General features: G+C 45.8%; 2 protein-coding genes across 6 annotated transcripts; one reads left to right on the forward strand and one right to left on the reverse strand.

The window, feature by feature from the left end:
* Positions 1–23,074: 23,074 nt before the first annotated feature.
* On the forward strand, positions 23,075–39,779 carry EPHB6 (EPH receptor B6). 2 transcript variants are annotated; one of them, XM_004455636.5, is made up of 18 exons: positions 23,075–23,435; positions 28,806–28,911; positions 30,528–30,728; positions 31,034–31,098; positions 31,351–32,113; positions 32,925–33,080; positions 33,427–33,774; positions 33,920–34,044; positions 34,285–34,447; positions 34,643–34,757; positions 35,027–35,079; positions 35,280–35,399; positions 35,523–35,770; positions 35,942–36,115; positions 36,620–36,769; positions 37,036–37,229; positions 37,351–37,506; positions 37,618–39,779. In XM_004455636.5, exons 3-18 carry the CDS (start codon positions 30,629–30,631, stop codon positions 37,724–37,726), a joined length of 3,039 nt encoding a protein of 1,012 aa, XP_004455693.1. In that variant the 5' UTR covers positions 23,075–23,435; positions 28,806–28,911; positions 30,528–30,628; the 3' UTR covers positions 37,727–39,779. The 2 variants fall into 2 exon arrangements, with proteins under 2 accessions (XP_004455693.1, XP_012379580.1); XM_012524126.4 differs by lacking the exon at positions 28,806–28,911 and having other exon boundaries at positions 23,133–23,435.
* On the reverse strand, positions 38,002–52,321 carry LOC101439113 (transient receptor potential cation channel subfamily V member 6). 4 transcript variants are annotated; one of them, XM_004455638.5, is made up of 15 exons: positions 51,922–52,320; positions 44,947–45,044; positions 44,673–44,795; positions 44,164–44,301; positions 43,718–43,816; positions 43,393–43,568; positions 42,746–42,892; positions 42,451–42,663; positions 42,038–42,124; positions 41,861–41,937; positions 41,450–41,615; positions 41,050–41,116; positions 40,416–40,684; positions 39,204–39,310; positions 38,002–38,855 (listed from the first exon to the last, which is right to left on the reverse strand). In XM_004455638.5, the coding sequence occupies exons 1-15, from the start codon at positions 52,047–52,049 to the stop codon at positions 38,573–38,575; spliced, it is 2,178 nt and encodes a 725-aa protein (XP_004455695.1). In that variant the 5' UTR covers positions 52,050–52,320; the 3' UTR covers positions 38,002–38,572. The 4 variants fall into 4 exon arrangements, with proteins under 4 accessions (XP_004455695.1, XP_071071418.1, XP_023443757.1 ...); XM_071215317.1 differs by lacking the exon at positions 42,746–42,892 and having other exon boundaries at positions 51,922–52,321; XM_023587989.3 differs by lacking the exon at positions 44,164–44,301.
* Positions 52,322–70,563: the final 18,242 nt, after the last annotated feature.

Below are 70,563 nucleotides of genomic sequence, written 5' to 3' on the forward strand. Positions count from 1 at the left end.
CTATAATCCATACTAAGTGGTAATGTTCCAGTACATGTTCATCAATTGTAACAAATGTACCACACTAATGAAAGATGATATGAATGTGGGAAAGTTTGGGAGCAGTAGGGAGAGGAATATATGGGAATCCCCTACATTTTTTATGTATCATTTATGTAATCTAAGTAGCTTTAAAAAATAAAAATAAAAAGCCATTTAAGGGGGAAAAAAAAAGTCAAGGGGAAAAAATCTGTGAAGATAGGAAAATTGAAGATGCTGAAAAGTAGAGATAACTGAGGAAAAGGGAAGCTAGAGGAAATAAATTCCTGGGCCCCAAGAGAAGGGAATTTCTTCCTCTGAAACAGGAGGAAAAGAAGAAAAATATGAATGATATAAAGACTGGCAATGAAGAAGGTCAAAAAACATAGAAAGATGCTTAACCTAACTAATGACCAGTGAAATGTGAATTTTTAAAAAAGACACTATTTAATCTGTCAGTTTGACAAAGGTAAAAGTACCAAAAATATCTGATATTTGTAAGCATGTGGAGAAAAACATGCTCTCATGGTCTGCTTCAATGTAAACTGCAGCAATCTTTATGGAGGACAAGTTGGTAATATTTATTTAAAATACAAACAATATCTTAACACACTTAAAAGAAATGATTCCATAAAAATAAATGTGCACATGGACAGGGAATTATGCCAGGTTGCATTTTATGGTATTGTTCATAAATGGCAAAATACAGGAAATACAGAAAGATCCATCAAATAAGGGAATGGACAAATAAATATCTATAATATGCAGTATGCAGCAGTTAATTGAATGATATAGAGCAATATGTGGTAACAGGAAAAAATCCCAAGACATGTTAAGTAAAAACAAAAAATAAAGCTTCCAATGGTATGTATAAAGCAATATGATTGATAAGAAAACACATTCACAAACACATATACAAAATGCTTAAATGTATGCATACACAGTGATTGTTTGAAGCTGTGTAGACCCCAGAAAAGTATGTTCTTAAAAGGAAATCCATTCCTGTGGGTGTGGACCTACTAAAAGCAGGAACTTTTAGTGAGTTGGATCTTAAGTTAAGATGTGAGCTATCTCATTCGAGGTGGATCTTAATTCCCTTACTGGAGTCCTTTATAAGAAAATGGAATTCAGATAAAGAGGGAGAAAGCCATGGAAGCAAGAAGCTGAAAGCATTGAAACCTGGAAGAGAAGGGAGAGTACGGCAGATGCTGCTGTGTGTCTTGCCATGTGACAGCAAAGTCTAGGATCACTGGCAGTGGGTCTTTAGGGAGAAAGCATTGCCTGTTGGTGCCTTGATTTGAGTAATTTTCTCAGCCTCAAAACTATAAGCTGGTAAGCTAATAAATTTCCATTGTTAAAGCCAACCTATTTTATGGTATCTGCCCAAACAGCTTTAGAAAACTAGAACACACACACATATATACAACACACACATACAAATACATATACATATTCATTCATTCATTCAATAGTAATTAGGTGCTTGCTATACATCCCCAGGTAGCTTATTCTGCCAGGGGGTACAAGTATATATGGAGAAAATGGGTTGGAAATTTGCAGACCAAACAGATAATAGGGGAAGCAAATGTGGCTCAATCAGTTGGCATCTGCCTAGCACATGGGAGGTCCCAGGTTCATGTCCTGATGCCTCCTAAAGAAGAAAAGCAGATGCCCACACCCTCTGCAATGGAAGCTAGATGCCTGCACCCCGTCACAAGGAGCAGATGCCTAAATGAACAGATGTCACAGGCCAGCAGACACTGCAGCCCACGGGGAACGGGTGTGGCTCAGGCCATTGGGCATTTGCCTCCCATGTGGAAGGTCCTGGGTTTGGTTCTGGTTCCTCCTGGAGAAGGTGAGCAAACAATGAGCAGGCAGACAAACAAAGAGAACCATCTGGGGGGTGAGGGAAAATTTTTTTTAAATGGATAATAGTGGTTATTTCTGGGAAAGAGAGCAGAAGAGGAAAGTGTTGAGAGTCTTTTGTTTTAATTTAGTGTTTGTATTTTTATGATCTAGAGGTAGTTCTGGCATGTGTATTGAGTACTACTGACTTACTATGTGCCTAAGTCTCATTCCACTTCACTTATTTTAAGCAGATAAAGAGAATTAAAGCCATTAGGCTCTCTATCATCTTATTCTTCACTTCATTATAAATAGCTGTTGATTACAGCTTCAAAAAAGGTGCCAGTAGTTCAGACTGACAGAAAGTCAGGGATGAATAAGTAGAAAGAAACAGAAAGAATGAGATAAATGAATGATCCACTAGGGGGAGACGGACTATGCAGATGCTGAAAGAAAAAAATTTTGAGAAAGAATTTTCTTGTAAGATGGCGGATTTCAGTGTTTGGACCAAGTGGTGTAAAATCTAAGACTTTGAAGGGTTACTCAACAGATGGATTTCCTCATAAATGAATACAAGAGGGGGAAAATAGAGAAAAGAACATGAGTCGATTACTGAAGTCATCTTTGGATGTAAAAATGGGTCAGCAGAGGATGCTAAACTAAAGATTTCCAGAGGGTTGTGGACATAAAAGACAAAGGCTTAAAATAATAATTAGTAGAGTAAGGATGGTGAATGTGACTAAATACAGAAGACAGTCAGTCCCACCCCCATCCACCATGTCCCCTCCCCCTGTGTTCCTTTTGAAGAGCTCTTAAAGGCGTGTGCTGTCTAAGGAGAAGAGTCATGTTTTAGATAGGACAAGGAAGTGAGTCTAGAAAACAGTTGAGTAAAAATGTCAACAGTGTGCACAACAGAGCAGGCACTCAACACCTGGAGGACAATGGGGATGAGACCTGGCACTACCAGCAGGATGGCTAGTGAGAGCCAGGTCAAAACTGCCAGGGTAAGGGAGGTGCTCTGGGCATAGTTAATTGGGATAATAGAAACATTTGGGCAGGCAGTAAAAGGTGGCATATTTAGAGGAAAGTCAGAATGAGGACTGGGTGTCTGCTTGCTGTCACTCTCAGAGCAAGGTGCATCAAAGCAGGAATATCAAGTTCAAGAGGGGAGAGACCAGTGTACATGTGCACACACACATGAACACTTTCTCTCATCACACACCCTAAGATTCCAAATGTAAGATTGGTGATGAATCATATCAACAGCAACAATGACTTGACCTGTCAGGTATGTTTATTCTTGACTACTAAGTGCAGTGAGGATGTGAGAAAGTTTCATGATATATCTCCATTTAAAATCTTGCTGTGTTCTGTCAAAGATTATGTGCTAGATTATCATGGTATTATCTCTTATTGAAGGAGGTTGAGATGGAAGCAAGTTGGAAAAGTAAAGAATTACTAAAAGAAGTATCTTATATAAAAACAAGGAGCCTTGCAGATTGAAAGTAAAGGACAAAGAAATTCCCCCAATAACTTGAATAATTAATGGGCTAAAGAGATATAAGGAATGGATCATTTCTTTTTTCTAACAGATAATGTATTATAAGTACTTGCTGTGTTCAGATACAATTTAATCATTTTCATATATTACCACACTTAAGCTTCCACAATCGAGAGAGGCGGTTGAAATTTGTCTCTTTTTACAAATGAGGACATTGAAGCTTAGAGAGCTAAATAACTTGCCCATGGTGACTCCACACAAGCAGCATCTGGGTTCAATCAAATGCTGACTGAAGACAAAGTTCACCCGTTTAATCTACTACACTTCATTATTTCTCATCATAAAGCAAGACCAGCAGGGATTCACACTGCTCCTTTGCAGAGACACTGCACTTCTCCCCAATGTCCATTAGTGTATATTCTATCTGGGCACTGTGTTCAGTGTTGTTCATGTTTTAAATCCTTTACCCTGATAATAACCCTAGGCTGCAGATACACTTATTATTACACCCCTCCATGTGCACACTCCACAGATAAGAAAACTGAGGCACAGATGGGTTTGATAATTCAGCCCTGTGTTCACAAGATCAGTAAGTGTCTGACCCAAGATACCAACCCAGGCAGTCTGGATCCACAGTTCAAGCTCTTAATGATGTTCCTTCATCATATCATGATACCTTTTAGTTTTGCTTCTCCCCATGGGTAGAGAGACAAGAAAAAATTAGGATCAGAGAAAAATTAATTATTATTTTTTAAAATCTCCTCTTCTTAAGCATATTGAATAAGAGAGAAAAGAACAACAAAGTTGGGCCTTCTGTTAACATATACATATGCAGAGTCAAGCCTTTCAAATATGGTAAGGGAAGACAATGCATAAGATATGAACTTATTCAATGAGGCATAAAATGCAATTAGAGGTCAGTAAGAGATATACTCAGGGCCCGGATAGGGCCCAAGGATATGCTCTTTGTAAAGAGACTTCCTTTACATTTTCTTTTTTTCTCTCTCTCCTTTTTTTTTTTTAAGGAGGTATCGTGTATCAAACCTGGATATGGAAAGGATGTAGCTCCATTTGAGCTACAGCTGCTTCCCCTTCCTCTAATGTTTTCTTAAATTTCAGGTCTCCCAGAGATGCCATACTTCATTTGATCACAATAGTAGAAAACAAAAACAAAACAAAACAAAAGCAATGGACATATGATGAAGTATGTCTGAACAGCCTTTTAAAAATACCTGTTTATTTTTTAAAGTACATTTAAATGTAATATCTATATGCTCATATAAACATAAATATCACCTTTAATATGATCCGATGCTTGATGGAAATAAACAAAGAACAATCAGAGTGCTCGACATAACTCCTTTTCTAAGGAGTTTGAAAGATAGGCAGGGCTAAGGTTTCCCAAATGAATAAATAAGGTAATCAATAAGATATCAGTGAAAAGGTCTCCCACTTCCAGTTCTCCAAACCATCCCTCAGGTCTTTGGTGAAATAGCTGAGGCAAGTTTCACAGTACAAGATTTTTTTTTCTTTTTTTTTTATAGGAGGTGTAGCAGTTTGATATAGTTATGAATTCCAAAAACAAATATTGGATTATGTTTGTAACCTGAACTTTTCCTCTGGGAATATTAGATTATATTGGATTCAGAGGTTTGCTATTGTATTATGGAACTGTTGTGATTAATAATGGAAGAAATTGTAGCATTGCTGTGGAGAAAGTGGCCGCGGTAGCTGCTGAGGGTAGGGAGAGGAAGAAGAGATATGATTTGGGGGCATTTTCAGGACTTGGAGTTGTCCTGAGTGATACTGCAGGTACAGATGCTGGACGTTGTATGTCCTCTCATGGCCCACTGGGTGGACTGGGGGAGAGTGTAAACTACAATGTAAACTGCAATGTAAGCCACTATCCATGTGGTGCAGCAGTGCTCCAAAATGTATTCACCAAATGCAAAGAATGTCCCATGATGATGAAAGAGGTTGTTGATGTGGGAGGAGTAGGGTGAGGAGGGTGGGGAGTATTTTCTTTAATGTACATTTAAAAAAATAAAGAGAGTAAAAAAGAAAGAAAGAAAGAAATCAGGTAAACCTCTTGTGCCAGTAGGGTGTTGAGTCCCCACCCCTTGATGGGTGGGCACTCACAGATAAACAGAGTTGTGGGGTTTTTGATGTTGGACTCTGATGCTGAAGCCTTAAACTGGAGCCCTGGAAAGTAAGTTCACAGAGGAAACAGAAGCAAGCCCCGGGAAGAGAGGAACCCTGAGTCCAGGATGAAGAAGGCTGAGGGAGGGAAGATCCCAGGCAGCCTGAACCCTCGCAGATGCCGGTAGCAATCTTGCTCCAACTTGTGGAAATAGACTTTGTTAAGGGAAGTAACTTATGCTTTATGACCTGGTATCTGTAAGCTCCTACCCCAAATGGGTACCTTTATAAAAACCAACCAATTTCTGGGATTTTGCATCAGTAACCCTTTGACTAATATAGGAGGTACCAGGGATTGAACCCAGGACATTGTATGTGGAAAGCAGGTGCTCAACCACCAAGTTACATCTACTCCCCAATGAGAGTTGGGAGTTTTTTCCTTCATTTGTTTGTTTGTTTGTTTGTTTGTTTTAGGAAGTACCAGGGAACCAACCTGGCACTTTGTACATGAGAAGCAGGCACTCAACCACTTGAGCTACATTTGTTCCCTAGGAGTGGAAGACTTTATTTATCATTATTTTGGTCACACATGTGCACACACACACACGGACCAAGAAAGAAAGTGAAAATTGACTCCTGCACGTTTCGTTAACACCCTACGTGAAGCCATTACCTCTAGCCTTAATGAAGTTATAAACATTGAGTAGAGAAGTCCCGATTGTGGTATTTTCACTAACTGTAGAGACTTGGATAAAAGAATCATAATCCCTGACTCAGTCAGGCAAACTCCCATATTTCCTTATAGCAGTGTCCTGAGTCTGAGGAAAGTAAAGGATAAGAAGACCAAGCTTAAAGAGAATCTCGTGCAAGTGAGACTGACCACAGTAGCAGAGGGCAGAAAGCTAGCCCTAGGGAGCAGGTTCCAACTGAAGGCAATGTGGCAGACGTAGGCATTGAGGTGAACGAGGTCTGAAGAGAACAAGTGATTTGACACTCTCAAACACATGGAACTGATCAACAGGATTTACAAGAGGGGGCATACTTGGCTCTTGATATAAGGAAATATCACAAAATATTAAAAATTGTCTCTAGACTGAATAAATAAAACAATCTCTATAATTTTGGAGTCCTTGAATTAAATTTATGTAAAAAATAAAATCATCTCTTTGGTTGAACATATTGGGAAATGTTAATCTAAGTCAATCTTTCTAGTGCCACACAGATGCATTAATTCCCATAATGAAAGGTCCTTATTGTTCATGAAGGTCAACCCATTACATTTATGGATGAAAATAAGGAGCCCTAATGTGATTAATTTTCCTTACATAACACCCATAGCTTGGCAGTCTTAGAGCCCGGATGAGAAAGTAGGACCTGAGAGCCTAAGATAAGGAATAGTTGGGGAAGGAGCAGGTGACTAGGGGGAAAGAAAATCATGCATCTTTGGATGTAACTTGGGACATAAAGAAGCATGTGAGGGAGGTCACAAAATGTTCAAGGAGGGCAGATAGTGGGATCAGTTGGTCCAGGACAGAAGACAACTTCCAGAAAGCCTTGCTCAATCAGTGAGCGTAGGGGTTTAGCCCCATTAAAAATATTATGTAGATGGGAGTGTATGCTCAAGAAAGACAAGTAATAATGCAAGGACATTCCAGGAAACCTGCTCTGTTGACCCCCAAAACGCTTCCCTAGTGCCACATACCTTAGAGAAGTCACCATGGCCCAGGCTGCTATCCTCAGTTTTTCTAACTCATAAATTCATTTGTGCCATCACAGAAAATGTGGATCAGTCTCTTATGATCCACTCACATTCAAATGAAAGGTTTCTGCATAAACTAGGATGAGAATTTATAGATTTAAAATTCAATAATGAAAAATATAATTATCATAGGTTCTGTGAACACACTCTTTAGCCACATCTTCTTATAACTGGAAGGTCACTTGATGAATACAGGTGGCTCAAGTGGTTTATTATATTCATTTATAACTTGACTAGGTTACCCTGATTCATCTCTTGTGTTAAGGACTGCTCATTCATTCATTCTTTCATCCATCCACTCCTCTAGAGTACAATTTGTGTATTATCTACTCAGATCACAGTGACATCCTTTTATGTTTCTCTCTGGTCCCAGGGTCCCCCGTAGTCACAGTGTACAATAATTCCACTGGGAAGCAGGACCTAAACAGAGCATTTAGTTCACTTATCCCTTCTCCTAACTAAGCCCCAACACTCCCTCATAATTATATCACCATTTACAAATTCTCTATTGATTACTTTTGTACCTTTAACAAAATTCACACATGCTTCCATCTTTATCCCTTGACCCTTTAAAAATAAGTAATATCTCTCAACTCCTCATTTCATAATATGACAGTATTCATATCCCCAACCTTCCCTTCTTCCATGCCCTAAATTTATCCTACAAATTTTCTTTTATATTGTAAAGAGTGTTAACATTTACATTCTATTCTGTAGCATAATCAAGTATTTTGTGCCTTATTTATAAGTTGATTCTAAGATTTGAAAATTGAAATAACATAGGGTTTATATTATTATGATTTAAAAAATAACTGCTTACTGCAAAGTCATATAATGTTTTCTATTTCCAGCTACTCTCTTGTATAACTTTTATTCATTTTTCTTGGAGTTAAAATTTTGTTTTCCTTAAAGTAGTTGACGTTATCATAGCCTCAATTTAATTCTTCATGCTCTCTACTAAGTAAAATATTCTAAAACTACTAGTTGTCCCACAATATCTATTCTCCACTTTTTCCATTCTAACAGAACCACAGATAAATTTAACTGGGCTCATGGACATTTGGAATAAGAAAACAATTTCTCCAGACTTGCTTGGTATAGTCATATAATTAATTCTGGTTATTGGATATAAAAGAGTTAAACTTCCACCTTGCTAAAATCACTGTGTAGACTTCTCACTTCTAGACTGCCTTATGCTAGTCTCTTTTATGTAAATGAAACAAAATTTTTTTCTTGTTTAAGCCATAATTAGTTAATGTCTCTTACCAGCAACAGAATAGGTAGCCTAGCTGTAGAGACTCAAAAAGACATCATTGTTTTCCTTCATTTGTCTGGCTCATTGCCTTCAAAAGGCAACTTGTGAAGGAGCCTCAGTTGATTCAGGGCACACCAGGGAGCAAAGTAGAACACAAGGACTACCTGAGTGTCTTGGTCATTCTCATTCATAATCAAATGCATTTTAGAGCTAAACATCAATATAAAACAACTGCTTCGCTTAATTGGCTAAGGTGTTCTCCAGGACAGGAAAGGGAGAGGGAGAAGAGGAAAGGAAGAATAAAACAAGGCTTTTGATATAAAATGCTCCCTGTCACCAATATTTCATCCTGAAGACCCTAAACTCAAGAAAAAAGTCCCTTATATCCTCTAATTTCTGAAGCTAACTTTACAACAATTACATATTCTATATGCACCTTTTCCATGTTTAAGACTATTCCTTTAGCTCCTCACAATGCTATTCCCTTAGTTTTTCCTCTTTACTCTTTTCAAAACTCTGTTCCTTCCTTCCTGACAGCTTCTAATCAAAACTCCCAGAGCTCTTACACAAACCAGAAATGTGTCCTCTATTTGCCTTGGTCACATTCATATATAGTCACAGTAGGGGGTGGGGGGTGAGCAGAAAATCACTTAGCCACAGGGATGTTGTACAGTGAGGAGATGATGGCAGACTTGTAGCTAAGTTGCTCACACACAGATGCGCGGATGAATCTGTAATCAAAAGGAAATCTGCGTGCTTGGCCAAGTGGAAGTAAATTCCCTGAGGTCAATCCGTTGTGGGTCTCTTTGATCTTCAGTAAGGGGTTACTCATATCACCCGCCCTGAAGCTCAGAAGCTGTCCACATGATTGACTTGTTCTTCCTGTGTCCTAGCTAGAGATTTGAGATTTAGGTTATTCTTGCATTTAAGAGACCTGGATTAGAAGGACAGAGAATAATGATAATACTTAACACTTACATACCACTTGCATACCACTTTACTGTTTATTTTAACATATATTTTATCTCATTTAATACAACCACTGAGAGACAGCCAGCTGTGTTTTAAAAATAATTCATTGTTTCTTGAACAAAGTTTGATGTACATTTATTTTGCGATAGGTATGTACAAAATGCTTTTCAAGAATTTCATTCCTTAATTCTTGTAACTGCCCAATATCTAGGCTATATTGAGGATCTTATTTTATGATTGAAGAAACTAAGGCACCCAGTTAATAAATGCTACTGGTGTAAATAAATTGGTAAAGTTTGTTGGTTTGTTTTTGTTTTAAATAATACTTAGGTGATGGGCCTATAAAGACTGTGTGGTGGTTTGGAGCTATTTACCCCAGAAAAATATGCTTTTAACTTAATCCATTCTTGTGGGTATGAATCCATGAATACAGGACTTTTTTTATGAGGCTACTTCAGATAAGGCATGGCCCAGGATGTGTCTCAATCCTGTTACTGAAGACCTTATAGGGAATGTCACAGAGAGAGAAAAATGCCAAAGAGGGGGAAGCCTGAAGCTGAAAGTCAAAGAACCCAGAAGAGAAGGGAGAGGTCAGGAGAGGCTGCCCAGTACATGGTCATGTGAGAGTGGAATCTAAGACCAAGGACCACCAGCAGCCAGCCCCAGGATGCCAGTTTTCAGGAAGAAAGCATTGGGTTGCTTTGTACCTTTCCTAGGCTCTATACTGTGAGTCAATAAATTCCCATTGTTTAACCTATCGAAAGATATTTGCTTTAGCCATGAGGAAACTTAAAACCAACAGTATGGCATTTCTGGAGAGCAATTGTTTTACATATTAATGTATAAAGTCATAAAAATGTGAATACCCTTTAAGCCAGCAATTCAGCTTCAAGAAATATAATCTAAGGAAATCATTAGATACCTAACATCCTAGGTAAAAGGATGTTCATTACAATTGTTTATAATTGTGAAAAACAATAATTGTGAAAAACAAATATTCAACCAGAGGAAATTAGTTGGTTAATTATGGTATGCTATAAAATGGAATGTTTTTCATATTTAAAAATTCATTTTTATGGGATTATTTAATGATACAGAAAATATTTATTTTGCCATGGAAAACCATGTATTGCTAAGTGAAAAACATATAGCTTTTAGTTCAAGGTGATAGCTTGAATAAAATCATTTGCCTCCACTCTCTCCCCCCCAAATAAACAACTGAAATACAAATTACATAAAAGAAGTACAAAGGAGAAGAAATTTACATGTTTATTGAAAGCTGAAGGGGAATATTAGCAAAGCAATATTTTGATAAGTTTCTGAAAGACCGAAGAGGGGTAGGGTAAAAATCCATAGAAATGGAGGAGAAAGCAGCAGGTTAGGCAAGCATCAATTTCTGCTTTCCCAAAGGCTACGGGAATGTCGTCAGAGCCTGAGAAAGGACTTAAATCAAGATAATTGTAGAAGAATTACAAGTCCAGTGCCTGCTGAGGCACTGTCCCCCTCTCTGATCCCCATAAGCATGAGTATGTTTGAGGAAAGTGCCTATAATGTGAAGCTAGAAAACACATTTTCTAAAGGAATTAAACCGTCAGCCTGAGAGGAGCAGTGGCTTCCAGAGTAGAGGTTGCCTGCTTGCCTATCTAAAGTCTGCTAGCCCACACCCTACACCTGCATGAAGACAGCTTGCAGTCCAGTCTTGTCATGCACAGAAGAGACCAAGAAGGTCAGAGGATATGTCCATGAATAACACGTAAAAATGAATGTGTTTTTGTGTTCCAGGCTGCTCCAGCAAATATCATGAAATGGGCTGGCTTAAGCAATATGAATTTATTAATAGCTTGCAGTTTTGAGGCGAGGAGAATATCCAAATCAAAGCCAGCTTGGAGACAGCCAACTGTGAGGTTAGTGCATTGCTCTGTGATATGTGACATATGCCTTAATTCGATGGCCAGGGTTTGTGCTTTGTCCCTCCTCGTCAGGATATACAGATCCAAGAACCAAAGGTGGGAGGTGGGAGGTGGGAGTGGTCTGTCTCACTATTACTTCTTAAAGCCCACTTAAGGAATTTTGCTTCCTGCCCCACAACCTTGGACTCAGTGCTACCCAAGAGAGGAAATTTTCCACCAAGAAATAAAGTCATAGTTCTGTTAAATATGAAGTTGAGATGGATCCCTACCTAAAATAACAGGCAGAGAAGGTGGTCACTGAACTGACTTGAGTGAACGATTCTAGCAAAAAAGAACTTTTACTGCTAAGATGCTGGCAAATTTTGCAGAGGGAAAGTGGAATGGGAGGTGGGTGAATGAGGTTTTTATGATTACTTTGACCTCACAACCACCTACAGAAGCAAGGACTGAGGCACCCATATTTTATGTTGTGTAATGCCTTCTTTTCCTTCCTTCTCCCCAACATACACATAATGGGAGGATCCCTGGAATGGGAGGGGGGGGTTAACATTTTAGGTTTCAGGTGGATCCAGTTCAAACCGCTATTCAATTTCCTGCCTTCTTAATACAACTCAGGTGTCCACTTTCCCCTGATTCTTTGCCTCTTATACCAACATTAGCAATCTCTTTTGTCCATAACTGTATCTGTGTGCAGAGTACGTTAGTTACGGTAACACTACCTCTTGTTAACAAGCAAACTCCAAACTGCATCATGGCACAACCATAACAATTACTTTCTTGCTCATGTGAAGCCCTAAGTGGTTTTAACAGGTTGACTGAAGTTGCCTTCTGAGACAGGTTTTATTGTTGTTGTTTTTCCAATGTGCCACTATTAAAATGTAGTTTCCAAGATCCTTATACTCATCTGTATCAAGTGAAGAAAAAGAAAAAAGAATGTAGAGAATGTTTATCTGCCCATTAAGTTTCTTGTTATGAAGTGAACAGGTTGGCTCTGCCCGCAAATCACCTTCTCTGCCTATTATTTTAGCTTGGGAGCAATCTCAACCAGTCACAAGACCCCTAGATTCTGTCTCTTGCCCTTCTTCCTTTCCTCCCTCCACATCTCCCAGCTTTGCTGACTCTTTCCTATTTTTCCAGATCCTCTCCCCTTTACTTCAAATTCTTCACAAAAATCCCCAAATTGACCTACAAGCAAAGCCATGGGGTGATTTGTGCTTTTTAGGAAAAAGGTAATGCTGTTACTAACAGAGTATGGTCCTTTCTTTAAAGATGTACACCTGGCGGTGCTGAGGGAAAAGCCACCAATACCTTAGACTTCTGTTCACTTACACATGTGTTTCAGTAATAGATTAGAAAGAAAGTTGCCCTTTAATGTCTCAAGTATGGCCAAAGTAATCATTAATGGCTTTCCCCATAAGAACACATAAGGTTGTTGTCCTGGGGAGAACGTTGATGCCCAACATATACCTTCTCTTTGTTGGTCAAACAGGAGCCTGCGGAGATCCAGCCTCAAGTCACCAGCAAGTCCTCTGCTGCCATCCCTCAGGTGCCCCCTCTGGGGTTGCTGAGGAAACTCAGGGACCTGAAGTAGTGTAGGTAATAGTTGGAACTTCTTTGACCATTACATATTATTGAGAACAATGAAAGATGATATCCTTTGACTGTTCTTTCTCTTTGGTATCCTGATATTTACATCTAATTGCCTTTTTAAAAAAATTAAACATAACCCCCTAAACACTCACCCCTTTATGATGTCAAGCAATTCAGCCCTTCTCAGACTCCTACACCCAAATTTGCGCATGTGCTAAATTCAGCAAAAGGAAAGGTAACAGTCAACTTGACCCACTGAAATTAAAGTGCAGGTTGAAGAGCATCTTTCAGTATTTCAGCATATATCTTGTAATCTCCCTAGCCCCCCCCCCCCCAAATCTTACCAACACATTTCCTCCAAATGAAACAAACACTCTCCCCAAAGGGGATTTTCAAACCAGCTGCTATAGAGGAAAGAAAATTAAAAACATTCTGTGTTGTATTATACTAACTTCCACTGCTTGAATGTTTCACAAACCCACTTGTCTCTCTGCCAAGCAGTTTCTCAGCAGCCTTTTTTCATTTTGGAAATTATTCAATGGCACTTAGCAGATGGAAAAACCCTAGATCACAGAGAAAGACACACAACAGAGTCATACACAAACTCATCAGAGACACAACAAAAACAGTCTTGAAGATCTTAATCATTTATTTACAAAGACATGAAAATGTTTCCATTTTGAAAAATGAACTAAATCCCATAAATGGAGATTATACTTATTACTAACAAAGCAGATTAATCAGGAATAAACATCTAGACATCTAACACATAATAACTGCAATACAATTAATGTAAATTGCAGAAATCGCCACATGCTAAGTAACACTGAATCCCCCTTCCCCAATTCCACCACATCACTAAAAAAAGATAAAGGTGTTTGACTGGAAAGTATATTGGTTTATAAAATTACCTGAATAATAAAAGTTCATTAAAGTTTTTGTTTTCTGAGTGTTGAAACTACATTTGCCAATGTGAATTATTCTAAAATCTTAATCTTTCTAGTGAAATGAGAAGAGAAAAAGAAAAATAGGAGTAAATTCCACTCTTTTTTTTTTTTTGGCAGGGGGTAGTGTATATATATACCCTTTGAACGATTAGCAGTTCCATGAAAAGTCATTCCAAATTATAAGATATAAAAGTCTGTAATACCTCCCACTCTGTTTTCCTATTTGAAGCCCATGACAAGATACGTAGATTCTCATGGAATACTTTATTTACCATGATTATTACTCTTCAAAATGAATTACCTAAAATCAGAATGTGTTGATATGCCCCTTCCCAATCAGTTACTTCACTCAGTTCCTACCAAATTCCAATTAAAGAAGATGATAGCTCTCAGAGACCATTAGGAATAATTATCCCGCCCACAATCTGTAATTTCATCATGGATAATTACGTGATGCAACAATAGAATGATTAGACTTGTTTCTCTATCTGCGTTTGTGTGTGGCCTAGTCATGCCACATTTGCTAAATTATATTTTTAAAAGGCTTATTAAAATTGGTCAACTCTGCAAATACCATAGCTTAGTTTGTGGTACTCAAGATTGTATTTTATTTTCACCACTGGAAAAAGTTAATTCAATCAAAAATATATGTACTGAGTTATTTTAAAGGGCTAGACACTCTGCCAGGAGATGAGTAAGCTAACCTGATGTGGAAATCATCTTGGGGCTTACAAACATTCCTCAAAAACCACATAAATAAATACATATTTATAAATGAGGATGCATATGGTGAAAGAACAAGAGCTGTCTTCCAAGAGTGGGTATAACATACCAGAAGCTTTCCCTGAACCAGCAACCAGTGAGCTAAAATTTTAAGGATGAAAACAGGAGTGAATGACAAAAGAGGGAAAAAAACTTTCCAGGTAAATTCATTTGAACAGCATAAGTATTGACTTCCTTGTACAGATGTCAAGGAATTTAGCAACTGATGACATTCCGTTTTTCTATTCCTCTTTCACATTCTGCATTAAATTAATCAGGCATTCAGTATCTCTTTTGGGGGACCCACAGATACTGCATTGTCTTTTTGTTTTCTCCAATTCGGCGCTACTTACTTTAATCTGAGGTGTCCAGGAAAGGAATACAGGGAAACACTCTAAATCCATTACATTATCCTTCTTAGTCTTGCCACCATTGTGAGGCAGAAATATGCCATTTTACCTTTTTCCTTTTTAGTTCCCAATAGGTGACTGGTGGTTCAGAAAAGTGCAACTCCCAGGCCAAACACTAATTCTCATAGATAGTGGAAAATAAAGATTATATGGGGAAAGACCCTAATTATCTAATAATTAGTGAAGTCTACCTTGCCCACAATAAAACTTGTAATTTACATTGTTATGACCATTAATGTATACTATTATGAAAAACTGTGTTATTGAGCCTCCTTCCATGCAATGGAAAGATTCCAGGGGGAAAGGAATAGGGAGGTAGGGTGTAGTTGGTGTTGGCAGGGGGCATTTAATGAGAATTAACATGGGAAATTTCTGTAATTTACACTAATTATATTTAGGGTTTTACATCATCTGTCAAATGTTTCTTCCTTGTTAGTTTACTTTGAACAGAATGAGCGAGTATATCCAGTTAAGAAATTTACTTTTTTTTTACAATATAGAAATAAACTATTTCACATCTTCATCTGAAGTGATCAAAGTCTTTCACCCTAAATTTTTGTTGAGTTTGAACGTAACTATACCATGATTTTTTGAAATTCATCTCTCATTTCACATTGCACCTCTTAGGTTCATAGTAAATTTTCAAAATGGGCTCATTTCTAAATTATATATCTTTGCATGATTGCTCCTTGAGCTACACAAAGACTCAGCTGAGCTTTAAAATTATTGCTTGTAAGAACCTAAGCAATTTCATAGAAGAATCAATATCCTCTTCTTTCTCCTTGACTTGTGGAGGTAGGGGAGAGAAAGGAGTAGGAGAGGAGAGGAGGAAGGAAACAGAGGAAGCATGGCAAGTTTCTCCTTCCAATTATATATGTGTATATATTTTAAACTCTACGGTTTAAATATTTCAAAATTATGCATGTAATTTTTTTGTTGTTAAGTACCAGGGTTGGGGAGTGAACCCAGGACCTTGAATGTGGGAAGCTGGAACTCGACCACTGAGCCACATCAGCTCCCCTGAGTTAACTTTTTCAGTTGTCTGCTTTTATGGTTTTAGGAGGCATAGGGAACTGAACCTGTGAGAAGCAGATGTGCAATGCTTAAGCCACATCCGCTCCCACATTTAAATGTTTTTATTTATTTGTTTGTTTACTTTATTTCACACACACACCCTTGTTGTTTTGTGCTCACTGTCTGCTCATCTTTTTTTTTTAAGGAGGCACCAGGAACTGAACCTGGGACCTCCCATTTGGGAAGGAGGCACCCAATTGCTTAAGCCACATCCACTCCCTGCTTCTTGTGTCTCTCATTGTGTCTCCTTGTTGCATCAGCTTGTTGCATCAGCTCACTGCACCAGCCCACTGTCTTGTTCGTCTTCTTAGGAGGCCCTGGGAACCAAATCTGGGACATCCCATGTGGTAGGCAGGCACTCAACTGCTCAAGACAAATCTGCTTCACTGCATTTAATTTTTTTTATTTCTCTTCTCCCCCTCTGCCCCGCCATTGTCTGCTCTCTGTGTCCATTTGCTCCATATTCCTCTGTGATCACTTCCATCCTTATCAGCAACACCAGGAATCTGTGTATCTTTTTGTTGCATCATCTTGCTGTATCAGCTCTCCGTGTGTGCGGTGCCATTCCTGGGCAGGCTGCACTTTCTTTCACACTGGGTGGCTCTCCTTATGGGGTGCATTCCTTGCTCGTGGGTCTCCCCTATGCAGGGGACACCCCTGCGTGGCAGGGCACTCCTTCTGTGCATCAGCGCTGCGCATGGGCCAGCTCCACACAGGTCAAGGAGGCCCGGGATTTGAACTGCAGACCTCCCATGTGGCAGGCGGATGCCCTATCCATTGGGCCAAGTCAGCTTCCCTGCATTTAATTTTAATACTAGCATTTTGTATTGTCACTGATGGTCCCATTGTTACTTGAGAAATTAAAGGGCTGAGTGCCCCCACAATATTGCCTTAGCTTTATAATATTTATAGAAATATGATAGATAACAGTTCATTTAAGAATCTTATAAACAGGAAAGAAACTTTTTATTACTTGTTACATGAAAAGATTTCATAATGTACTTATTCCATTGACTTACTGTGGACATTTTTAAAGACTATTAGGCTTATTAGTAGAACACTACTTGGTTTGACATCTGTCATTTTAATTATGCTTTCTATATTTTAATGGGTCCTTGTTATCTTTTATTTATTTTGCCTTTGGATGAATGGACTATGCCCATTTGCTTTTATCTTTTACCTATGATTTGTAAGGTTAACATCCTGTTTTAAAGATAATCTTACATGATTATATTAAACATTAAGATTCTTTTTACTTAATTATGCCAACAGTAACTGTTGACTTCCTCTGATGGATGTCAAAGAATTTAGCACTGATGACATCCTCAGCTTTGCTATTTCCCTTTCATATTCTGCATTATATTCATCTGGAGTTTAAATCTCCTTTTAGAGAAAGACTTTACATTGCATTAGGTATGTTTTATAAGATTTGTTGCCATAATTACCCTCAATTATTTAATTTTTTCTTCCTATTATTTAGTGATTTAGAGGTTGGTATGTTGTTTGTGCTTTATTTATTCTATAACTTTGGATAGTTTCAGTGGTTATAATCACTTTCTCAGTCACTACTTCCTAATGAAGAATGCAATTGCTTATTCATCTCTTGCGGCGGCTTGCTCGGTCGGTAGAGGTGGGGTCTGGCTGCTGACGAGGGGTCGGTCCAGCTCTGGACGAGGGGTCGGTCCCGCTTGGGACGAAGGGTCGGTCCCACTTGGGACGAGGGGTCGGTCCGGCAGCAGACGAGGGATCGGTCTCACAAGGGGTTGCGCGGTTCGGCTGACGGGGTCGCCCGGCGAAGCCGGCGACGAAGGGGTCGCCCGGAGAAGCAGGCGACGAACTGGGGACAAGGGAGGCCAGGCCCTTGTTGGGGGCTCTCAGGACTGGAGGGCGCACGGCAGAAGAACTACCGCGGAGACAAGGTAAACACACAAGTCCACTTTATTGAGGGAGAGGCAACAGTTTTATAGGGGCTGGGGAAGGCTGATTGGTTGAAGCCACGCCCTGTTCTGATTGGTTGCCAGCGAAAGGTCAGTGGGCGGTACTGGACGGGGGAGGGGTGGTGGTTAGGGATTGGCTGTCGCTGTTGCTGGGGGAAGGGGCAGGGTTTAGGGATTGGTGGCTGCTGTTGCTGGGGTGGAGGGCAGACTTGAGTTTCCCGCCCACGCCTGACTGTTGCTGCTGTCGGGGGAGGGGAAAAGGGCAGACTGGAATTTTCCGCCCTGTGCCTGCGCAGGGAGAAAGAAGAAGAAGGGTGCCGCCCCACAGGCATCGGGTGGCGCCATCCGGGAGGAGGGGCGGCCGCAGAAGCATGGCTGCGAGAAGGGGAGACCCGAGGGCACTCTGCGCCCATGCTGAGCTTCCTTCAGGGGTGGCGGTGAGTCCGACCAGCCACCCTATTATGGGGGCAGCGGCTTGGCCTGCCGCGGCCGCTCCCCCGCCGGGCCACACTTCAGCCCGAGGGGTGACCGCAATCTCTTAATTGTTTAGAGTCCATTTATAATGTATATTGCTGGAAAACAGACTTGAGTGATAAATTTTCTAAAAATTTGCAGATCTGAGAATGTTCTTTTCCTCCCTTCTAAAAAGAATAAGCCCTTGGCTTGGGATATAATATTTGAGTCTATAATCATTAGGGATGTATGAGGCTTCAAATAACAAAAATCACAATTACAGGTGTTTATTTTTCTCATGTAACAAGGAGTCTGGAGGTGTGCAGTTGCTGACCTTGGCTCAGCCACTGAGCAATGCCATAGCCGACGCCCCTGAGCACTCGTCGTATATCCTTCATTGTTCCAACATGGCTGCTGCAGCTCTAGCCATCATGTCTGTGGCTGGCAGGTTAATGGTCCCCAAAGATGTCCATGTCCTAATCCCCAGAGCCTGTGAATATGTTAGGTTGCATGGCAAAGGGGGATTAAAGTTGCAGTTGGAACTAAGATTGCTAATCAGATGATCTTGAATTGGGGAGAGTATACTGGATTTCTTCGGAGGTATTACATCACTATCTTCTTATTAGTCAATTCCCCAGAGAAAAAATATGAATCTACCTGGATTTTGACGCGTGTTTAAAGTAAACATGTGGAAAGCAGACATGGCGCAACTGATAGAGCATCCGCCTACCATATGGGAGGTCCAGGGTTCAAACCCAGGGTCTCCTGGCCCATGTGGTGAGCTGCCCCATGCCTAATGTGCACAAGGAGTGCCATGTCACGCAAGGGTGTCCCCTGTGTAGGAGTGTGCCCCGCATTAAGCTGCCTGTGCAAAAAAAGTGCAGCCCACCCAGGAGTGACACCGCACACACGGAGAGCTGATGCAGCAAGATGATGCAACAAAAAGAGACACAGATTCCCAGTGCTGTCGAGAATGCAAGCAGACACAGAAGAACACATAGCAAATTGAGAGAGCAGACACCTGGGGGGGGTGGAGGGAGGAGAGAGGAGAGAGAAATAAAAATTAAATAAATCTTAAAATAAATAAACACGTGTGTATATGTGAAACTTATAAGGTATTAATTGGAAAACATTTATTAGTAGATGTCCTGGACTTGATTTCTATTAGATTTGTTTAGAAGATTGCAACCTCTCTAAATTTCCAGCCTCATGACTTTTTTCATTTAGTTTAACTTTTTGGTAAAATTTTATTGAGAACTTATTATGTGCCAGGTACTAAAAAAATTTTTCCGTAGTTTTGTCTTTTTTTTTTTTCACTCTTTTTTACTTTTGCTGCCTTGTCATTCTGGAATTGCTGCTCTTTTAAGGTGAGAATTCCAGGTTGTGACCTTTAATGCTCTTTGTTATTAAAAAATAATCTATTTAAATCCCCCATTTTGAATATCTTCCCAGGTTCATCTTATATTTCACTGGTTTATGGTTCATGGAATTTTAAATCTTTTCTTTTTCTACACAACTTATGTTTTATTTTATTGCATCTTTCTCTTTTTTCACTCCCTTTTTACCCCAGCCCATTAAAATAGGTTCCATATTCTGCTTTTAACTCATTAAGAATATAAAGTGAAGACTTGTTCTTTAAACTCTTATATTCCATTTCTAATTTGCCTCAGATTTTTAAAAGACTCCAAGTTTTTTGGTGTTGTTCAGTTATTTGTGATATTGACTTGCTCCACTTTGATATCGGTACTTAAAGTTCTGATGGGAGAAATTCCCAGAATCCTGTTTGAATGTAGATAAAAATATACAATCTAAAACAAGAGAACACTACCTGGGAAGCAGGAAATGTCCCAATCACTTCTCCAGCCCAAAGCAGATCTGATAGAAATTCAGGTCACCATTCCTGTTTTGGAGATGTGGATATTTTCAGAAAGCACTCTCTGGGACCAGAGCTAGGGGCAAGATTAATTTGATTGGAGGAGCAGGACTTGGGAACCCCTTGCTCCATGTTGTAGAAAATCCCATCTCATCTGACTCTGAAGTAAGAAGTTAAAGGATAGACAAGGGTAGGAACAAATAGTGGAGCATTTATCCCTCCTGTTGTGAACAGGGGGAGACAGACAAATTCTTATTAAAATCCAGAATTTTACAGTTCTTATTGCTTATATTAAAAATATAATTTTTATTGATTTTTAAAAGATGGTTTCATAGTTATTTTACTGAGAGGAGGCTCCTAGCATTTCCATTCACTCCACTAACATTATATATTAAAGACGATGGTATGGGGGGAACGTACTATCAAGGATGTCCTAGCAAGCCACCTTCTTTGTAGACTGCAGGAAGGAATGAAGACAATTGTGGTCATTTTATCTCCTTTGTGACAGAAGCTCCTGGTCTCTTATCTAATACTCCTTCTCTCCTTCTTTCTTACTAACAGAACTTTAATTTTATTTGGCGTAGCATATGCCTAATTGAAACATGAAGCTTCCCAGCTCCTCGCAGCCAGGGGTGGTTATGTGACATAGTTTTGGACAATTATATATAAGTAGAAGTACTGGGTGGCATTTCAAGAAAAGGTTCCTTAAAGGGTTCTGACTCAGCTGGGAAACACCACTTTTATCCTGTGCCCTTCTCCTTCTTCTTGTCTGAAATTCATAGACATGATGACTGGTACTTGGACTAATAGTTTGAGAATTTAAGAACCAGGCCCTGGCATGAAGACTAAGGAACAGACCCTAAGTCTTGGTGATGTGTACCCCAATGACATTCCTGGATTGCCCACTTTCTTTAAACCCCTGTTGAAGAAGTGTTCTGTTATATGCAGCTGAATTCTTTCCCAGTTGATATATTTTGTTACGAATGAAGAACCATCTTCTTTCATATGCACTAATTCTGACAAATGTCTTTTTATTATTGGTCAATTTGCATACCCATAACTTTCTGGCAATCAATTCTTAACATTTCTAGGATCATGAGTTATATAATACTGCATATGATGTTATTCTGATTCCTTCACAAAAGACTTTGCAAGCCTTGGAGATAAGGTTTAGGAAAATGATTAGAAAATGAAGACAGTCCTCTATTACTGAGTTTCAGAGCAAAGGGAAAGAAACAAGACTATATAGTAATGGAAGACTCACCAGTGCACGTGGAATTTTAATGGTGTCCAAATGCAGCATCATTCAAAACCATTAGGATTATTGACTTCAGATATTAAGAGGGGGCTAGTTATGTAGCCTCTATCTTCCCATCACTCATTTAGTCAATTCATTAAAGCCTGTTGTCTCTCCTAGTTGCCTCATCATGAGTCTCCTTGTTTTATTATGTGAGTTGGCTCATAGACCTCTTTCACAATTTTCATTGGTTTTTGAATGCTCCTGAAGTACCAGTTTTGATCAGCGTATCTGCGCTTAGGACTTTAATAAAGCAACTTGAATAAAAGAAGAAAGTAGGAGAATAAGATGGGATAGGGCGGTAGGGGGAGGAAAAGGCGGTCGGAGGAAATTCCTCCGGGTGCCTGTGTTCCTGGAAAGAACCAGCAGGTGGTAGCAACACTTCGTGGGAAAGACCCAGCACTGCTCTGTTAGAACAAAACAATAGAATTCAAAACAACTCCTCGGTTAGAAAAGAGGTTAGGGGTGGGCGGAAACCTGTTCCCTGGCGGTGCGCCCTTGTTCCTCACCCCGCTCTCGCCCCCCTTTCCAGGCACCAGCTGAAAGTACCTTCTACTGCTTCTCATTACGGTGGGGAGGTTCCCTCTGAGAACGTACAAGGGAGGAGGCAACCAGAGGTGCAACGACTTGCCCAAGAATTATAAGAGCCAGGCACCAAATCAAGACGTCCCCCTTTCAATTCCAGGCTTCCTAGTCAGAAACCCAAAAAGTGATCAAGATCCCGGGACACGAAAAGAGGGGAGAGAAAGCCCAGAGCCCTCCTCAGACGCATCTCTCTTGCTGCCTACGACCTCGTCCCCACCCTGTAGACCCTTCTAGATTTGTCTCCCTCCTTCCCTCCCTTCTTTTCCTTCTTTTTCTTCCTCTCAGCAGCTCCCGCCCACCTAAGTTCAAACCTGAGTAGGAGCGCCACTGTTTTAGTTTCCAGAGTTATAGAGGGAAAAGAGGGAGGCGTGAGGGTGTGTGCGCACGTGTGCGTGTGCGTGTGCGTGCTGGGGCCAGGACGCGGCCGCCCGCCAGGTGTGCTTTATTCTCTGGGGTCAGAGCCCAAGGCCTAGGGCTTTTAAACACATCTCCCAGCCCCTTTCCCTTCGAGCCTCCTCCAGGCGGGTCGCGCTTGCCATTCCTCGCCGCCCACGTTCCACCCACCCCCGCCAAATCCGAGGAGGAGGCAGCCCCCACCCCGCTCCAGGGCGGGGCCCCGGGGCGAGTCCTGCGCCCCCTCCTCTCTTCCCGGCTGGGCGCGCCGGGGCGGAGGAGCGGGCTTCGCACACCCGCCGCCTAGGCCGGGAGGGCGGGCTCGACTCCCAGGAAGAAGCGAGAGGGAGGGCGGTCGCAGGGGCCGGGCTGGGAGGGGACGCGGAGGGGGCGGGCCAGGCTGCTCGCGCTCCAGCCGCGGCTCCAGAGCCGCGGGCGGCGGGACCCGCGCCCGAGCTTGGCGACGACGATCGCGACGCGGGTCCGGGAGGATCCCCCCGGCGCCCCGCCTCCCGAGCAGCCCTCCTGCCAGCCCCCGTCCTCCCCAGAACCAAACATCTTCGGGGTGCGGCGCGGAGCAGACCCGGGCGGCGGGGAAGCGGGGTCTCTGGACCCAAGCGCAGTCGCAGGCGGCGCTGGGCGAGCGCGGGGGGCCGCGGCTCCACGGCGGGGCCTCGGAGGGCACAGACCTACGGAGCCTGCGGCCGGTGGGAAGGTGAGCCCCGGGAGCGCGGGCGGTGTTGGGGGAGGCAGGGTGCCTGCAGACGGAGGGGATTAAGGTTTGCAAAAGTAAAGGGACCTCCAGACTGGGCCTCTGCAGATCCTAGAGAGCCTCCTGGGGGAAAACTGAGTATCACTCCCCAAGGCGAGAGCGGGGTTAAGGGAGTTGGGGGGGTGGAACTAGTCAACCAGGCTCCTTACCCCTGCACTCTGATCAGCAGTCATTGACACCCCCATCACCCTTGCTGCTAGAATCCCTGCTGGCTTGGTGGTCCTGGTGTAGGGGTCTTCGCAGAGGCCTGGTTCCCGCTAGTCTGTAAAGGATTGCCCATCCCTCTGACTCAAGTGGCAGCTCTCCAATCCCTTGGAGATGGGAGAGAGGAACAGAGGGAGTGACCCAACAGCTGGCCTCTGCTCCCTTACAGCATATTCTTTCTCTCTCCTCCTCAACCCACTCCAGTCACTACATTTAAGCCCTGTAGGTGGAGGGAAGGCTCAATTGATGCTTCCAGCCATAACCACCAAATTCCAACTCAAGACTGCTGGGCGTTGCTGCCCATGCTCCACCCACCTCCCTCTATATCTGGGTGCTTGGCCCTGCCTGCCCCCATCCCCACCCACCAATCCTGGCTGTCTGGCATCTTCTCCCCTCCCATCTCCGCGGGAGCTGGCAAGGGCCCAACCTAACTGATGTTGTAATGTCCCTGGCAGTGCCCATGGAGAGAAGTGACTGGGCCTGTTCCCAATCAGTTAATCCAAGCCCTCCACCCACCAGGGGAAACTTGATTCAGACTCTAGTAGGGAAGATGCTGGTTCTGAGCTGAAAGACCAATGAGAAAGGAGCTGTGGGATTGTTTGCAGTCCAGGGAAACTGTTCAAGTCACAGGGCACTGGGGGATTAAGACTTGCTGCCCAGTGCTGCTTCTCCATGGGACCACTTATCTCTTTCAGAGCAATGGGCTTCTTTTTTCTCCTCATAGGAAGATTAGTGGCTTGGGGAGCAGGACTCCTTTGGAGTCTGTTAGTTCATTTAGCATATAGGAAGATGGCTAGCAAAGACAGTTGCCCCCAGAATGCTGAGGAGCAACAGAAAATGATGGGCTGAGCATGGGAAAGGCAAGAACGTTCCTCCTTTGGGGACAGCTGCTCTCCCAGCTCAACACCATCTCCTGATCTGAGCCCTGTGCCCCCACCCCACCCTATCCCACACTGAGGGTAAAGTGGCAGAAAAGGGACAGCGGGTGGCATGATTTGGAAAGCCTCCTACTTCCCTTTCTCTGCTTCCCTGCTTAGCTCGGTCTTCCAGCCCAGGCATCTCTTCAGGAGCAGTCCCTGAGGTGGGACACATTCACAGGCAGCATGCAGAGTGGGGGTGGAGGAGGGAAGGATGGGGAGGAGGGAAGCACCCAGGCCACCAGCCTGAGGACCACTTCTGAGCCAGCACTGACCTGTGTGCTCTCTCCTGCACAGGCCATCTATGCCACCCCTTCCCCCCCCATCTCACAGACATTCCCTAACCCACCCTGTTATGCAGACACATCCTTGGGACTTTCACAGGCACTGGCCCTGGCCCTGACAGGTGTCTTCCTGCCTTTCACTTACTCATCTCTCAGACGTATTTGCTGACTGCCCCAACACCCTCCCTTATGCTCTTCTCCAGAGCTACACGTGTCCTTGGTCAGTGCACAGCCGGGGTGGCTCATTCTAAGTGGATGGCTGACTTGACTCAGACAGACACTACTTGCATCTTAAAAGCCTCCTCCACCTCCACAAGCTGGGAGTGGGAGGCACAAATGTCTGAGTCTACATTCTCTGGGGAACAGTCTTTGGGCAGGACTGTCCTCTGCTAGGTAATCCACAAATTGGCTTCTCCAGCCAGGGCAGCAGGAGATAGAAGAGCCTCCCTGGGAACGTGGGACCGGAGGACAGCCACCCCCTCACCATCTGCCCTGGATGCCACCGTAAAGCCTATGGCATCTTTCTTAAGGCTGGAGGCCAGAGGACGAGGAGGGAACTACTGTGAGGCTATCCAAGGTGGAGATTAAAGGGCACAGCACTAAGCTAAGCAAAGATTATCCTGGAATTTCCGGGGCGTTTGAACAGCTGCAGAGCAGGGCAGAGGACAGGGCCTGTGGTGGTGGCCTCTCCCATGCTGACCCTAGCAACTAACAAACAGGTGTAAGGACCAGCCCGACAGCCACTCCACACACAAAGCCACCAGTCCCTTTGCCATTGGGACCGTCCCTCTCCCTGTGGGCACTGCAGTGTTCTTTGCCCAGAGGTCCACTGAATGGCTCAGGTCTGGCCGCACGTGGCAGGATGCCCCTGGTGATGTATTCTGAATGTATTGCCCCCTCTCTTTCCTTCTTTTCCTTTGAAGCCCCAGTCCATTGATTGTCTTCGTGTGTGAGAAGCATAATGTTATCAGGGGGAAGAGGAGCTTAAAGAATATCCAGGGAGAAAAGTTATTTTGCTTTCAATCCCAGCCCCTACTATCTCTGCTTTCCTCTTATAGATTAAAATTTCTAGATACTTTGAAATCTAGGAGGGTAATGTAAATACATGCTGTGCTTGTACTTGTTGGAAATACAATTAAGATCTAAATAAAAAAGGAAAATGTAAGATTTTGTCACAGTTATAAAAATAAGGTATGTGTGTTGTAACCTGAAAAACAATTCAAATATGAGTAAGACAAACTTAATAATCTCCTAACCTACCATCCTCTGTTTGTACCTCCTACAGTAGCCAATTTTAATGGTCCAATATATATCTCCTGCCATACCTTCCTCCAAATGAATTTATCTTACCTTATTTAATTTAAAAAATGTATTTTGTTGATTGAGGTGCATAAATTATATTAAGTAAGCTTGATTTGTTCATAAAAGTATTATGTTTAACATTTTAATTTGAGCACGGTTAATTTTAAATATTCTTACAGATTTGCTTATTCAATTTACTTTTAAACCTTTCATTTTTTATAGATAATAGAATTTATAAGCTATGAAATTTAAAGATTCTAAAATGTTTTTTTTTTTCAGTTTGTAAAAAAACAAAGAAATGTTGCTACCTAACAACCAATCATATTCCTTGTAAACCAAAGGAATGTTTCAGGCTTGTTGATCTAGTGTCCCCCACTGTACCAAAAAAAAAAAAACCCAAAAAACCCATAAAATGATATATCCCCAAAAAGGAACTGAGAGAAAAATGTCCTAGAATATAATTTTTGTCACAGGGAACTTTGTCTACTTAGTCTCATTTTCTGAAACTACCATTTTTCATCCATATTTCTGCTGTTTCTTGTGCTTTTATGATTTTTAAAACCTTATACAGACATGAAATTTACATGTTTTCCTGAAGAGTTAAGTTGTCCACCTTCCTTGTGTTAGAGGATTTCTAAATACTGGCCACTTCCTTTCATGAGCTGGAAAAGATGGAGGCGTTTCAAGTGGGCCAGGAAGAAGAGGAGTGAGAGGCTCGGCTGGCAGAGGCCTCGTCCAGGAGTGGCTGTGGGGATGTGCTGGCTGCCCCCAGGCTGCTCCCCTGAACCAAATGCAGAAAGATGCGCTATGTGGAAGGCACTTTGGAAAGTCCAATTCTAAGTCCTGCTTGTTTAGTATTCCAGACATATATATGGAGTAGCCATCGTCTTGCCACTTAAATGTCTGCCTTTGAAGCTTGCTTCAGAAGAATCTGCAGCTGTATGAGATAGTTGTCAGCTATTCTTTCCATATCTTAATAAAGCATCCTCTTTTCCTTATTTTTGTTCCTGCAATATGTGCTCAGATTACATATATATATACACACACACACATTTATACACACACCTACATACATATATATATATATACACATAAATATATATATACATTTGTATGACTTGAATTTATCTGGTTTGTTTGACAAGCAAGAACAGACCTAACTGCCTCGTTGACTCAGCAATTTTTTTTTCTGAAAAAACTTGTCTATAACCTTCAATCCTCTGGATTGAATCTAAAAATGGTTCTCATCAGACATCAAAAGTACATTTCTGGGTACTTTAAGATCCTCAACCATTTATTTTTAATAAATATCTGTTCACAGTGAGATTTCAAAACATGACTCAAGTGTCAAGCCACATGTAATGTCACCATTTTATTCTTTGCTTTCTTATTCATCCTGAAGACAGAATAAGAGGAGTTTTTGCAAGTTTCATAATGGCTTTTGCTCTTTTCTGGATCTTCTGGAGAGAGGACAGCTTCATGGCACTATTGAGATGCATATTAGGACTATGTGTATATACCCTATTGCAGCCACAAGCAACAGTGCTACTTGTATTGTGGGTCATGAAAGCAAATATCTTCTACAATGCCCCACATTGCACAGCTGATGTCCTCTGCATCCTTTCTTTCTTGTTTTGCTGTCTCTCAAAACAAATTCATTGAAATGCTATGAAAATGTTTATTATTCCTTCTCCATGATTATTTGTCTAGGTGTAAGTATATAAGAAATATAGTTATTATTTCTTCGTACAGGTTCCACAATCCTGCCACATTCTGCGTGAAAGAGGCTATTTTAAGGAATAACTTCTGGATAAATGGTACAATAGCCTTCATTATAAAGAAACGTTCTGCTGGTATTTTCAATTCTTGGTAACAAAGTTCCTAAAGATTATGTATCTCTGGACATATTCTGGCCTGCTTTCTCCTAGTGTCAAACATGTCTCCCAGTTAAGCAAGTTAGGGAGATGCAGCCCACAACATGAATTACTTCAGGATATTTATTAAACAGCTTGGTGTTGGGGTTATAGAAATGAAGAGAAGAGCTATGCATGTTCTTTACTTCATCAGGGATTTATTTACTCTGAGAAGGCTTCAAATATCATTGGAGATAGTGTTTGCAAATAAACTGTTTCTTAGAAATAATTTCCATATATAAAGGTTTCTTACATGCCTCTATATGCTATGTTTCTCTATTTTGCAAATAGGGGCATGGAAGTATGAAAGTTGGATTTAATGACTAGTTGGCATAGGCCCACTCTACATCAACCCATGAATATGTAGAAATGGTGTTCTTTCCATGATACCCACATGGAAGTAACACTGAGGGCTTCATCTTATGGTATAGTCAGCATCACCAGAACAGAATTAGACTAGCAGAAATCAAATTATGATGAAATTTCTCAGAGTTAAATGTAGTTTACTCATTTGACTTCAATTTCATTGTGAAATATATAGTTTTCAATATCATTCAGGACCACAAGGCCATATGTACTCAGGAGGAAACAGGTGCCAAGGTCTCTTCCAATTTTTGTTTTTTTTTTTCTTCTTTCTGTCCTGGGTCTTTTGAGCCATCAGGGCAACGTGCTTTTTGTTTTTCTTCTCAACAGAAATAAATGGATTCTTCTGCTCTTGTTCACGCAACTCACTAACTTTTGAGATTCAATAAGAGGAGAGAGAGATTTCTGCCAATCTTTAGATCAACACCCAGAGGAGGTACTGAAACCTGTTTGTCTTTATTGTGTCCCTGGAGGAAGCCATGCCTCCAAACCATACCCCTGTGAGCTGTATTGATATACCTTCTAGAAGCTCAGGAAAGTTTTATGTAAAAAGGTAGCTTATTATATAGTTCTGAGAAATCATTTTAAGACCATGAATGCTCTTTTGATTCATTTTATTAAATAATTATATACAGTTTTAAAGGAAATTTTAATTCATGATCTAATTGAAAAGTTAATACATAGGCAAGGTTTTTAAAAATGCAAACATTAACAGAAATACAGTCAAAATAAGTCTCCCTTGCACTAATCCCTAAGTCCTTGTCCTCTACCTTTCTTCCTAATTTTGTATATCCTTCCAGAAATTTTCTTTTAAATTTCTAATAGAAGTATGTATATATATGTGTGTAGATATGTGTATATACATATAAACACATTTACATGTATATCCTTTTAAAGTTAACATATGGAAGCATACTATATATGGTTCTGCACTGCACTGCTTTCACCTGGAAATTATTTTTATGTCAATACATAAACAGTAACCCCTCATTCCTTTTTAACTCTCTGCCTGTTGATAGACAGTTAGTTTAGTCTTTTCCCTTATAGACATTTCTGCAATGAATATCTTTACTCAAACATGTTTATAAACTGATACAAGCATACTGTATCTGAAGGACTTAGAAGTGAAGCTGCTGGGGAGATATTGTCAAATTGTCCTCCTGAGAAAATGTACCAATTTTCACTCATAAGCAGAGTGAGAGAGCCTATTTCCCTCTACCTTCCCTAAATGGTGTATTATCAATCTTGTAGCTAAAAATGGTGTGCCACTATTGTTTTAATAGTCGTCCTCTAGTTGTGAGCAAACTAGAAGCAACTTTTCATATGTTTAACCCATATATTTATTTTTCTGGAAGCTGTAGGAAGAATGTGCCCCTGAGGGGGTGGGGGTGGGGTGAGTGGAGGACCTTTGCTCACAAATGCTTGCCAGACCTATATAGCTCTATCCCTTCTACGCTGCCTCATTTATCAGCACAGACTAAGCCTGTGTTATTTTTGCATCTGTTCTTTCACCCTCCCTCCCATTTTGCCCCACAACCATCCTTCTTCACTCCCTCCTGCTTCACTGTCTCTCCCAAAAGTCCGATGGAGGGAGGAGGTAGAGTTGGGGAGGGGGGATTCTTGTGTCCATAAGGAAGGAGCTGGTTCTTACTCACCTGCTTTTAGTTAAGAACAATCTTCTGAATTTCATACAAGGTGGCTTAGGGGGAAGGAAGGAGAGTCAAATGAAGAGAAATAACTGGAATAACTCCTTCCTGAGGAAAAGGATAAGATGGATCCAGAACTACCCAGGGCTCCACCATAGACTGGGAGGGCCATGAAAACCGAAAGCAGAGAGACAGGGGTTCCCTGCACATGGCCTTACAAGCTGGCCAGATGGGCATAGACCCTGGAAAGACAGCCAGCTCCCTGCCTGCTGTCAGCCCATGCGAGATGCTGAGGTGTTTGGAGAACTCAAGGAGGAGATGCAAGATGAGGCTGGTGAAGCCTGGGCTATAGACGAAAAAATGCAGGTCCCTCCCACTGCCGGCTTGGTCTTCTATGTCTCTCTAGGAAGCAAGCTTGACTGTAGAGCCCCAGTTGTACAGCAGCAGCAGCCTTGCCTGGCAGCAGGATGGTGGCTGGGGTGCTGCTGGGAGCCCTGAAGATGCCCCATGGCCACTGAGGGGGCTGTCGGGCCAGGGGGCAGAGTGGCGGGCATGGTGCTCAGCCTGTGGGTCCTGGTCCTTGTGTCCTCAGCTCTGGCTCTGGAAGGTAAGTAGGAGAGGAAGCAGGAAATTCCTCCCTCCCCTTCCCCTACCTAGCCGATAGGAAATGGGAAAGATTCAGAAAGAGTAGAAAAGAAGAAAAACAGCAAAAGAGGGAAGGGAGTGGAGAGGGATGATGAGGGCCTGTATCAGGTTGTTCAGGGGAAGGGTCCTGAGAGACAGCTGTGCCCCTGCTGGCAAAGGTAATGCACCAAGGAGAGAAATTCTTTTCTTTTTCCCTCATGGAAATGGGGTGGGGCTAGCAATGGTGGCTGGAGGCTTGGGCACTGTGTGGCCCTTCTCTCTGGGCAGAAGTGTTGCTGGACACCACAGGAGAGACTTCCGAGATCGGCTGGCTCACCTACCCGCCAGGTGGGGTGAGTGCCACTCCCCTAACTCTGAACCCTTGGTTTCCACCCCATCCTTTTCCCCAGAGTGTGGAATTGAGGAAGGAAATCCCCGGCAGAGACTGATGGGATTAGACCCCCTCCCACCCTGGGAACAGGACTTCAGGATATCCTCACCCTGCTTTGCATGCCGTTTGATTTTAAGTGCTTTTGCAAGCCCTGTGCCTCTGCCTCAGCCCCCAAGCCCTGAGCAGCCAATGCTATCTCTTGGCCCTCCTGCAGTGGGATGAGGTGAGCGTTCTGGATGACCAGAGACGCCTGACTCGGACCTTCGAGGCATGCCACGTGGTCGGGGCCCCTCCAGGCACTGGGCAGGACAACTGGCTGCAGACACACTTTGTGGAGCGACGAGGGGCCCAGAGGGCACACGTCCGACTCCACTTCTCTGTGCGGGCATGCTCCAGCTTGGGAGTGGGTGGGGGCATCTGCAGGGAGACCTTCACCCTTTACTACCGCCAGGCTGAGGAGCCCGACAACCCTGACAGCATTTCAGCCTGGCACCTCAGACGCTGGACCAAGGTGGACACAATTGCGGCAGATGAGAGCTTTGCCGCCTCCTCGTTGTCTTCCTCCTGGGCCTTGGGCCCGCATGGGGCCGGGCAGCGGGCAGGGCTGCAGCTGAATGTCAAAGAGCGCAGCTTTGGCCCTCTCACCCAGCGGGGCTTCTACGTGGCCTTCCAGGACACCGGGGCCTGTCTGGCCCTCGTGGCGGTCAAGCTCTTCTCCTACACCTGCCCTACTGTGCTCCGGGCCTTTGCCTCCTTTCCTGAGACACAGGCCAGTGGGGCTGGAGGAGCATCCCTGGTGGCAGCTGTTGGCACCTGTGTGGCATATGCAGAGCCAGAGGAGGATGGAGTGGGGGGCCAGGCAGGGAGTAGCCCCCCCCGGCTACACTGCAATGGGGAGGGCAAGTGGATGGTAGCTGTGGGAGGCTGCCGCTGTCAGCCTGGGCACCAGCCTGCACATGGAGACAAGGCTTGCCAAGGTGAGACCTCACTCCCCTTACACTTGCACACTTCCCTCAAACCTTGGGGCTATTCTCCTGAGCACCCCAGACTCCATTTTGTCCACAAAGAGTCAGGAATAAGCTATCTTAGGAAAGGATCCTGTTTCACTCTTTTGTATTGTTTATTGTTTTCTCCAGTTTTATTTCCTAAACTACACAGACTTGCTCCCTTTCACTCATCTAAAATTTCTGGAGGTTTCCACAGCAATTGCTGAGGATCCTAGGGCTACAGCCAGAGAAGTGACAGAGGTCAAAAGGAGTTAAACTCCTGGCTCATCTTGGGATGGGGTCCTGATACGGGTCTCATCCCTGTTCCTACAGTCTAATGAGGGAGGGCTCCCAGGGCCAGGCAAGCAGGACGCAGGATGCAGGTAGAAGAAGCTGTGGGTACCCCCTGCAGAGAATGAGCCTGTTGACTGAATAGAGGCAGCAAGCCAGAGAGGCAGAGCTGCAGATGGCACCCCAGAGCCAGGTTATGCAACGAAGCCAGACACACCTACATCTGGTCCTTCTCTGCCTAACTATCCACCACCGCAATTCACTTTTTCCATCAATGGAAATGCAGTCTCATCCAGTGAAGTGGCAGAAGTAATCTATCTCTGCCTGAGGGAGGGAAGGAGAGAAAGAGGGAAGAGGCGGATTGGGTTAGATGACATGAGGAAGAAGGAACAGTCCCCGGGAAACTGAAGGCTGTGGATGTGCCTGTGCGCAGGGATGGAGGGGGGGTCTTGGAAGGGTGGGGATGGAAGGAGTGAGAGTGACACCTCCACCGTGTCTTCTGCCTCCCCAGCCTGTGCGGTGGGATTCTATAAGGCTCTGGCAGGCAATGCTCCCTGCTTGCCGTGCCCTGCCCGCAGCCATGCTCCCGGTCCTGCAGCCCCCATCTGCCCCTGCCTCTCTGGCTTCTACCGAGCCAGTTCTGACCCACCAGAGACCCCCTGCACTGGTGAGTCCCCACGCTAGGGATGGAAGGGAGACTGGGAGTGGGACCTAGAAGAGGAGGTCCTGAAGGCAATGGTTTGCATTTAGAGTGACTCCTCTTTCTCCTGTTTTCCTGTATTCCTCCCCCCGGCTGCCCTGCACGTCTGTCTCTTGCTGTCGCTATCCTCACTGTGCCCCCTTCTACTTCTCCTCCCTTCCCCCCGCATGTCTCCTCTGCTTTCTGGTTGTTCTTCCACCCACTTGTTCTTCTGGACCTTCTACCTTCCCCTGCCCCCTCCTCCTTCAACTGCCTCTGCCCCACATCTCCTACTTTCATTGCCCTTTTCCTGCTGCCCCCTTTGACCCCGCAGGCCCTCCCTCGGCTCCTAGAGAGCTTTGGTTTGAGGTGCAAGGCTCAGCACTCATGCTGCACTGGCGCCTGCCTCAGGAGCTGGGGGGGCGAGGAGACCTGCTCTTCAATGTCGTGTGCAAGGAGTGCGGAGTCCACCAGGAGCCTGGCCGGGCCACTTGTCGCCGCTGCAGGGATGAAGTGCACTTTGACCCCCGCCAGAGGGGCCTGACTGAGAGCCGAGTGTTAGTTGGGGGACTCCGGGCACATGTACCCTATATCTTGGAGGTGCAGGCTGTCAATGGGGTGTCCGAACTCAGCCCAGACCCTCCCCGGGCTGCAGCCATCAATGTCAGCACCAGCCATGAGGGTGAGCTCTGAATGCCCTTAGACAACACAGCCCTTTTTCCTCCTGCTTGCCCTCTCCCACCCCCAGTCCTCTAAGCCGCAGTCCAAGCTCCACCCGTCTGCTCCTGCTCCCAGTCCTTGGACCCCTCACAATCCTCCCCCTCCAGTCCCCTCTGCAGTGCCCATGCTGCACCAGGTGAGCCGAGCATCCAACAGCATCACCGTGTCCTGGCCACAGCCTGACCAGACCAGTGGGAACATCCTAGACTATCAGCTCCGCTACTATGACCAGGTGGGCGGGAGTCCACGGTGAAGCAGGACCAGTGCCTCAGCTGGAGCAGGGAAGGGGACTCGCTGCCCCCCACCATGGCTGCAGAGGGGCGGAGGAGCCTGCAGCCTGGGGCTATGAGGAAGGTGCTTGGGCCATGGCAGGCCTCACTGCAAGTGCTGTCCCGGGGATCTTTGTGTCAAAGGGCTCGGGTGAGGGGCCAGCATGGGGCTGGGGCAGGGAGTGAGTGGCTGATCCCCCCAGGCAGAAGATGAATCCCACTCCTTCACCCTGACCAGCGAGACCAACACCGCCACGGTGACACAGCTGAGCCCTGGCCACATCTACGGCTTCCAAGTGCGGGCGCGCAGTGCTGCTGGCCACGGCCCCTATGGTGGCAAGGTCTATTTCCAGACGCTGCCTCAAGGTGAGAGGAGGCCTGGATGGGGAGGCAGTGGGAGAACCCAGGCCTGGAACCCTGACTGACCTCCTCCAGCCCAGAGGTTCCTGGGGAGAGGAGAACCTGGGGAGAGTGTTGGTGCCTGAGCAGCTGACCCTAGCACCCGTCTGCATGTGCATGTGGGGGCCTGCCCACCTGTCACCCTGGTGCCTGTATCCTCAGGTGAGCTGTCTGCCCAGCTTCCAGAGAGACTGTCCTTGGTGGCTGGCTCCGTGCTGGGGGCCCTGGCTTTCCTCCTGCTGGCTGCCATCACCGTGCTGGCTGTCGTCTTCCAGAGGTGAGACCCCTCCCCGACCACACCTGCCCAGCTCTGCCCCAGCACGCTCACCCTGCAGCACCACCCAGGGGCTGGGCAGCCACGAAGGCCACAGAGGAAGCCCCCGGCCAAAGCCCTTGTCCCACCACCCCAGGCCCCCCCACCAGGCCCCATGCAGAGATGGGAAGAAGGGACCCCCGCTCCCCTCACCCGGCAGATAGGTGGCCTGCGAGGGGGCAGCCAGGGGGAAGAAACATGAGTGTCTTCCGGAACTCTGGTTTGTCCCTCAGGAAACGGCGTGAGACAGGCTACACGGAGCAACTGCAGCAGTACAGCAGCCCAGGTGGTGGGGTGAGGGAGGGAGCGAGGCTGGGAGCGGGGGGCGCACACAGAGCCGGGCTTGGGGCTGGGCTCATATCGGGCAAGAGCCGGGCTCCTCCGAGATTCCTTGGCACCATCTTCTGGAAGTACGGGGGCATGTCCAAGTGGGGCGACAACCCAGCCTTGCACCACACCCTCATGATGACTCCGGCATCCCCACAGGGCTTGGGGTGAAGTATTACATTGATCCCTCCACCTATGAGGACCCCTACCAGGCCGTCCGAGAGTTTGCCCGGGAGGTCGATCCTGCCTATATCAAGATCGAGGAGGTCATTGGGGCAGGTACTTGAGGGGCAGAGGGCGGGGAACAGGAAGGACCAGGGCTCCCTTATCACCCTCCTCTGGCCTTCCAAACACGGCAGGCCACCGGGAGCCGACCCCCTCAACCCCCGCCTCTTCTCCCAGGCTCCTTTGGAGAAGTGCGCCGGGGCCGACTGCAGCCCCGTGGACGGCGGGAGCAGGCCGTGGCCATCCAGGCCTTGTGGGCCAGGGGTGCCGAGAGCCTGCAGATGACCTTCCTGGGCCGGGCCATGGTGCTGGGCCAGTTCCAGCACCCCAACATCCTGCGGCTGGAGGGCGTGGTCACCAAGAGCCGGCCCCTCATGGTGCTCACAGAGCTCATGGAGCTGGGTCCCCTGGACAGCTTCCTCAGGGTCAGTCCCGCTTGGGAGAAGGAGAGTTCTTGGGTCCAGGAAAACCTGGGGTTTCCAACTCTCCCTGGAGACAGAGACATCCCTCCACCCCGCCCTCTCATGCTGAGGTCAGTGGTGCAGTGTGTGGCTGTTGCCCATCCCGTCGCTGACCTCTGCCCCCCTGTCCCTCAGCAGCGGGAGGGCCAGTTCAGCAGCCTGCAGCTGGTGGCTATGCAGCGGGGAGTGGCTGCCGCCATGCAGCACCTGTCCAGCTTTGCCTTCATCCACCGGGCTCTCTCTGCTCACAGTGTGCTGGTGAATAGCCACCTGGTATGCAAGGTGGCCCGGCTTGGCCACAGTCCTCAGGTGAGAGCACAGCCTTGGGGGTTCAGCATCCTTCAGCACACCCTAGAGGATGGGCTGGAGAGGAGTGGGTGCCTCAGGTGGGATTTCTTATAGCCACAGTCTGAAGGGATGGAGGCTCAGCTGTGTGCTGGGTGGTGGGATAGAAAGATTTCAGAGTCTGAGGCAACTGGGGAAGGGGCCTGGGGAGGTCTCCACATTCTAGCAGGTCTACCTCCTTCCTGTCTTTCCCATAATATAGAGCTTATGTACCACAGACTCCAGAGGCAGAGCAGCTGGGTACACATCCTGAATACACCACTCTCAAGCTGTGCTCCCTTGGGCAAGCTCATATTTCTCTATGCCTCATCTTCTCCATCTGCAAAATGGAGACAGTATTATCTACCCTACAGTGCTGTTATAAGAATTAAATGAAATGCTTGATGGGAAATCCTTAACCCACAACCTAGCCTATAATGTGGCTATTGCTATTAGATTACTAATGTTGCTTTTCATTCCACTGTTCAGAGCCCAAGTTGTATGCTTCGCTGGGCAGCACCAGAGGTCATTGCACATGGAAAACATACAACATTCAGTGACATCTGGAGCTTTGGGATAGTGATGTGGGAGGTGATGAGTTATGGAGAACGGCCCTATTGGGACATGAGTGACCAGGAGGTGAGCTCCTGACTTGGACATTGCTGAGTCCCCACCTCTGTTCCCTGCCCACCCACCAGCCTCTGCAGACTAGCATATTCTATGACCTCTGTTCTTTAATCCATTCACATTCTAAGATCTCATGGCTCTCATACTGCATATTTTTGCATCCCTTTCCCACTCCAGCTTCATGCTTTATCTGATTGCTGCCCACCCATTTACCTAATATTGCATTCCTCCCCACTAGCAGTAGCTGTCCATCACCACCATCTCCTTCTGATCCTCAGGTACTAAATGCAATACAGCAGGAGTTCCGGCTGCCCCCACCTCCAGGCTGTCCTCCTGGACTACATCTGCTTATGCTGGACACCTGGCAGAAAGACCGTGCCCAGCGACCCCACTTTGATCAGCTGGTGGCTGCATTCGACAAGATGATCCGCAAGCCAGACTCTTTACAGGCTGGCACAGGCACCAGGGACAGGTCTGGAGCTGGGGCTGGAGCCTGGGAAAACCAGGGAGGGTGATTGCAAACCAAAATGAGAGTTGAAGAGAGGGGGTAAGATGAAGAGGGGACCCTGACCTGGCTGCTTCTTCCCTGTTAGACCTTCCCAGGCCCTTCTGAATCCTGTGGCTCTGGACTTTCCTTCTCTGGACTCACCCCAGGTCTGGCTTTCAGCCATTGGATTAGAGTGCTACCAGGACAACTTCTCCAAATTTGGTGTCTGCACCTTCAGTGATGTGGCTCAGCTCAGCCTAGAGTAAGCAGGGGGAGTTGAGGTGGGGGTGGGTGCTGTCAGCCCTAGGTGAGGGGTCATGTCTGGGATCTTGGGGAAGCTGGTCCAGATTTGATCACACTCCTTCCCCACCAGAGACCTGCCTGCCCTGGGCATCACCCTGGCTGGCCACCAGAAGAAACTGCTGCACAACATCCAGCTCCTTCAGCAGCATCTGAGGCCACCGGGCTCAGTGGAGGTCTGAGGCCTGATACAGGTCCAAGACTGAACATGAGAGATGTGAGCCAGTCTCCATCTTGGCGGTTGTCAGAGGTGCCCGCCACACTCAACCCAATGCTCCGGACACTTCACTCCCCAGTCCTCCACCCCTCCACCACCCTCTGCCATATTAAAGGGAAAGAAGGGATTTTGCAATTTGGAGGTGTGGTAAGGAAGGGCTAAGGAGGCCTTGAAAGAAGAGCTGAGGAGCAGGGCTGGGCAGGTGACCCTGCAAAGCAGAGATGCACAAGTGGGCAGAGCACGGAGCAGGAAATGACTTTATTGTAAAGTAAAAGATGGCAAAATTCAACTTAGCTTCACTCCATCCTCAAAGTCATACCTGTCTCCTTCCCTCACACACCTTTCCACAAGCCCAGTGCCTTCTCCCACAACTGTCTGGAGCACCATGGGAAGGGCTGTATCCCTTCGCATTTATGACACTGGGGTAGAGACTGGATGCAGGGAAGGCAAGCCTATCTTTAAAGTGCTTTGCTCTGACAGTGCAATGGTAGGTTAGCAAAGGGGTGAAGAATGGGTAGCAGGCCGGGGTCCTCATCCCTGCCCACCCCCGCTATGCTTGGGGCAAGGCTTGGACCCCCTCATGCTCTCTGTTTGCCCCAGACCTGAAGAGAGAGTAGAGGCCCAGCACAGAGTAATTTCTGACTACATACCTTGAAGTGCATTCTATTCCTCGTGCCCCACCTTGGGCCTGAGAGATGAGAACTCTAAATCTGTGTTTTTTTGCTTTTTGTGGGGTTTTTTGTTTGTTTGTTGTTTCGACAATCCCTGGAAAACATGAGCAACTTCTAGGAATTGTAACAAAAGCATTTGCTCAGATCTGATATTCCCAGCCCTCCTCGTCCTCCAGCCCCCTGTTGATCAACCCCCACAGGTCTCTCCTTAGGGTCCCTTGCCGAAGCCTGTCCCAGTTGGTGCTGCTACGGGAGGTACTTCGAGAGACTGAGGGTGTAGGAAGGGACAGGTGGGGGCCAAAGTGGCGGTCCAACTCCAGTTTTTCCACTGAGTTTTTGTCGAAGTCACTAGGACCCATTTGGTGGAAAGCCTGTGCATAGCGCCGGATTCGCTGCTGGTTCAAGTCCTGCCTGTCTTCTACCCTGTGGGGTACAGGAGGATTCGAGAGACAGTCCAGAATTGAAGAGCTGACCCAAGACCAGGCTCATCTCCTAAGCCCGCCTACCCACACCTCTATTGTCTGCAGCTGGTATTGATGAGGGGCCTCCTGCCCCTCAGCAGCCCGCCCTCATGAAGCTGCATGCTCTGGTCCCGCAAGCTCTCAGCTGCCAGAAGGGGCTGTTTCCTTTAGCAGCAGCTTTGGTCATTGGGCCTGGGGTCTGGGTAGCATGCAGGCCTCCCAAGGTCCCTGGGAACAGGAGGGTATCTGAACAGAGGGACAACGTACGAACACGGTTGCTCAAAGACCCCAATCCCACGCTATCACTCACCGCAGGTACCAGCGGTCCCCCAGCCCGTACTCGCGCCCGCAGAACCCGGAGCGGGGCCACAGGCAGCGAGGCAGTTTCCGCTCCAGCATCACTGTGGTGGCCACGACCTACATGTGGACATAGAAAGCAAAGTCAGAGTGAGGCTGAGTACAGATTGAGAAGGTTGGGGGGAGAGCAGAGGGCACTAGACAGAGGGAAGACAGCTTAGCAACAGCAAGGTTACTTGGGAGCTCATGGTTTCTCAAAGGTGATAAACAACACCCCTAATCTGGGAAAATTTGATGGGCAAGGGCATGAAGGGTGGCAACTTCGGTGACCAACTTCTAGTGGAGATAGTTGATGTGGCCTGAACCCCACAATTCTTCCCCAATGACTTGACATCTGTGGAAACGCCAAGGTTGGTTCGGCAGGAGATTGAGAAATCTTGTTCCCAAGGAGATTGGGAAGGAGAGCAAGGCAAATAGAAGGGGTCCTGAAGGTTTCAGGATATTTTGACCCTACAGACATATTGATCATTTATAAATAAAAATTCTACTTAGAAATCTACTGATATCAATAAATTTCATGGAGAAAATATTTTCCTGTGCAAACTCCATTTAGTTGTTTTTTTAATTCAGTTTCCTACATAGTTTAAATACCTTCCATTTTTTAGAATTTCCATTTTTATCTTGCTGAAATTGTTTTTGTTGAGATTAATAATTTTCTATATATATTTTATAATGAGGATTTGATTCATTTAGTGGTCTTTTGTCCACATCATGCTGATCTGACTGAAGATAGCTTCTGCTACTATACGAAGTTTTTGGTGACCATTATTTTTAACAAGTCTAATTTTTCTGGATCAAATTTTGCAGACTGAAACATTGTCAGGAAGACTTGATACTCCAGTTTTTATTCTGTAACAAAATTTACTGAATGCAGTTTTAGCGACTGTTAGCCAATTTCTTGTTGATTATTTTGGGAAAGACTGAGATTTAATTTTTTCTTAGCTAATTGTTGAGAAAACCATGAGGAATTCTTTGCAGCTATTTAAGTATTGCTTGACTGTGTTGCTAACCCTTTCCTTCTGTATTCTTTGCATTACCTTGTGTACTGTGTAATAACCATCCGAACACGTGGGGTCAAAATATCCTGCTTCTTTCTCTGAGAGGCCAGTTCCTTGGCAGGAAGGGAATGGCATGCACACACTCTCCCAGCCACCAGGGGGCTCACCTGGGCCCTCCAGAGCTCATCCCGCTCATGGGCTACTCGCCAGTGAGTGTCACCCATCATAGCTATAAGGAGGTTAAGCATGAGCAGTGCGGCGATGATGGCAAAGGCAGCATAGGTGATGCTATACATGAAGGGCAGATCCACGTCATAGTTGGCAGGCCCATCAATGATGGTGAGGAACAGCTCAAAGGTGCTGAACAATGCCATGAGGTAATTTTGGAAATGACCCAGCTTCTTGGGGTCCTCTGTCTGGAAGATGATATAGAAGGCTGCTCCACGCAAGGGGATGAAATTTATCGTGACAACAATATACATGACTAGTGCACAACCAGCCCTTTGCTACCCATTTTCCTTCTGTTTCCCTCATCTCTAGTATCACCCTCCCAGTCCTCTGATGCTCCACATTTTGGGGTCTTATGTTCTCTGATTTTCCAAAAGGCTTATCCTCATGAACCTCTCCCAATTTTCCCTTACCTTTGGGTTATAAAATCCCATCCTCAGACATTGTACTGCCTGCTTTTTCCTCTGCCTTCCCTCCAACCCTTCCCTACTTTTATCCAGAAGCATTTTGTATTTTTTTTAGTTTCCTCCAATCTCTTGCTCCCATGGCCTCCACCCTGGACAGGTTGTTTACCTGAGGCAAAGCCCAGGATGACCACAGCCATCAGCCAACAGAATCGCATCAGGTCTCCAAAAATCATCTAGAGAAAGGAAGAAGGGAGACCATCTCTACACTTGTAGAGATGCCCCTTCCAGCCTCTAACAGGTCTAACCCCAACAAATCTAACAACTCCATCCTATATGACATGGCTGGCAAACCATAGCCTGCAGACCAAATCTTCAAAGGTTGAGGAGGAGGAGGAGAAGGGGAAGAAACAGACCATGCGTAGTCCTCAATGCCTAAAATATTTACTATGTGGCCCTTTACAGAAAGTGCTTAATGACCTCTGCTGTAGAACCTTTCTCTGGCAACAAAGATCCTATAACTGAGGACTTAGGAAATGGGTGAGCAGGGGGTGAGGGTAGGCACAGACCTTCTGGATCATGATGGTAAAAGGCCCCAGCATCTGGAATCCTCGGGCAAAGTACATGACGTTGCACCAGCCCAACACCAGGGCAAAGGACATGGGCACCACCTCCCCATTGGCGTTGGTGAGCCGCATTACCATAGTCACCAGTACCATGCAAGCATAGGTGATCCTGAAGGAGAGCAGGGAGTGGGAGTGAGAGAAGGGCTGGGATTATTCTGGGCACCCAAACCACAAGGGTATGTAACTGAGACAGCACTTAGATTCGGCCTGCATAAACACAACACACAGGGGCAGACATGCACACGTCCGTGGAAAGGGACTCTGGAGTTAAGTTTCCCTAAAGGTCAAAAATCCAGGGAGTGAAACTGAAGTACTAGTGAGTGTAGGGATGAGAGTATGAGGAAAGGCACTCACATGAGGACATGGAATGGCCCACCAAGGATGGTCTGTCCAAAGAAGCGAGTGACCCCAACCCTGAAGATGTCTGGAATCTGGGAAAAAGCCAGGGAGACACAAAATCACTTGTGTATTGGAACTCGGGCTGGGATCCCTGGGGCAGACAACCTACTCCAGATCCCATCCACACCTCACCTCCACAAGCAGAATTATCACAGCCCCAATGACAGACACCATTTCTCCCACCAGTCGAATGCCATCCCTGGAGATCACATAGGCCTCCTGAGTGGGGGAGAGGGTGGTCAGAGCACTCAGAGCTGACATACACATGCCCTGTTGGTCCTGGAAGTCAGTGTCTTTTGTGCAGGGGTCATCAGCACAGTCAGAGTCTTTTTAATCTACTAGGTTTGGGTCTTCTAGTGTCTGTTCTTAAAGTGAGAGGGTAAATAGGTTTCTATGTGTGCATTTTTAGTTTGTGCCCATGTATGGGAGACCTGGGTGAGGGGAGATCTGTGGTTTTAGTGGCAGGAAAGTGATATTAATACAAGGCAGAGAAAGGGCAGAGAGCTGAATCCCACCCTGATATGCTGATACTCCCAGAGTCTCACCTGAAGTAGCTTCTGCTGGTAGATTGTGTTGTCTCGGGAGCTAGTGCGATTACTGGTCCTGAGCTTGAGAGGGCGGTTGACACAGCACATGGTGAAGCAGATGATGTACAGCATGTATATGGCACCCAACATGCAGAAGTACGGCCGCCCATATCTCTTCCACTTGAGGCTCACCAGCTCCTTCACTGGCGTCTGGTCCAGGATCTGGCGAGCCTGCAGCAGAAAAGAATAGAGTAAGCAGCTCAGAGACTCGGGCATCCCTCCCCGACTGCTCCCTAGTGTGAAGACCTTGTACCTCCCGCTTCTTAGTGGTAACAATAAGTTCCAGTAGGGATTGTTCATCCCCCAAGGAGTCAATCTCCGTGAGGTCATAGAGAGTAGAGGTCAGAGGCCCGTATGTCCACTGGATGTGCTTCCGCTTCTGCATCAGGTGTTGGAACATCTAGGGAGGGTAGAGATGAGTCAAGACAGACAGGTAAGCAAAGTGAGTGCTCATAAGAGTGTGGGCAGGAAGTGTGTCCAGAAGAACTACCACCGGAGAGGACAGTGCTCTTCATTTACTGACCACAGCCTTTGGTGGCAGAAGAACCCACATTTACACTGACCTAGCTCCTCTCCTTTTACCCTCATGGTTCCCTCTAGAGCTTGGCAAGGAGAGATCAGAAGTTGGAGGGCTGGTGCTCTGCTGGCTGAAAGGTCAGGTGGACCTCGACATTACAGACACTCCCAGAGAAAGATCTCAACTCTAAACCCCCAATACCTCAGGGAAAAGTGGACAAGAAAGGGGTAGTTAGAGAACAGGAGAGAAATGAGCAAAGAGAGAAATTTCATCTAAACTTGAGTCAGGGAAGTATTTTTCACATCTATTTTCTTCCTCCTGTTACCAGCAGCATAAGATGAGGGTCATTAGAATGACCCTTGGGATCAAATATTGTCCCTCACCACAGTGTTGCCCTCTACACCGGCCAGCTTGAAGGGGGTGAGACCCTGGTGATTGCGCATTTGGTCCAGGGATTGCAGGTAGTCCCCACGTCCATCATAGGACAGCAGCAGGTTGTACATCTGACAGGCAAAGGTCTTGTTGGGCTGCAGGATGAGGATGTGCAACACTGTGTTTCCTAGGGGAGTACACAGAGTGTCATGTGGCCATGGGTCCAAAGGCCCTCATGTTCCCTATTCCCACCCTGTGGTTGACAATAGGGATGGCCCACCTCCTCCCTTCATATACCTCCAGAATCCCTCCTCCCTCTCCATTCCCAGCAATTACCCAGAGAGTCCTGGGCTCTAATGTCAGCTCCATGTTCAATGAGCAGCTGCACAATCTCCTCATTGCCCACACAGGCAGCAAAGGACAAAGGATGCTCTCCTGGGATATAGAGGGACCCATGGCACAAGAGAGTATCATGAATGGGCATTCTCCCCCGCATGACTGTCTCCTTCCCCTATATCTCAGCTCTGGGCTCAAGTAACGTTTGTTGAGCAGAACCAGAGGAAGGGATAGTGCAGATTTTTTGGAAGAAATTAACCTCTAGTCTTGAGTGTTAGAGGGACTGACCCCTCTCAGCATCTTGATTAGATGAAGGGAGGGCGGAGCTTTCTTCATCCCACCCTCCCTCATTCTCTGACCCAGCTGCTGTTTTTCTCTTAACTTCTTTTCCACCTCCCCATCTCTCAAGTCTGTCTTCCTCCCCAGACCCTAGCCTTGGTTCTCACCAAAGTAGATGAGGTTGCAGGGACTGCGGCGGAAGGCTACTCCTGTAGCTCTGGCAGAGACACTGGCTCCATGGGCAAGCAGGGCTCGCACCAAGTTCAAGTTTTGGTTCACAACAGCTATGTGCAGGGCAGTCTGACCTGGCCCAGAAAGAGCCATCAATCATGCGGTCTGTACCAAAGATTCTACAAGGGCTCCCTATCTACTCATGGCTCTCAGCCTCAGGACCTGGGAAGGAACAGGGTCTGGCAGGGTTCACAGGGATCCAGCTTCTGCCCATTTCTTCCATTCTCTCCTCCCTTAGTATTTTAAGGATCAGGTGCTCTAATTACGTGCAGTTACGATTGATGAGGAAGAAGGGGTTTGGAGAGGGGAGTAAAGAGTAGAAAGGCTCAAAATGTCTCTTTGATTTCCCCAAATTCACCACCACAGGGATTGACTTGAAATTTTTATTACTCTAATATCCAATAGGTCACCCTTTCCCTCCATTCTGGGTCCCTCAGCCCCTCACCTTCATATAGTTCAGATGTCATGGGTTCAAAGACCAGATCCGGAGCAGCCTCCATCAGTAGCACGGCAGCCTCCAGGTTGTCATAGAGGGCAGCTATGTGCAGTGCTGTCTCTCCCATCGCTCCTGGCATTTTCAGAAAGAAGAGTCATATAGCTTCTCTGAGGCAAAGGAATGGGAATAATACAGATTCAAGAACCCATAACCCAAGGTCCTGGGAAGCCATATGGGTGGGGCTGACCCAAGAGAAGATTGGTCCTGAGAGTCTGCTCCTCACCTCTCTGGTGCAACTCACAGTCTTCATACTTGAGCAGCTTGGTCAGAGCCGGGATGTTGTTCTCTTTAGCAGCTAGGAGGAGAGGACATTCACAGATCCTAGAAGGGAATGGGATAAGAAAAGTGTCACCTGTGGGCATTCCCAGTTGTAAAGCAAGGGTTGATGGCTTTGATCTCCATCTACAGACATGTGCCTGAGGAGCAATGTACCTCAAGATCCCTGACACAGGGAAGCAGGATCACTGGAGTGCAAAGAGTCACTTGACTTCTTTCCTCCTTACTATCTAATGAACCCAAAACAACTTTTTGTTCATTTAGCTTGCATAGGAGAACATCCGTGACTGGTTTCTTATCCACCTGCGTGCTGGGAGCAGAATGGCATGTGAAGGCATTATCTGTGTTTATCAGGATAAGGAAGGAAGTGGTTTTACTTAAATGTATTCACCTCCTGACCTTTTACTTCTGTAGTAACCCTGCTTTAGCCTTACTAGGTATCCTGAGATGGTCCTGAGATTCTCCTCCAGGATAAGCTTTGTTTGGAATAAATTTCACCATTTGGTGCAGGGGATAGCGAATTTGAAAAGGCTAGCATATTCTCTCCTGTTATGTGATACTCTGCTTGCTAGACCCTCTCAGGAGTGCTCTTTGATCCTAGCACTTCCCCCAGTACAACTGTCTTTTCAAGGCTCAATCCGAAATCAACAGTGGTGCAGAAGAAAAAAGCCTGGCTCCAGGCTTCCCTTCTTCTTGGATTCTCCTTTCTTTGTCTCCTTTCTGTCTTTCTCTCATGTTTTTCTTCTCACATTCTAATTTCTACAACTTTGCTACCTAAAGTAGGTCTTTGAATCATCAGCTTCACATGAGAGCTTATGAGAAATGTAGACTCTTAGGCCCTCCCTTGGACCTAGTGAATCAGAATCTGCCATTTAACAAGAACACCAGCTGATTCTTGTGCATATTGATGTTTGAAAAGCACAGCTCTGTCCAGTTGTTAGTTAAGTGTGGTCTCTGTATGAGAAGCATCTGTAGTAATAAGTCAACAATAGGCTCAGAAATCTCCATTATCAACCAGTACACGTCAAAGTTTGGGAAACAATTGTCTCCACCATTCTCAAACCAGGTGTTTACAGGGCCTTAGGTACTTTGTATGTGTGTGACTATTAGCACCTATGATGATACAAACTACGGCCAACAATGACAGGTAGAGAATCCAGTTTAGACAGGTCATTCATTGAATTTCATGGATGTGAATGTGCCTATTCCACCCTTTGACCTTCCTTATATTTACCCAATTTTGGATTGAGGGATTCTTTTTTTTCCTGGTCCTAAAATTGATTATATTCTCTTCTACTTCTTATTTGTTTTTCTCTTGTTTTAGGCAAGTTGTCTTCCCTGACTCCCCAGATCATCTCAATCTCATCCCTACCTTGAGCTAAAAACTTTTTTTAAAAATCCAAATGTACCCCAACTAAGACACATGGGATCCCTTTTGTTCAACTTTTACTCTCAGTGTAGAGCCATTTGGTCTCTCTATGGGAGTGAATGACATAACTCTATTTATCCACAGACAGTCAACATGTGACATACAGAAAGACATGGGAGCTCACAGAATGAAGCACTGGCAGTGATAAGAAATCTGCAAGAGCTGCGAGTGGGAAGGGGACCAGGAGAGGAGGGAAGAGCACAGAACCCACACATATCCCCTAATAGTAACCTCAGCTCGTCCTCTCTGGCCACATAGGCAGACACCAAATTCAATCCTAGTGATTCAGGATTTAAAGTTCTCTCTCCATTCAATCCCTCCCTCTTTATACCTAACCACCCTCATTAGCAAATTATCCTCCTAACTAGTTATCTTACTTCTTACCTACCCCTAACCCACCATTCACAATGCTGCCAAGACAGTCTATCCAAATGGCAAATGCAATCACAGCAGTTTACACAAGGCCCTACGGGTCCTTCAATGCCCAAAGCTAAGGAATGCCAGCGATTCTTTGCAGTCTTTGTGCAACTGCTTTTCCACCCTCTCTTCTTCCCACTCACTCCTTATATCCAGCATTTAGATCTCACCACATGCCTTACCCCAGAGCATGCTTTCTTTCTATGTCTGTGTCTACAATGCTCTTTCCATGTAGAAGCCAGCTCCCCACCTCCATCAATTGTCCATTGTTTATTCTGTTCTTCCCATGCCTGGGAATATGTTTAGGATATGGTAGGCACACTTTAAAACTATTTGTAGAATGAATAAAAAGATGGCTTGGCTTCACTGCCCTTCCTATGCTCTAAATCAGTTACCCCCTAAGTCAAATTTTAGCAAACATATAATCTAAGTAACAAGTAGCATGTTTTCTATGCAACATAGCTGCAAAACAAGGTTTCTACATACACACATACCTCTTACCTCCTTCAGTCATTTCCCTACAATTTGCCCAATTACCACCACTCCCAAAGATTTTCCAAAGCCAGCATTGGAATGGGGGAAAAAAGCAAAAAAAACTCTGCAAATAATCCTTTCCCCAACACATGTCCTCACCCTCCCCAGGAATTTTTTCACCCTCTGCTTTAGACGTCATTTTAGCACTTTTCTCTGTGTTGTAATTAGTCTGTGTCTTCTACAGATAGATAATTGAGGGTATAGATTAGTCAATTTTTCATCTACTCATCTTTTTATTCTTTCCCCATCTACTCAGGTTTTATGCTCCATTTTGACTAAATATGTGAAAGGTTAATGACAAAGCTAGTAATGAAACAAAGTAGTCTCCTTACCCAGAGCAGAGGTCAGCTCCCTGCTCCCCAAGATATGAGTTGGGTAATTAGTCAATGGCAGGTCCAAATATTTTCCTTTTGTCCTTAAACATCTGTGAAGCCTATAAATGCCCCTACAAACCTCCATTCCGTGTGTGTTCCTTTGCTCGCCTCTGTTGACTGCCTCATGTATTTGGAAAGGACAAGGAGCCATGATCAAGCCTATGGTTGCCAGATTTAACAAATAAAAATACAGCATATTAAATTTGAATTTTAGAAAAACAACAATTTTTTTTATAAGTATGTCCCACATAACATTTGGGACATATTTATAGTAACAACTTATTTGTCGCTTATCTGAAATTTAAATGTAATTGGACATCCAGTATTTCATCTGGTAATAAATGTATCAGACCATACATATCCTTGGATGATGAACCAGCTTATGACCCAACCCAGCAAGGTTTATAGAGAATAAGCCTCCTCTAGTTGGAAAACTCCTGCAAAAGAGGAAAGGGTGGGTTGTGAAGGACACAGGCAGATCCATTACTTGTAATAGTATATGAAGGCCATAGGAGGGCAGCAAAGAAAGTCCTAGATTCTTGGGAGTAAGGCAGACCCCAAATACACAGGGCTATATTTGGGTTCCATTAAAAAGGTGCAAAGAGCAGGCATATCCAAAGATTCTTGTGCCTTCAAGTGGCTTCTTCAATGGAAGCACATCACAGAAATTTAGGTCTGGGCAAAATCCCACATACCTCTACCAGATCCCCACCAGCTACTTCCCTGGAGGGGAGGAAGAAACACTGATGAGATATCTTCCTATTTCAACGGTTGAATTATGTTCCTTCCAGGGAAATTTTTACTTTATTCAGCAGAACACACCATGACTACCAGAATGTCTAATTTACAAACAGTAATTTAGAGCAATGGTTCTTAACCAGGAGCTATCAGGATCCCCACCAAGGCTTGTGCGGAGGGTGACATTTTTGGTTGCCACAACCTGGGAAGGGCGCTCTACTGGCATCTTGTAGAGGACAGAGATGTTGCTAAACATCTTACACAGAACAGCTACCCCCAACAATGAATTACCTTGCCCAGAATGTCAATGTGCTGAGGTGAAGAAACCCCGATTCATAATCAATTTTTATAAAAGGATTCTCCCCACTAAAAAGAATTAGAAATTCCCTATACATGTTTGTTTATAGATCATTAAATACTTAACTAAGGGAGAAACAAATGGGTGGAGACTTTTAAGGTCCTAATGATTATAGAGCAAATCTGAAATTATAATCATAATTATAATCATATAAAAGCTTTTAGTATGTTTTATTTTACTGGACAATTAATTTTAAAATTGAACAATCTAGTTTGTTAATTAGACCAGTGGAAACCCTACTATCCAGTTCCTGCCTCTGACTTCCAAGCAAGTCAGAGGCAGAGCTGGAGCTAGTATCCCATTTACCATTTCTCTGTCCCTGTTCTCTGTTATTTAGGTTTGCAGTGGGGTTAGAGGAGACAAAGGAGGCTGCGTCAACTCGCATGGGTCCTCCTGGCCTCTCCACAAGCACCCTCTGACTTAGAACAGTGTGCCATTTGGGAAGTGGGTGTCTTCAGTATGGTAGCTCAGAGTATGGGTTCCCAGGTGAGTACAGCACTGTTAGGAGGAAGGTCACAACCCTTTAACTCCTGTCATCAGTAGGAGTTGCCTTTGACTGTTATTTTTTGTCACAACAATCCCATTTGTTGAATGTGCTTCACAGGTTCCAAAGCAGCATCTTATTTATTGCTTTTGATTTTTGTAACCCTATAACATTGGGTGGAAAATTCTCCATTTTTCATAAAAGGAAACAGAGGCAACAGCAAAATTATTGTCAGAACAACACACAGTGTGTAAAACCAGAATTCTTGGCTAAGAACCCAGCCTCTGGCTTTTGCCACTAAATTATGTAGTAGTTCTAGTTTTATGGATTGTCCCAATTTTTTCTTGGAGGTAGGGTGAGGAGACCTGCATCAGTGACCACAGATGAAGGAGAGAACAGTTACGTGTGGGGAGGAGTAAGTTGGGCACTCTTGAGCCACCTCCCTCCAGTTCAAGTTCTTGGAGATGGGACAAGGAAGCCAAAGCCCTGGCACAAGTGGCTATTTAGAAACTTGGAGTCCAGCCGCTTTTCTTATCCCTGCAACACCTTTTATGCATGTAAAGAGACATCTGTGCCTGAAAGTTAGCATGTGCATATGCATTTACTGAGGCAAGGAAGACACAATATATTAGAGAGCCCCAGAACTTATGTTTCACAGATTCTTCCATTTGCACATATTTATACAGTATCTGATCAAAAGAAAACCTCAGATGTTCACTACCTTCCCACTGAGCTACACAGAGAGAAAAGGAGCCAGCATAGAAGAAGGAGAGCCAGGTCAAGGGAGTCTTTGTGAAGTTGCCTAGAAGGCCCGCATCAGCCCCATCAGACATGGACACTTCCTCCTCTATGCTCTTATCACATTTCATTTATATTCTCCTTATGACAACCACCAAGTTCACTTCTAATCATCTATCCACATATTGATACATTTTGCCCAATAGAGTGTGAGCTCCTTGAAAACAGGGGATGTGTCATAGTCATTTTCTGCAAACCTAGTGGAGGTCCACATGCTCAATAAATGTTTAACAAATTGAATGTCAGAAAAGAGAAAAATCTGAGGCCAGGGGAAGAGATGGTCCAGAAGAAATGGAAGAAAGTTAAGAGTTTGGCTGAGATCCCAACAATGTGGATTTCAGTAGAGGTCTGTGTATCTAGGATCCGAGAGAAGTCTACCTTAGCAGGAGGAATTTTGAGTTCCAGATCATCTTGAAGAGATTTAAAACCTTCCCTTCTCATTGGACCAATCTCCTCCCCATGGAATCCCACCTCCCCCGTATCTCACCTGAAGTCCCCCTCAGAGTCCTTGGCACAAATTCTCACTTCACCATTTACTTGCCTCATCCATAAGGTGATAACAATACTTTCCTCCCATGGGATCATAGGAGATAAGGTAGGGGAAGGTAACTAGCACAGGACCTGGTTCTTAGTACATTGCTCTTTCTTCCTTCCATCAGCTCATCTCCTCACCTGTCCATACAGTTCTTTTTGCACCATGCTTGTCCAGTTGTCTGCATTTCTTTCATTTGTACATTTGACTTCACAGACTAAATAAACTCCTCTTCCAGGCAATTTCCCACCCCAAAGGGAATCAATATTCCAGACACCTATTGTCCCAAAAGAAGTAGGCTAATAAACTGTGGAAGCAGACCAGGAAGTTAGGGACTAGAGAGGGAATCTCTACATGGTGATGTCAGGCTTTCCTAGCCCTGGGCTGCTGAGGCCTACCAGATGGTCTTAAGAAGAAATGGAGGCCAGAAAAGGCCAGTGGACGCAGACTGTTCTCAGGTTGAGACAGAAACCAGGCATCCTAAACTGTCTGTTCCAGCCCCAGGTCATTCCCTGTCTTCACCTGCACAAAGAGCCTCTCCATAGAACCCCACCACCCCTTCCAGACCCTCAGGCCATCCTGTGCCTGTGCCTGGCTCTCCCAGTCCCAGGGTCCTGAGAGTGGGAAGGGGATGAGTGGAACCACTGATGGCCTGTTCCCTAACAATAATAGCACTGTTACCCCAAGATGTCATCAGCCAAACATGTGCTCCAGCCCCCACCCACCCAAGCCTGGGGGGAGAGAGGTGGGTGGCTGGTGTGAGTGAAGAGAGGCCAAAACTCAGAGGAGGAGCATATCCCCAGCCCAGGATCCTTTAGCAAAAGAAGGATGGACATAGGGACCCCCTAGGCAAGCTAAGGCAGACTCTCGCTTTTGGAGCTGGAAAAGACCCTAGGACACAAAGGCTTCAGACTGTTCCTCACGAATAGACCTGTTATTTGCCCTAGGTCTAGCAAGGTGCCTGGCGTTTAGGGAAGAACTCACAACAGGCTTGCAGAATTGAATTGGATTTAAAAAGTAGTGAACACCTGTGTCCGCTCCAGCACCCTGCTTTCCCACCCAGCATCCAGGCAGTGGGAAGCTAGCCCCACAGGCCCAGACTTCTGAGACAACATGTTCCCTAAGAGCTAGCCCAGGACTGGGAGCCCAGTCTGTCCAGTCAGACTTGCCAAACAGGGATGGGAGCTGGGAGGGTGATGAGGGGCTGAGGGGCAAGCTGGGGTAAGGGGAGCAGTATGAAAGGTAGATCAAGTCTTACCTCTTCTGCTGCAGCAGGTTCAGCTCGTCTCGGCGATGAGCCCATGACTCACGTCTCTGGAACCATGTGCAGAACTTGCTCCATAGGCAGAGAATTAGCCCTTTCTCCTTGGGCAGCAGCAAACCCATGGGGTGGAGGGCCAGCTCTTTGGGGGGCCGAGGCCAAGGCCAGACCCTGACTGAATTCAGCCTTGGGGCCTCATTGTGCCCCCCAAGGGCCGGCCTGCCCTCTCTCTGTAGCGATCCCGTCTCCTATCTCTGCAGGCTTCTGCAGGAGTCTTCTTTGTGACCACCCCAGCTCTTCTGGTAGTCTGGAGAGGGCTCAGAATTTACACCTGGCAGGAACTGGACTGGCTCTTCAGTTGGGAGCTCCCTGCTGGAAGTGAGCGGGAGCAGTGGAGACACTCCCTCCCTCTTCTGTAATTACCTGAGATTTAAAGAGACAGATCTCCTGCCTGCCTGTCCCAGACTTGCAGCAACTCCTTCTCCACCAGGTCCTTCTCCCTGCACCCAGGCCAGTCAAGAAAGGGGAGGCCTTCTCTGGACTTTGGGTCATCTGGTGACCTTTTATAGAAAGGTCTGCAAATGCAATGAATGTCTCATGATAATTGAGGAAGTTGTTATGGGGGGAGGAGCGGGGTGAGGGGGGTGGGGATATATGGGGACCTCATATTTTTTAATGTAACATTAAAAAAATAAATAAAGACAAACAAAAGAAAAAGAAAAAGAAAGGTCTGGATGGGTCAGGCTTTCCTGAGAAGCTCTGGGCAGTGAGAGAGGAAGGGGAGCAGGGAAGAAAGTCAGGGCAGGCAATTCACGGGACCTAGGCCCCCTCTAGTACCTACCTTTCTCAGGGTGCCTGCCTCTTCCCCATCCACTTTCTGTCCCTCTGCTCTAGACTTATCCAACTTATCTCCAGGAGAGTAGACTTTCCTTGATCCTTCTAGCTTAACCTCTACTTGGGAAGAAAGAAGGCTATCTGGCCCAGTATAGGTATATAAATATGGAATTTTTTTCTCTCTTCTCAGTCCCTTCACTCACACTCAGTTCTTGAGAACAAAGGTTGACAATTTTTTTCCGTAAAAAGCCGGATAGTAAATATAAATATTTTAGGCTTTGCAAGCCACTTGCAGTCTCTGGCACAGCACACATTCTTCCTTCTTCTTTGTTTGTTTTCAGAATCCTTTAAAAATGTAAAAACATTCTTAGCTCACAGGCCAGGACACAAAATCTTGCTGCTGGCTGCATTTGGCTTCCTGACTATAGTTTTCAAACCCCAGCTCTGGAGCTCTGGGGACCCTCCACAGTGTCACATATATGTGGTGGGTTGCCCGATAAAATACAGGATGCCCAGTTATATTTGAATTTCAGATAAACAATGGACACTTTTTTGTTAGTGTAAGTACATCTTAAATATTGTGTGTATTTTAGTTAGCAACCTTTGAGCGGGGGCAACATTGATTTACCCAATGCTGTGTGCTGACCACTTTAATTAATTAAAAAGCACATCTGAAAAAGCACATCTAACCTGTGAGGTTAAGTATTTATATTTGCATTTCACCGATGAAAAATCTGAAACTCAAAGTGGAAGGATAAGTCACTCAAGATCATGTAGCCAATGAGTGGCAGAGGTAAGCTTCAAAACCATGCCCCTGACCTAGGGCCCACCTTCTTTCTCCACTACCACACTCTGTTTTCAACTGGCAAACAGAGTTCCAGAAAGGAGAAGTGATGTGGGCCAAGCAAGGCAGAAGAATAATGACATAAAAAGCACAGGCCATTTCTTGTCCTGCTACATAGAATTCTAACGTGAGAAAGCAGGAAACTGTTGTTTAACCATCATATTTGAAAAATAAGGAAATCGAGGCTCTAATTTATCTAAAGTCTCACAGCAAGTCACTGGACTCTTCGCTGTTTTGATTCACATGTGTATGTATGTACTCCCTGGCTTAGAAGTCTCTGATTTTTCCTATCTGTCTGGAAGGATAAGGCTAGGGGAAAGAGTGACAGTGTGTGTGTGTGTGTGTGTGTGTGTGTGTGTGTGTGTGTGTATGTGTGTTTAATGGAAGGGAGAGGCTTAGGTGCAGGGCTGTGGTGTCTCTGTGGGTGGAAAGGGCTAACCCAGGTGGAAAGGTGGTTGAGTTCCTGCTTTTGGGCCCAGGCCAGACCAGAGCACCCTGAGCAAACACTACTGTTCAATTACATGCCCTCCCCACCCACTCAGGGGTCAGTGGGTTCAGGGAGGGTGGAGGGAAAGAAACTAGAACCTAAACCTTGAACCCTGGAACTTTGTGCCCATTAAGCCAACCTTTACCTGCCTGCTCACCCACCCTACCTTCTCTGTCCATTTAGTTCCAGGCAAAGACCCCAATTTAGACCCTGGTGCAGGAGGGAATAAAACAATGAGGTAGTTATTTATCAAAGTGGGGAGAGAGGCTACGGGAGGATGGAGTCAATTGCCAACTGTCTTCCTTTCTTAGCTTTGTCCACCTAGTTTTGTCTTTGCCTAGGTCAGCTGACAGATGGGAAATTGAGAATAGATTCATCGTGGGCATGGGGGTAGGGGCAGGGAATGAGAGGTAGTGAATAGTTGACTGGTTATAAACTTTTGCCAAGAGGATTCTCCCAGTTCTTGGACCTAACATCGTGGTCTTGAGTGTGAGTGAAAGGACGATGGGCAGGGGAGAGGTAGGCTATTGGGTGAATGACATTACCCTTAGGGTCTAATATTGGCATGCTCCTCCTTTCACCCCAAGTCCCTTACATCTTAAAGCTATTCTCCCTGTATTTTCCCAGTATTTGTGGTTCTTTTGGGATAGGAAGCTAAAGACACAGGGCCTGGGAAAGATGCCTCTCCTCTTCTTTTGAGAGGACTGTTGTATGGCTTTGATCTCATTTCCAAGGTCAATGTCATGATGAGCTTGGGCAGCCCCTTCAAACTTGGGAGGAATAGGTTCTGCCACCCAGAATCAAGGGCTTGAGCATCCAAACATGTTGAGGTAAGGGTAGAGACAGGGAAGGAGGAGATTGAAACTCATGAGAGGGCAGGCATAACTGCTGGCCCTCATCTGTGAGACTTTCCATCATACCCTCTCTCACCCCCCTTTTCTAGTCTCCAAATTCAAGAAGACTTGTGACTGTAGGAAAGTCCCTGTCAAATGTTCCCCTGTGTGGACTTATTGAAGGCTGACATTTAGTTTACCTCTGACCTTATGGTGGTTTCAGATCAAGTCCTGGGGAGAACTAGTTAAGCACAGGGGAGGACAGACTAGAGGAGCAACCTGGACTGCATCTGGAACATGCTGAAAATCCCCAGGATGTTCTATCCAGTTTCCTACCTCACATCGATCCTCAAAGTCCAAGAAAAAATTAGGTCCTCAGGATTCAACTTAGGGGTCCCATGAGCAATGGGTCAACCCAAGTATGACCAACCTCCTCTAAAGGTCATACTCCAGCAGGGGCAGTTAGAAAGAAGTTATATGTGCATGTGTCAGGAGGTGCAGTACCAGGGTACAGCCTTGTCTTAGGGACATGTGAGCTATTTGATATTGATTTGCACATTTTGGGCAGGGTTTCCCAAACTGATCACTACTGATATTTTGGGCCAAATAATTCTTTTGTGGGCACTGTCCTATGCATTGTCACATTGCTGTATGTTTAGTAGCACTCCTAGCCTCCATTCACCAGTTGATCCCCCTATACCCGCTTGCTTGTGTCAACCAAAACTGCCTACAGACATTGCCAAATATTCCCTGGGGTACAAAGGTGGAATAATCATTGAGAACCACTGATTTAGGGCAATAAACACACACACACATATATATATATATATATACACACACACACTATACTTTATATATACAGTATATATTTCTGACTTTGTCCATTTTTTCCATTTTTGTTTGTTTGGTCTCTTTCTGTGTTTCCCTATTTTTCTTCTCATACTGCCTCTGTGTCTGCATTCAGTCTCTGATCACTTGTTCTTAGTCTCTGTGCTAGTGTATATGTGTGTGTGTGTTTGTGTGTGTGCATGTATGAATCTGTCTTTGGTGGAACTTTAGATTTCTTTATTGTTTTTTTCTTTTGACTGCTGCCTCTTTATTTCCCAGTCTAGTGTGCTCTGTCTCCCCTATCTCTGCTGCCTGTGCCCTCTTGGAGGATATCTCTTTAGCTCTGTTGTTCCTGAGCAGGGTTGGCCAGGTAGGATGGAGCCACAGGTCACTGAGGTCAGAACCACTGCTCACTCAGCTTGGAATTTGTCCCAGTCACTGGGTTCACAAGCCCTTGTATGCCAGCTCATAAAGCCTGCAAAAGAGCAAATGACAGGTCAGCAGGTGAAAACATACTATACGCACACACAGAAGCACAGACACTGCCCCAGGCTTAGGGCAGGATGGTTACTGCTAAGGTGTCTGACTGGGAGTCAGGTGAATTGGGCTCTAGTGCTATATCACTGCCTGGGTAGCAGGTTGTGCTACAAATCTTCCAAGATCTTTTTTCAACTCAGACATCCTATGATTGTGAAGAATCATAACAATTAAAAAGTAATATCAGGTGTTAAAAACTGCTTTTTGACTTTGGATAAAAAGGGGGAAATGGAAAGGACAAATGAGTTTATATGGCTATGAGTCTCCAAAAAAAAGTCAGGAGGTCATCAGAGGGGTAATGCTTATGCATGCCTCAGCAGGGGTACCAGAGTCAGCCAAAGTAGATAAAAACCCAGGTATTGGTTCTTCTGAGGGCTACGGAGACCCACAGGTTCTATGGTCATGGCAGATGGCTCTGGAGTTCAGGGCCATGTCAGTTGGCCCTACTTTGGAATTTGTGTTCCTGAGTGTGATGGATTTGGACTCAGATATGACCTTTCTACACATGCCTCTTCTGTTACTTTTACGGACCTGCAGACTTGCAGCTCCTACCCTCTGGTTTCTTGGACTTACCCTGGCCAGCTAACAGGGAGGTGAAGAAGATCAACCACCACACCAGGGAGCCAAGAGTGCCTAAGCAGGAGAATTGCATCCATCATCCATGTGGAATCTAAGCTCCCTCTCGATAGAGAGGTGGAGTGGACTTAACCATCCCAGGGTGCACAGGATGGAGAAATAGAGTATAGATTAGAGTGGACTTCCTGGTGTTCTGCTGGGGAACTATTGTGATTAGTAAGGGAAGAAATAGTAATATTGATGTGGAGAAAGTGGCCACGGTAGCTGCTGATGGTAGGGAGAGGGAAGAAGAGATATCATGTCGGTGCATTTTCAGGATTTGGAGTTGTCCTGGGTGGTGCTGCAGGGACAGAAGCTGAACATTGTGTGTCCTGCCGTGGCCCACTGGGTGGAATGGGGGAGAGTGAGGACTACAATGTAGACCACTGTCCGTATAATACAGCAGTGCTCCAAAATGTATTCACCAGGTGCAGTGAATGTGCCACGTGATGGAAGAGGTTGTTGATATGGGAGGAGTGGGGTAGGGGAGGTGGGGGGTATATGGGGACCTCATATTTTTTTAATGTAACATTTAAAATAAAATAAAGAAGAAAAACAAAAACAAAAACAAAAAAGTCACTTCGGCTTGCACACGTCAGCAGGTCTAAATTGTTGCAGAATAGTCATGCATTTTTCACTAAAATGTGACTTCCATCCCTTGTCCCCATTCCTCATGCCACCAGTTTCTCGTTGTGGCTCCATCAACAAGCCCCACACCAATACTTCCTACAACCTTCTCTGTCCTACTGAACCCTCAGGCCAGGTGGCACATTGTAGGTCAAGCTTGAGACTGCCTGCTTCCTTGAAAAGAGCTGGGAAAGAGCCAGAAGGAAGATGCTTGGAGGATGGAACCAATTGTGGAAATGGCACGAAGGAAGAGAAGGCAGAGACAAAAAGAACATAACCTTGACTCAGATTCTTGATGTACATTTGCATGTTATGTATTAATATGTGGTCTGTTTTATGTCAAAATTAGCCAAGGTGTTAGGGCAATGTTTTAGAATGATGTGTTTTAGACATATCTTTCAGTTTTCAGACATCCTCATAATCTGTAGATGCTGAATTTCACAGCATTTTATCTTCCTCAACACTTAACCTTCTCAAAATGTGTCCAAAGAGCATATTTGAACATGTATCCTCCGCCTCTCTTATCCGTTTCCCTCCACTCTCTGCCAGTTCTTATCTTGCTCCCCACTCATCCTTCTGCCCTCCCATCCCACTTACACAATGGAAGACTATTTGCCTTAAAAGGTCAGGCTCAGTTTGTAGCCCTTCCCTCACCCTTCTCAATGATTTTGAGCATCTTGTTTTCTAAATCCCCAGTCTAGAAGGGGGCAAAGGGGGGCTGGGAAGAATGGCTTTGTGAGATGAGGCCTGAAACTTTAGAGGGACCTCCTGAGTCTCATGGGTGCAAAGAGCCTCTGCCCTGATCCTGAGTTTCCCAATGCCACATGTGGGTGGTCCATCCTCAGGCTAAGCTCAGGACTTACAACCCCAGCGTGGGCCCCTGTGCAGATGCTGGTGGTGGGAAGGAGGTATCAAAGTCCACTGCCTTTTGCTGGACTATCCTCTGCTCCTACTCGTCATGTTTCCCCCAAGCCTATATATTTTTCCACCTCTCTCTTTGTCTCTCTTCCTCCTCAATTCCCAAGTCTCTTTCCAAAGCTGGATCCCTCTGCTCTGCCCCCTGCTCCAATTCCCTTTATCCCACTGCACCTCACCCCAGTCTCTGCTCTGGCAGGCACCAAAATTCTCAGGAAAAGAGGATATTGTATGTTCACACCCCTGAGGAGCTTCACAAGCACACCTAATGCACGGTGAAAGGGTGGGCTTCTGGGAGACACAAAAAGGGAACACATTGTTTCGTAGACAGGACAGTTGCATTCCAATCCTATTTTGACCAGAGATCACTTGTGGGACCTGGACAAGTCACCTACCTTTTAATTTCCTGATAATGTGAAACTAAGGCCCTTCAGTTCCTGAATTCCCCTATTCCCTCTTCTTCTCTTTACTTCTCATAGCAACCCCCATCTCCTCCCCAGTACAGGAAGGATGGAGCTGGAACCACCCTCATATTAGAGAGGACCTGTATCTCTCTCAGTTTGTCCGACTTTGTCTCTGAGTCACCCAAGACAAAGAGAAGACATGCAGGAGGATCTGAGCAAACCTCCACTCTGACCATCCTCTAGCCTGTAACAGCAGGATCCTCTGGTCCATGCAGTTCTGGACAGGGTAAGAGTCCAACCATGGTGACTCCCAGAGTTCCAGAAGCCAAAGATAGGGATGGGGACTAGGTGGGGGTTCCTGTGACAAGGTAGAAGTAGAGCTGGCTCTCCACTCTGTGGCAGACCTCCCCAGATACTGGGCTCTGTGCCACCCCACTGTTTCCTCTCTGGTAAGAACCACGTGGTCTTTCAGCTGGTGGATGTAGGAGGGAGACTAGGTCACTAAGCAGTGAGTGAAAAACATTGACTTGGGAGTCAGGAGACAGGACTTCGCCATTATCCAAAATCGTATCATGGCTGTTAACAAGCAAAATCCTTTTTCAAAAACATGTACTCAATCTGGTGACCTTAGCTTTTTCCAGGAGCATGCTGGAAGTGGCAGCAGCCTACCCTCAATTTTCCCCACATTGTTCTTTTTCTCACCCCACTCCAATGAACTCAGCGAATGGAGGAAAATAACTCTTTCAAATTCTGTTGACTTAATGCAAGCACTCACCCAAACACTTAGCACAGCCTTCATTAGAAAAAAGTAGAATGCCAAACTGGTTCTAAGAGTGGGGACATTCGTTTACTGTGCAGACACACAATCCCTGCACAGGGCAACACTGGAGTAAGCAGGTGTGCTTCTGACTGAAAGCCTGCTCTGAGGAGTGGAGGGCAGAGAGGGTAAGGGGTAGGGAAGGAGCATGCCAAAGAAGGGAAAATGCACTGGGGGTGGGGAACCACTGGGACCCTGGGTCTGGGAAGTAGCCCAGGTGGGAGCACAGTGGGGCTGGGTTGGGAGCCTTCTACTCAGGACTCCTCTCTCCTTCCAAAGCTGGAGATTTTAGCTTCACCTCCTGATGGAGCAGCAGAGGGAGAAGGTTTGTGGTCCTCCAAGTGGACTGTAAAGAAGAGTCAGGCTGGGGTATGAGGTGCAGGGCAGATTCTGTGGCAGATACCTTAGTAGGGTGACTGGGTTGCTGATGGGAGAGGGAAGCAGGCAGGAGCCAAGGGGATCAAGAGGTGGTGTCCCCACTGGGTGTACAGGGAGGGACTGAAGCCTGAAGTCAAAATGGAATCTCCAGACTGCGGTTGGGCAATTCTGGACCTAGTCTTCAGGAACGTGTGGTCCCTAGTCAGCCACTCCAGTATCCAGAACTGGGAAATAAAGGAAAAGATTTTAGCTACTTTGCACCTCCTCCCCTCCCCCTATCATGCACAATTCCAGACACTGTGTGCACTCCCATGTGTCATAGTATGTGCATGTGGGGGTGTGGATGTTGGAAAGTGCTTGTCTGTGCCTTCTTGGAATTGTTTCAGCAAAAGTGAGCTGGTAGGAGAATAGGAGGGGTAGGAGGGGACTGAAGCATTTGCTGGAGACTGCAGTGCTCTCCTGATTGGGATCAGTTCACTGGACCTGTGGAACCATCGCACTATCAGAGGGCACATGTGGTGCCCTGTGGGCAGTTCTTATTCCCGGGCTCCAGTTTACCATCCCTCACCTCTTCCCACTTCTCCTTGTTTATCAGAAGTTCCCAACTCGAAGAGCCTACTTTGGAGTGTCAGAGGAAGCTGTGAGGCTCCAATTGCTTGGGATCCAGGAACTATTTTGGTGTTGGGGCTGGGCATAAAGTTCTTCTACACAGACCATGGTACAATAGGAACAATTACAGCATGGAACTTGCCTTTTGTATATACATTGAGGGCAGTAGTGTGGAATTTTGGGCTGATTTTGTGTACATATCATCCTTGCATGTGTCTCATGGGATTTATTACAATATGTTTAGTCAGAAGCTTCCATGAGTGTGATTGTCCCTCCTTGTTTGTCTTGGTTATAGGGTATTGCCCTCATTGACCTGGGTTGAGATTTGTCCAGATGGGCAATGGAGACAGGGCTGTCTAGGAGCTGGGAAGTCCTCAGTTGCACTGGATCTGCCCTAGTGAGACCTGTGACCTTAATCATGCAACCTCCCAAAGAATCAGCTTCCTCATCTCTAAAATGGGGGTGGCAGTCCTGCCCTGTGCCCTTACAGGATTGTTAAGATTAAAGAACATAATGGGGAATGGACATGAAAAGACTTTATATGTACTTAAGTGTTATATAAACTCCAATCACTTGTTTTATTATCTTAGTTTGGGTGGGGTTGTTTGTAATTGAACATATCTAGGAAATAACTTTCCAGCAAAGAGAGTAGAGCGCTGCCTTGTTTCAGGAGCTCTGACTGTTCTAGGGGAAGGAGGACAGACTATGAGGCCAGAAAAATTGGGGCTCAAATTCAGACCCTACTAATTACTAGTTGACTGTTCTTGGGCAAATTACTCCACCTCTGTGATCTGTTTCCTTGTCTACAAACTGATCACAGAAAGGTCACTTGACCTCAGGCCAGATCTTATCCTCTCTGGGCCTGAGGCGATTTGTCTTTAAAACAAGGATGATAATAGTTCATTTGCAGGCTTGTTGTGAGAATTAGACCAGATAGTGTGTGTAAGCCCCTTGTACATGATAAATATATAGTAACAATGTCTATTATTATTCCCTCATTTCTCTCTTCTGCCACTGTTTTTGTTCAAATGCTTTCAGCTTCAAGTGAATAGCTGATACTGCAGGGCAAATTCCCGGTGGGAGCAGAGCAGATTCAACCTGAGACTGTTAGCACTTGCACAGGTTAATGTGTTTTTTTATCCTATCGACCTCAGCTCCCATCCCTCCCAAAGAGCTGTTGCAAATCTAATTCCCTTATTCACTGTTGAATCAAGTAGGGAGGGGAAAGGGTCTAGGGCATTTCTCCTTTACCCTGCTCTCTAACCATGTCAATCCATACCTAGTTCAGAAAGATGTCTAAGAGATTGTCTGGTTAGAAAACTCCAGCTCATCCCTGGAAGCCCAACTCAAATGTCATATTCTCTCCTTTCCTCCCTTTGCACCCATCTCCACCCAACCAGGGCCAGTACCTTCCCCTTCTGTGCTCCCACCTGTCTTTCCTCATGCCCTTACTGTATAGAATAGTCCAGTATTGACCTTTTTCCTTTATTTGCCTGTCTCCCCTAGTTTGAGAGTCATAAAGGCAGAGCTTATAACATGTCATACTCTTCTCTAGGGGCATTGAAGTGCCCTTCATAGAATATATGTTGAATTATGTTTTATAGAGGATAATCGGTGCCAAGCAAATGCCAAGCAATTTAGTGGGTATACTTCATTTCCTAAACCCTAAGGTGAAGGTTGGACAGTGATAAGACAGGGTACAGAAGTGTCAGGGAAACAAAGGGAAGGAATCAGGGAGGTGTGAGTGTGGGGAGGGGGGGAGTTGGTCAGTCAATCTGAGCCCACACACAGAGAAACTGTCTTCTACCCTTGCAAGTTTAATTGACTTGGAGAAGGCAGAATGTGGGTGGCAGCAAAGGCACCTTGTCTGCAGACAATCCTTCCTTCCACTCCCATCCTCAGTCCTGAGCTCCCTTTCCCTGTCTTACCTGGGTATGAAGGAGAGAGGGTAATCTCTGTCTGACCTAAGTCCCTCAGGGTGCTGGGACAGAGGCCATGGGGCCTGGGAATGTCTCTACCTGGCCTTCAAAGTTCATCATGGAGGGAAAGAGAAAGATAAACAGAGATCTACCTAGGTAAAGGAAAACAATTTGTACTGACAATCTCTTTGAGGCTGCCACTCTGGACACAGTTTCAGGAGACCATGGAGAAGAAATGAGAGAGGCTGTGGGAAGAATGCAAGGGATAAGGACTGACAATCCCTGGGTGAAGAGAATGGCTGTCTATTATGGGGGATACTGTCTGATCTAGGGCATGAGAGAAGCTCTAAAGACTGGGTCAGAGGCTACTTTCATGGAGCCTCAGCTTTCGATATAGTGGTCTCTCCCTTACTTTCTTATCCCAGAATTGGAAGGTAGTGCCTGGATTGGGCTGAGGGAAAGCAAGGGGAGCAAGAACATGAGAGAAATGAACAGCAGACAAGCAAAGCTTTTGTAATAACTCCTCATATCAGTTAAACATTAGTAACCCAAGGGCTTTCCCATGCATGATGCTATTTTATTGTTTCCACCTTGTCAGGCAGACAAGTCAGAAATTATCATCGACACTACCAATTTTATACTACTAATTCCATGGCAGGAGCTGGAAATTAAAACTGGGCTTTCACTTGTACATTTCATCTCTCCAAGGCAATGTCTCCCCAGTGGCCTCTGCTCATGGGATGAGGAATTAATGATTCATTTATCATAGAGGCAGAGGCTAATTGAGTTGGCCTTATGCTAGCCTAGATCCTAGCATTTGGGGATTGGAGGAAGGGAGCGGTGACAATGGTCCTTGGAGAAGCCTGTACCTTTCTACTTAGTTGACTACATAGCTTGATTACGAAAACATTAGAAAACATCTGAAGGAGAAGGAGAAAAGGAGTGGAAGCAATGTCAATGAGAGTAACCCTTTAAGACTCATAATGCAGGCAGTCATACATACACACAGGCACATGCACACACACACACACACACACACACATATATATATACAATCAGACCCTTTCTCATAGATTCTTGGATGGCAGAAGTCAGTACAGATATATACACTCTGTCCTTTCAACTGTATCCCAGCCTTGCAAAAGCCTCTGCTCTCTCAGGCACAATGGGCCATATTTGCCACTCCCTTAATCCCAGAGATAACTAAAAAGAGGTCCAAGCAAAGTGAAGGTGTCCTGGTTCTATCCCAGGTGGTTCCTGCCATCCCAGGCCAGAGAGAGGGTAGCTGCACTTATCCAACCACTCACCCTTAGTGCAACACCACTCTGTGCTACCTGGTCAGATAACTATCCTTGCTCATTGCTCATCCCTTCCTTATCAGCCTTGAAGAGACAGGTTTGCATGGCCAATCTGTTCTTGGGAACTAAAAGGTTTATTCATAGATTCAGTTAATAAATTTTTATAACATACTACATTGTACCAGGGATTTTTTGAGACACTGAGAATTCATTGATGAACAATATGAACACTATCTTTACCTTTGTGGAGCTTACAGTCTATTAAAGAAGACAGCCACTTAAAGAACTACTTATAATAAATTATGGGTAGTTTAATTAAAGGAAAATTACAAGGTCATCTAGGAACAGGGAGCATGTGGATCCTAACCCAACCTATGGAACAGGAAACTGACCCCTCTGCCCCACAAACACACACATCACTGATGTGTGATCTTAAGGTAAGATGAATAGTATGAACAGAAATTGTGAAGATGGATAGGGGATTGGATGCACAGGAGAATAAAAGTACAGGAATTGTGAAGGCACAGAAGAAAGAGGATAGGGTACTATCCAAGAATTAAAAATAACTCAACTTGGAGAAATAGAGGGCAGAAGGAGGGAAGTAAAAGAAGAGGTAGAGAGATAGCCAGGACTGAGCATATGGAAGGATTTCCAGAAGATAGCAGTTTGCTGCAGGAGTTGACTGTTAGCAAGAACATTTTGGGCACCGTGTCGTCTATTGTTCGGGAAAGAGCAAAAGAACACAAAAAGAGAGCAGTTCAGAACCTATTGCCCTAATGCAAAAGGTAGATGTTGATAGCCCAGGTTTGGAGAGGGAGGGGCAAAGAGAAGATTTTTTAAAATATTATACTGGTATGGACAGTCTTCAAAATATATTGCTAACCGAAAAAAGGAAGAACTTTTTTTTCTAATATACCACACTATTTTATGTGTTTTAGAAGGGTTATGCATATGTACATATACATATATATATCTATATCTATCTATCTATCTATCTATATATATATATGCTTGGATGTCTATAAAACATTATTATAAGTATAAACAATAACTTTTATTATTGAATGCCCCTGAGGAGAACACCTGGGGATTGGGACAGAAGTAGGAAATCTTACTTTCCCCATGTATCACATATAGATTTTGAATTGTGTACCAGGTGATGCATTGTAAAATCAAAATTAGTTATTTTTCAAGGAGCTGTTTGGGAAATAGAATCCATAGGATTTGAGATTAGAGTATATCAGAATTAATGCAGAAGTATTGAGGATGAGGACCAGGATTCTGATATAGGCACCTTTGTCTTTTGTGCTGCCATTTACTTGGTCAAGAAAATGGGTGGAGGAGCATGTTTGGTAAGGGAGAAAAAGCTGTTGAGTTTGGGATATATTGAGTTGGAGGTATCTGTAAGACATACAGGTAGAGCTGTCCAATGGAGAGGTTTCTAGGCTATTCATGCCTGGAGCTCAGGAGACAAGCCTACAGTGAGGAGAATGAGTTGGTAATCATGAGCACATATGTTGTAGTAGGATCCATGGATGTGGTTGGGACTACCCATGCAGAGAGGGAAACACAGAGTTGTGGCCTGAGTCCTGTAGCATAACATATTTAAGGGATTGACAGAAAAAGAGCAGGAGTCAGAGTGGTAGGGAGGAATTCAGTATGTATAGTGCTAGATGTGCTGAGTAGAAGTGGAGAGTGGTCAACTGTATCTGAATGCTATGGAGAAGCCATGTAAAATGAAGGCTATCCAGAGTTTAGCTAGTTACAGTCTGCTAAACTTAAGGTTGTCTTATTAAGATAACCCTAAAATCAGTGAAATCAGTAATATGGAGAAGTCAAGATCAAATCCCAATGGGTAGAGGAACCAGTGAGAAGTATGCAGAACATGTAAAGTACACTTAAGAATTTTGGTTCTTGATGGGGAGTAAAAAGGGCAGCAGCTGAAAAGAGAGGTAGTGGTGAGGGTGGATGTTTCTAATTTCTTTAAAGATGAAAAATATTTGAGTATGTTCACTTGCTGAGAACTAGTGGTGGCGAGAAAGGTTAAGATAAACATATGCAAAGAGTTAGCGGAGACAGTGATGGACATACGGGCCTGAAGACACAGAAAACTGGATCTGGAACACATTGTGATTTTAGCCACCACATGCAGAAGCAAAAATGTTTCTTTTGTGAAGAGAAATATAGAGGAATCCTGGTGATTGTTTGAATATTTTTAATACCACAACATCTACTTGGTCAGCGTGTGTGTGTGTGTGTGTGTGTGTGTGTATGCATGATTATGTGATCCCTCACTGTTAGGCACTCAGCCATGCATTTGTGTGGTTTCTAGATGAAACTGTCTTTGCTACCTCACTTATTTCTTTGCTATCCCAGTCCTCTTAAAATTTTATGTGGCCCTGCAGTGATGCTGAGGATAGAGACAAAAAAGAGAAGTAAAGGGTGGGGACAAAGAGGGAGGTGCTTCAAGAGCCATTATAATAAGTACCCTGGGTACCTGATCCCAATTTCCCTCCTAGAGAGGGATGGCCTGTTCTTCATTATTACTGTTAACCCTCAAGTCAGTACAAAGGCAGAAAGAGAAGGAAGATGGAGAGATGACTGTGGCAGAAGACATAACCAGGAGTGTGCTCCATCCAGGCACAGGAATGATTAATTTCTCATGGCCACTTGATGCATGCAGCAGGGAAAGGCCTATAGATAAATGATTATATCACTGGAGCATAAAAAGGCATAATTTCCACACATACTTTAAAAAACACACCAGAATGTCAATTAAATGCACTTTCAGACACTGAGCCTCAAAAAGCAAGCATAAGGAACTTTGCATTTTGTAGAGTGTGTTGCAAGGTGGGGAGAGAGTTCTACAGGGAGTAGGGAAAAAAAGGTTCATAACATCTATTCCATGCCTGGTTCTTCCCACACTAAGCACTATAGAACCAGGTGGGCTTTGCCAGCTTACTACTTTCTAGTATCCCCATGTGCCTGAAATTAGTCCTATATCCCCATCTAATGTCTTAAATTGCCTGGTCCTACTTTATTCCAAAAGATACCACCTTTTTTGCAAGATGTGGGACTCTCAAGCACCCAAAGGAAATGTGGGAGCATGGATGTCTATTGCCCAGGCCCAGAAATGCTAATGTAAGGGAGTAGCCATGATCCTTTATACACAGGGGTTCTTAACATTTTTTGTTCCATGGACCCCTTTGCCAGTCAGGTGAAATTAATACTACTGTAATTTACTTATTGCATACATTCATAAGTGAAGGAAATGCTAGTTTTCAGTTAGAGGTTAGAGAAAATGAAGATAATAGGTTGATTTTTTTTCAGTTCAAGCTCATGGACCCCCTGGGGTCTGTGGATCCCTGGTTAAGAACCCCTGCTTTAGGAATATTCTCTCCACACCTTCCCATAATTAGTGGGCATGAAAGTTTAGATACTCCAAAGGTAGGAGATTTTGTCCAGCCCTCTCCCCCACCGACCCATGTGGAGTCAGGTCAAGTGAGGGCGCACACATGGAGTCAGGTCAAGTGAGGGCGCACTGCGGACAGCGGGCGGTGTCAAGGGCAGACGCACAGCGGTGCGAAGAATGCTGCGGAGACGGAGAGTAGTGGCAACGCGTCTGCTTTATTGAGGAAGACAAGCGTTTATATAGGCTAGGGCGCTGGTGGTAGCAAGGCTAAGCCAAATAAGGCAATGTATGTGAGGGGAGGCCGCTAATTGGCTGGGGGACGGTTGGGGGTGAGGTACGAGGGTAAGGGGCGACGTGTGGGGTGCGGATTGGCTTAAGCTGAAGGCGACCTCCGATTGGTTGTTGGAGGCTGTTGCTAGGTAAAGGGGCAGAGGTGAGGTTATCATTCTGGCGGGGGGTATATGGGGGCTGGGGCAGAAGATAAGGGGAAGTTGTGGGTTGGGTTCTGGTGAGGCGTGGGAGAGGCAGGCCGATTACCCTAGGGCGGCCCCTATGGAGACCGGATGCTGGATGGAGATAGAGGAGGCAGCCCTTACGGGCAAGAGTAGCAGGGGGGCGACAATCTACCTGCGCCAAGCACTCACCCAGCAGGAGATGAGGCCTCATCTCAACGTGCTGGGCCTGCCCAACGATGGTAGCATGCTTGTTACCTCATCTCACCCTTGTTTTTTAGTTTAGAAGAAAAGGGGGCTGCCATGGCAATGGGCAGACGGCCTCTGCCGGCTGGTAGGCGGGAGGAGCGGGGTAAGGGGTAGCGGGATAGGGCAAGGGCTGACAGGGGGACAAAATCAAATCGGTGGCACGGTCCTCTTAGGCTGAGGGCGATGGGCCGGTTTTTGGCGTTTTGGTTGTGGTTTTAGTAGGGGAGCGTGGAGGAGTAACAGAGCCAGCAGCCTTGGGTGAGGTTGGGGTTGGAGGAGTTGAGGGAGTAAAATGAGGCTTTGATAAGGGATATAAGTGGGTGGCTTAGGTCCAGGGAGGGTAGGCGGTCAGGAGTAACGGGTGTGCTGTTGCTAAGTGTGACTGTGGAGCCCATCCTCCTTAACCACCTTGCGAAGGCGCTTGACGGCGTCATGGTCATGGGGGTACCAGGGCAGTGGCCGGTCGCGGGAGCGTACGAGGTTAATGGGCCAGACAGAGGGGGAAGGAGAGGAAGGGGAGGGTGAGGGAAACGGAGGGAGGTGTTGGGAGGCGCAGCGCAAGCCAGCAGAAGGGAGATCCGAGGGGGGGGGGCGAGAGAGGAAGCCTCGCACGGGGGCGGAGCCCAGGGGGAAGAGAAAAGGGGGACCCGCCCCTTTGGCAACGTCGAGGCGGGCGGGTCCCAGGAGACCGGGGCAGAAGGGGCGGGGGAAAGCTCATCCCAAGCGCAGCCCTCAGGGGCGGGAAGGTGGGGCCCGTAGCAAGGCGGTGCGGAGGGAGGAGCGGAGAGAGGAGGCACGCCAGGCCGGGGAGGGGCCGGGTATGTGGGCCGCCCTTGGCCTGTGGTTTAGGCGGGCGGCTCACAGCCGAAGAACAAGGCGGAAATTCGCCATCTTGGCCTTGCGGGCCCTGCTCTAGTACTTGCTCCATTTGAGCGCATGCCGAGGCGAAATCGGAGTTAGACGCAGCGGGAGCGTTGTCCTCCTCCTCCTCTGTAAAATAGGTCTGGGGGGGACGAGCCCCCTGGAGGCAGGACTGGAGCGTAATGAGGGCGGGAATAAGGCCCGGGGGAAAGTGTTTATTCTCGTGCTGTATAGCCGTGGCAACGCGGTTGACGAGAATTCGGTAGGTGTCAGGGTCCCAGAGGTTAGCGGTAGCAAGCCAGGGATTAAAGGGAAGAAGGAGGTCCCAAAAGGACTGCAGCTGTCGGACGGAGACCTTGCCTTGATGGAAGTCAAGCAGGGCCGCCAGGGAGCGGACCTGGGGTGCTTGCTTGGCGAGAGAGAGGGAGGGGAAAAAAGGGAAAGGCCTTTTGAGGAACAGGACGATAAGGGAGACCAGAGCGAGGATGAGAAGGAGAAACGCAACGGCTAAGAGGATTCTTTGGCCAGGGTTCCAGTCCATAGGAGCCGTGTCAGCAAGGCAGAAGGCAGAGAGGGGGATGACAAACAGAAAGGTGACGAGGAGGAAGTAACGAAGGAATGGCTGCGGTGGGAGGGGAACAGGCATGGGGTCCGCCAAATTATGGAGCAAGGCGGGGGTAAGGTGGAGGGACAGCAGGGACTTTATCGGATGCCTCTAGGGCGGCTGGGCCCGAGTGGCCCGAGCTGCAGTGCGCCAGAGCCCTCCTGAGGGGGGGGCGATAAGGGGCCCGCGCAGAGTGCCGGGCGGAAGAGACCGGGCCTGTACGGGGCTGGTCGAGGGGTCCACTAAGGGCGGACGGAAGAGCCCTCTCCGGCGGGCTGTTAGGCCCGGGAGGGGACGGGGGTCCTTACCTGCCCCACGTTTGGGCACCAACTGAGGGTGCACGGTGGACAGCGGGTGGTGTCAAGGGCGGACGCACAGCAGCGCCAAGAATGCTGCGGAGACGGAGAGTGGTGGCAACGCGTCTGCTTTATTGAGGAAGACAAGCGTTTATATAGGCTAGAGCGCTGGCGGTAGGTAGCAAGGCTAAGCCAAATAAGGCAATGTATGTGAGGGGAGGCCGCTAATTGGCTGGGGGACGGTTGGGGGTGAGGTATGAGGGTAAGGGGCGATGTGTGGGGTGCGGATTGGCTTAAGCTGAAAGCGACCTCCGGTTGGTTGTTGGAGGCTGTTGCTAGGTAAAGGGGCAGAGGTGAGGTTATCATTCTGGCGGGGGGTATATGGGGGCTGGGGCAGAAGATAAGGGGAAGTTGTGGGTTGGGTTCTGGTGAGGTGAGGGAGAGGCAGGCCGATTACCCTAGGGCGGCCCCTATGGAGACTGGATGCTGGGTGGAGATAGAGGAGGCAGCCCTTACGGGCAAGAGTAGCAGGGGGGCGACAATCTACCCGCGCCAAGCACTCACCCAGCAGGAGACGAGGCCTCATCTCAACGTGCTGGGCCTGCCCAACGATGGTAGCATGCTTGTTACCTCAGTCAAGAGTAACAGGGGTCCTAATTTTACATGGCAGACTTTCTCCTCCTGTGTGTCACACGGAAGTCCTGTCTATGATTCAAGTGCCCCAGGTGCTGCAACAAAGGATCACCCAACCTGGGTGACTGCTGCTGTTGTAGGTGTGGTTTGGGACAAGAAAGGAGCAGGGAGGGCCAAGGTCCTACTC

The sequence above is a fragment of the Dasypus novemcinctus genome, chromosome 5 (assembly GCF_030445035.2).
Source record: "Dasypus novemcinctus isolate mDasNov1 chromosome 5, mDasNov1.1.hap2, whole genome shotgun sequence".
In the NCBI taxonomy this organism is placed as follows: Eukaryota; Metazoa; Chordata; class Mammalia; order Cingulata; family Dasypodidae; genus Dasypus; species Dasypus novemcinctus.

What these genes read in the sequence shown, in the direction of transcription:
- EPHB6 (XM_004455636.5), top strand. Translation starts at nt 30,629, where the DNA reads ATGGCCACTGAGGGGGCTGTCGGGCCAGGGGGCAGAGTGGCGGGCATG. An exon ending in ACCAGAGACCCCCTGCACTG is followed by an intron (nt 33,081 to 33,426) that starts GTGAGTCCCCAC and finishes TTGACCCCGCAG; the next exon opens with GCCCTCCCTCGGCTCCTAGA. An exon ending in GGCTTGGCCACAGTCCTCAG is followed by an intron (nt 36,116 to 36,619) that starts GTGAGAGCACAG and finishes TCCACTGTTCAG; the next exon opens with AGCCCAAGTTGTATGCTTCG.
- LOC101439113 (XM_004455638.5), bottom strand. Translation starts at nt 52,049, where the DNA reads ATGGGTTTGCTGCTGCCCAAGGAGAAAGGGCTAATTCTCTGCCTATGG. An exon ending in CTGTGAGTTGCACCAGAGAG is followed by an intron (nt 44,796 to 44,946) that starts GTGAGGAGCAGA and finishes TGAAAATGCCAG; the next exon opens with GAGCGATGGGAGAGACAGCA. An exon ending in GGGCCATTCCATGTCCTCAT is followed by an intron (nt 41,616 to 41,860) that starts GTGAGTGCCTTT and finishes GCTCTCCTTCAG; the next exon opens with GATCACCTATGCTTGCATGG.